We start from the raw sequence: 60,289 nt of genomic DNA, 5'->3' as shown, positions 1-60,289 counted from the left end.
CCTAAATTTACACTTCTTTTTATCCGTTTCTGTAATGTATATTATGCGAAAGCTGCAGATACAGCCAGCATGAGAGAAAGTACTGTTGCTGCCCATTAAATTACAAGGTGGTAATCTTCAGGGTTATTAAATATTTCATTTCTAAGTTTCATTAGAAATGGTAATCATTAAAAAATGTGAAAGAATGTATTAGCCACTAAAACATAAAAACCAGAACATCTTTCTTTCACCTTTATCTTCAGCCTCTCCTTTCAGAGACTCATTTTGATATAACTTGTACCTACCTTAAGTCACCAAAATAGCTCCTCTATACACAAGGGTAAATGAATTAATAGAGCAAACAAAAGTAATGGTCTTGGGAATAGAGACACTTGGCTTTGTTTATCTCCTGTTGATGTAAACCCCTACATTATATACATATTTTTCACTCAGAATCTCCTGGGACTTAAGTGTAATGTCATAAAAGAAAAATAAATTCCCACCTTTCATTAATCTGGGCCAAGATGCAGAGGGGGGTCTGCTTTTTAGCAACACTGCAGTTTTGCAAGACAAAAACAAAACAGGAAAATGTCTACTTAGAGAAGCTATTGATGGTATTATTAAAAGAGAACCAGGTAGGACTAGCCTATAAAACTAACTACGAAGTACTCTTTTTAATCTTGTGATGCTCTGTTTCTGTATTTTCTTCATTCCAGGGTAATACCTATTGGAAAAAGTCAGTGAACTGAGCTGCTTCCCAAGTTTCTTTTAAGTGGGTTAAATTGCTGTGGAGGAGAGTATCTCTTTCTGTGTCTATTTCTAAATTTGCTCTTTGTCCAAAAAAAGTTATCAGGAAAAGAGATGGAAGAAATGGGTCTGGTTCTCCCCAGATAAATGAAGGGAATTTTTTACCCCTTGAAAATATTCACTCTTATATTCATTTATAACTACTGCAGCTGGACCACAGTCTATCACAGGAGACAAGACTCGACCTATCTCCGCTCCCTTTTAGTTAGTGGAACTATAATGATAGAAAACAAGTGTGTTATGTAGGAAAGAAAATAATACTTCTTATCACACCAGTTTTACAACCGATTTCCATCAGATGCATTCATTGCCAGTACTTCATAATCCACAGCAGGTGAGTTTAGCATCATAAATAATTTGGAAAAGGGGGTTTTGGCAGCTGATTTGTGACTCTTAAGATGACCATTTAGGTGAATAGCACATTAACTGAAATCTCCAAGAAAGCTGAGTTTTGTCAGCTCGGATAACATTTCTCCTATAGAAAAAGGATCAGTATTCTAAGATTGAAGAGACAAAAAAATCCTATATAGTATTTACAGACTGAAGTGACTTGAGGGGTTTCTTTGTCTATGCATCTCTTTCTTCTAACACTTTAAAATTACTAATACTGTGATGTATAAAAAGTACAAGAACTGTATTTTACAGAATGCTCCAGATAGAATGCACAAACTAAAATTGATGTTATCATATTATATAGTTAATTTAAGAGATAATTAAGTTTACTTTCAACTGCTTTTTTAAAAAATATTGTTTGCAATGAATTTTATAATAGCTTCCAGTTATCAGATTTCATGTACCATTTCAGAAAAATAATGCGTTGCAACTGGTCCCTATTTAAGCCAAGAGAAGGTCTGCTTCTGAATTTCTGCATTTCACTTAGTAATTGAGTTCATGCTCTTGCCTTACTTTATCTTGTATTCTCATGTTAGGAATTGGAATCTTTCGGAAACTTAAATCTGCCTATGGAACTGCATCTCCATTAGAAAAGTCTAATGAAAGATTGATTATGCTTTCTCCAAATATCTCGAGGGATTTGTCTGATTGCTCTGAATTTGGAAATACATCCTGTCCTGAGAGCTTTAGGTCAGCAGGAGTACGAGGGGTAATGTATCTATTCATAACAGCAGCCTTCATTCTCACCATCTTAGGGAATCTGGCCATAATCGTTTCCATCTCATATTTCAAGCAGCTTCATTCTCCGACCAATTTCCTCATCCTATCCATGGCCGTCACGGATTTCCTGCTGGGCTTTGCCATTATGCCTTACAGCATGGTGAGGTCTGTGGAGAACTGCTGGTACTTTGGGATGACATTCTGCAAAGTTCATTATAGTTTTGACCTGATGCTCTGTTTAGCTTCCATTTTCCACCTTTGTTCCATTGCCGTGGATCGGTTTTATGCAGTCTGCCACCCTCTGCATTACGCCAGCACCATGACTATTGCGGCCATAAAACAAATCATAGCAGTGTGCTGGTCAGTGCCTGCTGCTTTTGCTTTTGGTGTAGTTTTCTCAGAAGCTTATGCTTCTGGAATTGAGGGTTATGAAACACTGGTTAAATGCTCAAGCTTGTGCCCTATTGTGTTCAACAAACTGTGGGGAGCTGTTTTATTTACAGTTGGTTTATTTGCTCCTGCTTGTATTATGATAGGGATTTATGTTAAAATTTTTACTGTCTCCCAAAGGCACACAAGTGAGTTGAGCCAAGTGCACAGGCCCACAAAAAGTGATAAGAAAAATGAGCTTTCTAAGAATAAAGACAGGAAAGCTGCCAAGACTTTGAGTATAGTTATGCTGGGTTTCTTAATATGCTGGTTTCCTTGTTTTTTCACTATCTTAATTGATCCATTTTTAAATTTCTCTACTCCTTTACCTTTGTTTGATGCTCTAAACTGGCTTGGGTATTTAAATTCTTTCTGCAATCCATTAATATATGGCTTTTTCTATCCATGGTTTCGGAAAACATTTAAATATATCTTAAAAGGCAGAATATTTAACCCACATTTTCGTACAATAAAACTTTTATCTGAAGATCAGTCATAGTAATAGATTCTACTACTGACAGCAGCTCTAGAAATGAAGAAGAAAGAGTGGATTACTGGATATTCATGGTTCAGTAAAAGCCAGAAATGTGCAATATGAATTTTATGAGTCAGTCTTGTAGAATTATCTCATCGAATATTTCTTTAATAAAATCAGACTCATTTCATATAATACTTATTTACCACTTGTGTTCACTCTTAATGCCTTGATAGTGTGTCAGAAGTTTCTTTCTGCAATCTCTTAAGGTTTTTTTTTTTTTCAATTTCAGAAAGTATTTACATACAGTCCATAAACACTGTTTCACCTAATCTTGTATGCATGCAGCTAATCTTTCTTGAGGTTCACCAAATAATCTCCTGAACTGAATACATACCAGGCTAATACGGTGACAGTCTTTGTCACCCTTTTGTGAGTGGGGCATTAGCAGATGTATAAAATCTGCTGTTATTCCCAAGCAAATAGAATTTAAGTGTAATTTTGGCTTGAAGATGATCTTTTTCCCTGAAAACAACAGAATCAGGTTTTCAGCCCTTGTCCTCCATGTGCTTCGTACTTGAGGAGGAGTACTCAGGAACGAGAGTACTGCTCACACTCAGGTACATGCTTGTCCTTTCTTTGTTTAGATGTGAGGCTCCAGATGTTATAAAATATGCTTGCTGACAGCCCACCCCGTATTCACCCCACCCCACTTTCACACTGGACTAGAGCCTCTCACTGAGGTCCTTGCCATGCTGAGCTCCCTCTGAAGTCAGTAAGAGTCACTGACAGGTTCACATCAGTTACATGCTTAAAATAAGGTTGGCTGAGTTGTTGTTACTGAATCCAGATACTGCAGTCTTTTCATTGTGAATTGTACCCCTGACTTACCTTTTGTGGCATGCATACAGTGTATACTCTACCCTTATTAAAGTCTGACTACGAAAAAGCCACCCACATGTTTATTCACTTCTTGACTTATTGCATCTATATTAGTATGGCATGCCAGTGATAGCTGCTCATTTTCTTTGCTGAAAACTTTTTAATGGATTTGCAATAACATGAACACGTTCTATTTGGGATCTGGAAAATTCCAATTTCACCCCAACCCTGAAACATCTGAGACAGAAAGGAGCTGGAAGGTCACAGATTTATCTGGGCTGAAGTGTAAGGCTCTCATCTTTTCTAATAAGAAACATAAACCCCAAGGTCTTTAAGCTGATGCAAATACTTTCTCTGTGCACAGTTGCCACTAGTTGAACAGCCAGAGCAGGGAACAAAGCAGGGCTGGATGCAATAAAGACTTTAGGCACCTAGAAGTTGGATAATAGTTTGTCCCATATCGTTGCTCAAAGCATGCCCAGGGAGACCCCCAGATTAAACACGAGGGCAGTGGGAGTGGGGCTCCAGGAGAGCGAGAAAACTGAGCAGCAGGTTGCTTGCAGCCAAGCCTCAGGTTTGTCTAGACTCATCTTATCTGGTTTTGCTCCTGCAGTGCTTTCCTGGGGGCCAGCTCTCTGGAAGCTCTGGTGAAGTGGGGGGCAACCTTTGCATACACTTCACGTGACGCCTCCCTGGCCAGTGTCCCACCAGGGATGCTCTCAGGAACTTCCTGCTTCTCCTTCTGGAGCCCAGTCACACGAAATACATGGTGTTTGGGGGTGATACGGAGAGCCTGCGGCGTGCCGGTGCTGGCAGGGAGAGGGGAGCTCCATGCGAGGGGATGGGGAGCCCAGCAGAGATGGTGTCGCAGCCAGCTGTGCCAGGTCATGTCTGCATGCGGCTCAGTGTGGCTTCTTCAAAGAAACTTGTGCGCCATCAGATCTGTCTTTGTGTTAAAACTAGTCTATGAGGGGTTTTTACTGAAAGCTAACAAATGCTAAATATCCCTGACATTCTTCTAGCAGTGAAGCCATGAGTCTGATGATGGGCCAAAAAATTAGATATAATGCTAGAGTTGGAGGCAACTACAGATCCTTTTTAAGCATTTTCAGAATGTTTGCTGCCAGCAGTATTTGCCACTGTACTCAAATATTCTGCAGAGTGAGTTTTAATCCCTTCTGTTTGTTACACAAGAATAGGATAAGTTAATGTTAGGTGCCTAATTAAGTCCCTAAGGCCACATTTAGGCATTTCTGAAAACTCTTCTACATATTAAATGTGTAGCTGGTAAAACATGATGCAATTGGAGACATTTTAAGTAATGATTAAATTACTTCATTAACACATAGCATAAATCATTCAGAGTCAGCCCAGTACATGACATCTCCTACAAAGGCAACATTTCTTCCAGACTGCAAATCTTCAGGGAACAATTTTGAGCAATCTGTGAGGCTTCAATGTGTCATCATGTCCTTGTGTGTGTCCAGTGTGTGCCCTTGGATGTTACAGGAGCATCTACTTTGTCAGTCTTGCTACCCAATTTGCAGCCTGCACCTACATCTTCTTCAGTAGTTCTTCTGGCCAAGGGGACTTCCAGATCTGTCAGATCGTGGGATTTGGTTCCTGAACGACTTTGTGGCATGTCATGCTGTTCCACCTGCTGTTAAACTTGATACTGGTGCTAAACTTGGTGCTAAACAAAGCACTGCTTTGCACAAAACCTAGGGCATCAGAGTAACAGGGATTTTTTTTGTGGACCACAGCTGCTGGTGCACAGGAGAACACAAGTGTCTTGTGGGTTTTGCTATAACATATTAATCACATCCAATTCAATGGGGTACACCATTTATGTTCAGATGCAAGCACTGCAGATCTCTTCATTTCCTCCTCTCCTTAAATATCATGGTAAATTGTTTTGTATTATTTTTTCTGAAACACATGCTCACCCATTAATCTGTTGGTCCAAGCTACACAGTGTACTGTTTTAGCCTGAATTCTGGTCTATATCAAATCCGGACCATGTTCTTCTCCACAGGGCAGCAGCCAGAAGGTTTAAGACTTCTATCTTTTTTACTGTGAATGATTCCAGCAAGAGCTAACATGGCTCTCAGAGGATATATTTTCAATCCTGGACTCAGAAGGGAGTTCAAGCTCCCACATCCAGGTGGGCACCTCAGTCTGACAGCACTATTTTTTTTTTCTTTTGGTCATTTCTGTCACAGCCTAAACTGTGAGAAAGGATTTCCTACCCCCTTGTGGAGTCCACAGGCAAAGGCAGCTTTCAAGAAAAAAGTCAACATCTATTATTAAGAAAGGGGTAAAAAAAAAAAAAAGTTAAATCCTTGGGTTGCAACAACACCAGCTGAAAACTTTTTGAGAAATAGATTGATTTATTTTTGCAAGTTCTGTGCTGATTTTTATTTTATACCTTAATACTGCCGAGCACAAGTATTTAGCATGAAGACACTGATATAACCATGGTTCTGAAGGCAGGTGTGTTTTGCAGGTGAAGGAAGTGAGCAATAACATAAAACATCCAAATGGCAATCATTTGGAGAGTCTGCAGTAGCATTTCCAAAATAAATTAATCAAGATTTAAATTAACGGTTTTGGTTTACAGGCATTAATTTTTCTATTCAAAATGAAAATATGCCAAAGAAGCCAGATAAGTTCAGGTAAATTAATGCTCAATAGCCAGCATCCAATTTTCAGTTATAATGTTTTTTTAACAAAAAAACCCACAACATTTTAATCAGATTAAGTGAAAATTAAGTAAATGATAGTAACTGTTCCAAGAAACTCCTGACAAAAGGGCCTATACAGCTGTAACTGTAATATATTAAACTGATTTATTTATTCTTCCATTTATGTAACCTAATCAAATCATCTTCCCACTGGATCAGTTGCGAGTCAGTCTTCATGGCTACAGCAGCAACAAAGCATCAATGAAGCATTACAGAGAAAAACCACATACAAAAGGATGTGCAGTTTCTCAAGAGACAGCCATGAACCTTTTTAACGATATATAAACCAGAACATTCCAGTTTCTCTTGTAAGAAAGGAGGAGTGCTTTCTCTCATGTTTTTACTTACACATTTCCACCAAAATGCAGGATGGAGAAAAAAAGCACTCAAAGGAGCCTTGGATTTTAATAAGGATATTTAAACACACAAAAAAAATTGATCTGGGGTGTAGACCGGAGCAAGAGGGAAAGGCAGGAGAAGGGAGCCTTCTGAGGCAGGAGGGGAGAGGAAAACAGGCAAATATTTGCTTGACTCTGACCGGGAGCAGCCTTCTCTTGCTCCCTGCCTGCAAGCAGAAGCTGCAGCTGCAGCCGCTCACAGGAGAGACCAGCCGGGAGGGGGGCAGCTGGCCTGTGCCACCGGCCCCCATCGCATTTTCATACCAGTCAGCTAGCGACACCTGAGCTCCACCCTGCGCTTGGGATCCTGCCCTCAGACACTTTAATTTCAGAGCCTGCGCATGGCCAGAGTACACTGATGCTGCAGGTACCTGACATCAGCGGAGCTAAGAGCCAGATTTTGTCCCCTCATCCTTCCGTTCAGATGCCGAGTGACAGAAGTGACAGTCGCAGCACTTGCGACAGTCGCATTTGTCTCTAGACCTGACACTGTAATCATGATGGTTTAAAGATGCTTCTGAAGATATAAGATATGTTTTAAATAAATCAGGAGAGGCAAGATTTGACCCAAAGAAAGGACTGCATGCTCAAGAAAAACCCTTTCCCCTACAGATCTTGTTCTTCAATGTTTAAGCAATTTTGTTTCACCTAGTTTTCTGCCCCAGGACTGGTTGTGTTGCAATACTTTGGCGAATACTTCATGCTGCCAAATCATGACTTCATCTAGCCTCTGGGGCTCACAGCTGGTGTAGTATTGCTTTGACTTTGTTAAGATTTTAGGGTTAGAAATGCAAGATACAGTTAACAATTTAGGGCCTAGAAATGCAAGGCATGGGCTTTGCCCCTGTGCTGTGCACACGTACACAGGTGGAACCGTCCTGTCCAAAACAGAGGGAAATATATCTGTGACTGCTTCCATCCATCATCTCCAGCAACCCACTCTCCCACCAAGTTTCTGGTCTGCTCCATGGTCAAAACTGACTTTTTCTCAGTGTCATGTTATGCCCCACAGTGCAGCCAGCTCCATCAAATCATGCTGGTACCTTGGGGATCTCTCCTGCAAACTTGACACATCTTGTGATGACAGTTGTGTGTAGCACCTCACTGTTCTGTCTGATTTCTCTCTCTCGACTGTAATTATACCGTCTTTGACCCATTGCATTTGTGCCAGACCCAATACAGCACTACATCACCAAAATGACCATCCCTATGATAGAAGTAATTTTCTTAGATTGCACGTCAATTTGATTCTTGTTTGCCTTTAGCATGGTTTTCTCAGGGTTAAATACTGACAGTATTGGAGAATATATGGCACCTATTTCCTGCAGCAGTTTCTGTGTTTCTCTCATACTTAACAAATGCTGAGAAGTGTTGGCTTCTCCCTTTGCTTCCTCTTTTCCAGGCACAGTGATGGTAGAGATGCAAGTCTACATAGTTTCTGTAGCAAGAAAACACTGCAGAAAACTTAACAAAATTCTGTGTCACAAGAATCAGAATTCCTTCAAAACCAGAACAAAGTAATGGAAACACCATGCATAATGATGGGAATTTGGCGGGGGCAGGGGGGTGGGGAGGTTGGTTGGTTGGGTTTGTTGTTGGTTTTGGCTGCCTTTCTCCTAATAGTTGATCTTTTTATTAACTTCTCGGCACTTAAGGGCTTGTGCAATGCCACCTGCTGGCTGGATTATTTCAGCTCTGCCTGCAGCCCCATCACTTAGGGTTTATCATCTGTTACAAAAAACCTTTGAAAACGGTCATTGCAGGTGCAATATTCAGACTGCTATTTTCAGTGTACTCTACTGCCTTCCTGTAAAAACTTGGTTAACTAGTCACATTCTTTATAAATGAATTAGCAACTCCTGGAATTACTTTCAGAAAACTTTGCAAATATTTATATGGTTCTTTTATCTTTACAGTATGTGCATATACTGTCAAATACAATAAAAGGTAACCTATGGGTGGACTTAGATTCAGCAAGGTAATAACAACATCTGAAGAAATGTTGTGTCCGGGTGCTAGGAAAGGACCAGCACACTGACAAAATATACAGGATACATCATCCAGACTCTCTGCTGTGTGCACAGAGACACAAGCAACGTGGCCACGACACTGAAGAACCATTGTGCCCAAGGGCCACCGTGAACTCTCATATTTAAGCCACATGAGGTAATTATTTAGATATCATTGTCTGAAAATTAGCACACTAGTCGTCCCGATCTATTAGTCAAACTTTCCAAACAAACCAGGGGAGCAGAATGGAGCCGAAACACTTTTTCCAGCTGAAAACACTCCATCATCTTTATCTGCTCATAGGACTCCAGACACAGTCTTACAAGTGCTGATAAACCAACCTCAGCCTGCTCTTATAAACACAATTTTTCATTCTGTAGCTGAAAAATATCTTAAATGTGGGTTGATTTAGGGTATGATTGTCTAGCCTCTGAACAACTGCCTCTCTCTCCATGTGCTGCACTGCACTGCTAATGAAAATAAGTTATCATCAAAACAGTCATCTACAAAGGTGGGTACATTCCCTCAGAGGAATTAAAGGTTAAATTTTTAAAAAGGGAGTAAATCAAATATAAATAAAAAAAAAAACCATCATATTTGTCAAAGGTTTCATGGGCAAAGTTTCAGTTCTGTCTTCCCAGTGGTTACTGCACTGTGCCCTTTCCCCACAGTCAGGACGCCAAAGTGACGGTCAGGTGCTGCCACGCAGCTGCTCTGTTGTGTGAGTACAAAAGGAGTGTGCTCCTGTTTGGTGATGCAGGACATTCCAGTGCATCTGGCTTTTCTAATGTTATTCTGGGCAAAAAAGTGATTTTTATTCCTTGTTGTGACAATTTAGCAGAAATCGGTGTCTCATTCAAGTAATGCTACCAGCAGTGCAACATTGCCAGGCCAGACAGGAAGAAAATGTGATTCTACAGGATTTGAAAGTGATGTTTGATGCCCATGGGGATGGAGCAGCCCTGGACCAGAACATCCCCTCTAGTCTCACAGGCCCCACACCAGCTGGGCAAGAAATTGTGGGCAATTATATTGACCATTTCTGTTTCTTTTGGTGGAAATTGCAGGGAGTGAGTGATATCTGCCCAGTCTGGGATCAGCGGTCTGGCTGCAGGTCAGTGTTGTGCAGGTGCCTTGAATCAGCAGAAGACGGGTGATAGGGATGTCTGTTTTAAGCTGCCGTGTGCTCTCCTGTTCCTCGCCCAGGGGAGTTCGGTCACCTCTGTCCACTTTGTGCCACTAAAAAATTGCCCAGTATAAAAAGGCAGCTTTGCGTGAGCCACATCCAGGTGGCTGAAGGCCATTTGATGCTTTTCACAGGCTGGACTACTTGGTGGCTTGTATTTCAGTATTAAATCTTTGTTCATTTTGTTCTGCCAGTGCTGTGCAGTACACCACCTTACTTCTCCCTCTCCTTTCCTTTTTTACCAGCTTAAAATATCTTAAGTTTCTAATTTTTCTTCTGAAATGTGAATTAACAGGCCCTATTGACATATTGCTTGTTTTGGTCAGATTATTCCCAGTTGACATGTGTTTTGTTCACTGCAAACAACAGCAAAGGGAATCAGGAGCTCTGGGGAAAGGCTATATTGGTTGTACCTGCAGCCCTCTTTTGCAGTCTTGGGATTACCTTTAATACCTGTTATTAATGAATTCTTCTGCAGAGAACTCTTGAACCAGAGTATGTCACATTCAACTTTTTTTCTGCGTGTATTTTGACTTTTTTCTGTCATACCTTTTACAATTTCTCTGCTGCATCACTAAACACTAAGTTCAATAAAAAGTGCACTTTGGGTTCACATTCAGAAAAAAGTTTAGACAGAAAAAAATGATGAGAGGGAATGTTTTGAAGATGATGAAGTATCAGGATTTTTCACTTTATTATGATAGCAATAATTTCAAATTTGACATAAATGGAAAAAAAGGAGACAATAAAAGGATAACAAGATCAATAAACTGAAAGAAAAATTGGGTTAAGACAATCCTAGACTGAAACAAATATATGATTTTTCAATTTCAAAGATAACAGATAAAATATTTGAATTTATTAATTCTTTTTATTCACTTACTGAACTAAAATATAATTTTTTACTCCTTCTCTAATCCACAGTCTCATTGGTTGTAATCCTTCAGCTGACTAATTTGGATAAAGATGCTACAGATGGGTTCAATGGCAGTGAGTTCTTCTCTCTCCATCTTCACTTCCACTTTTAACAGTTTAAGCTGGCACAGTTAACTTAGAGAGGTACTGTTTCTAAAACTGCTCATATACGTGTGTCCTATATGAGCAATTGAATGGACAGAACGCAGACCAGTGTAACCAAGAGCAGGAAAACATAAAAGCAAAAGTTACACAAAACTGGGATACAGCAGGTGGAACAATTTCTTGTGAGTGCTATGGACAAGGATTTTCCATAGTTACAAAACTGAAGGCCAAATGTTGCTATTTGTGTAAAAAATATTAAGAAAAAATACATACTGCACCCTATGGAGACCCCCTGTCTGCATGGAGGTGGAGTGCACTACACCTGGCAGAATTTTAAGCTGGACTGGGTGAGTATTTACTCTACAAACATTTCCGCCACTCTGCAGTAATGATAAAACACTCATATATGAGACCCTGACTTCTTCAGAGATGGTAACTGCTTACTACTACAAGGGAGAACAAAAGGCTGCACTATGGGCTATACAGCTGTAATACATGTGACGGAATATTTGAGGTTTAGGTTCACTAGCTCAATATAGGTCAACTTAGTAAGCCCACAGCATTCTCATACTATTATATTCCTTTTAGGGATCCCAGACTGACTCTCCTGGAAGCTGTGAGGAAAAATTTCATGGCACTGATGATGGCCCTCTTAGAAAGTCCGTAATCCTTTGAAACTGTCTTGTTCTATTTTAAGGAACTCAGAGGTTACTTAGAGGAATTTAGATCTTAGAGGTTATATGCAGCAGTTTCAATGAAAAAAGGTATTGGCTATGCATGTCTTCACTGCAGATTGAACCGTATCAGCACACTTATCCTTCTGGGGTTTTTGTGTTTTCCAGTGGATTACTAGGCTGCATAGTACATTCAACAAAAGTTCAGCTTTAGACTATACCCAGCAATTTTGATTCAAGAGCAGCTGAGCATGTGTGCATTTAAACTTCTTCTTAGAAAATGGCAATTTTTGCTAAATACACAACAGTCTCTCTATGCCCCTAGAGTATATTAGTCACCTATAGGGACTCTCTCTCCATCTGGTTTATGCAACATCTCACGCTTTCCACTCAGGCAGTAGGCATGTACTTAGAAAAGGATTTCAGTGCATTGCAGTACAGCTCCCACTCTACGAAAAGAGATATTGTACCATAAGTATTCCTGATTTAAAAGTTTATGGAAATAAAATTAAGAGATATTTGTTATTATGTTTTGTTGCTGCTGGGAAGGATGGCAAAGGTGGGAATAATTTCCAGCTATTATACCAGTCATTTCAAGAACAAAAACACATATAGAAGAATGTAATGTATTTAATTGTAATTGTCCCACTGTTAAAAATCATACCTTTCAGTTATCTGATTTATTAAAAAGACTGCTGGAATAATGCACTATAAACCATTAATATTGTATATTTCTTACAGTTCAAATTAAAAATTAAGTAACTTAAAACTTAAATAGCAATTTCATAAGTAAAAAGCAGGAGCAATCTTTAGGGCATATAACAATATTTCTGTCTGCCTTGCTGAATACTTTTGTCATCAACACAATGGATATCCATATATATCCCCATAGCCAGAACACTATAAAATGAGCAACTTGCCCTGAGGGGTTTTCCTTTGCAGTCAGATATTACTTGTTTCAGAATAATCACTTCACATCTTCTACATAATAAAAAGAATCGTAACTAAATTGGAACTTCATTTCCAGGGAAATTCACAGGAACCAGTGTACCATTATACCAAAGTCAGCTTTCAAATCCCTTAGGGAGCTTTGGCTTGCAATGCCTCTTACTCAGCTCTGGTTTGCCTTCTAAGGCAGACCTTCTTTTTGTTGACTGCTTGCCCACACACCTCTGGACTTGCTGCATTTCCTGAACTATTTGCGGTATTGGCTGAAAGAAAACAAAAAAATATAAAAAGTGATGCCACAAAAATTGAATACACTGATCTAGAGCTGTTTTATTTCAATAGAGATACAAAACAGATAAATCAGGCTCATTTTTTTCTCTTGAAATATGGAAACTATCCGATGGCTTTAATAAAAGTACTTGATTAAAAGACATCTCTCCCTCTAACCTGCCTTTTTGTAACCTTTTTTTCAGGTTAGTGATTTGGCACCTCTGCTGGAAGGCGAATCCTTTTCCAGGCTTGTGACAGAGCCAGGGTACGCAGTGGGACCTGGGCAGGCTTGGTGTGAGCTCAGCCCGGGTTCCCAGTGCCGAGAAGGGGATGCTTGTCTCCTTGTGCTACGAGGCGAACAGCTCCTGCTACAGGACCTTACACCCCTTTGGGGTTCAGCTGGCCATTTATCTGGCTTGTGCCTTGGGCACACTGATCACGGTGCTGGGGAAGCTGCTTGTCGTCATGTCATTTCCCATTTCAAAGCCCTGCACAAGCCCACCAACCCCCTGCTCCTCTCCCTCGCCCTTGCCGACCTCCTCCTGGGGCTTAGAGTATTATACCTGCTGGTATTTTGGAGATGACTTCTGCAGGCCGCACACCTTTCTGGACACACTCTTCTGCTTGACCTCCGTATTTCAGCTGTGTTTCATTTCCATTGATCGGCACTGTGCCATCTGTGACCCTTTGCTCTATCCCACCACGTTCACCATAAGAGTGTCCTGCATTTACACTGGGGTGGGGTGGGCAGTGTCTGTGGCTTATACCTCTGTCTTCCTCTGCCTTCCTCAGGCTGTGGAACTGACATTTTGGGCATTCAAAAAAGCAGATTCTGCGATTCAGATCTGAAAAGTTTTGAGTGTCATAGGGATTATAAAGAAGAAATACAGATCCTCTCTCCTCTTTAGCATTGACCCAGGTTAGTGGCTGACAGAAAGTCATCGCCCTCCTTCCGCCGATCGGCAGGCAGAGAGTAGTGTCATGATCCCTTGAAGGTTTGAGACATAGAGGCTGCCGCTGCTGCTGTTGCTTTATATCCTGTACCTGGTGTGTACCTGGACAGGAGATGTCGGTTGCCAGTGTCAGGCACCTTCCACAAGCACTCGAGAACACGGAACACACAAACACCAATCTCCCAGGTGAGTGAATTGCAGTAGCACTTTCACATCACTGTCGGGCTGTGGAAAGTGCAGTAAAACATGCACAGGATCACTTGTGTCTGCCACGGTGTAGAGGGAAGCTGTGCAGCTGCGTTCTGCATTTGAAGAGAGAGGCAATTGCTTCCAGAGTAAGTCTGTCGGTCTTTGCATTTAGAGACTAAATGTGCTGGAGTAGCCAGGATTGCTTTCCCAATTTTCTGACACTGCATTTCGCACCTATCATTTAATGATGTTTTCCTTGTCTTAAAACTCCCCCTCTACCCCTTTACCTTTGACGTCTGTTTGGTTTACCTAGCCGAATTCTGTCAGGATCCCCGTGCGTGGTTTTTTTTTTTTCTTCTCCACGGTTTCAAAAAGCAATGAAGGTAATTATGAATTGTAAAATGAGAAGGAGGAGGAGCTGTAAAATGAAGATTGAAACTGAAGACTGATTGCTCAACAATGACCTCATTTTACGAATGAAAATCTATTGGATTCTATTAGACCTAGTTGCTGACCACAAAGTCCATAGATTTTTCTTATTTTTAGTATCTTTCCTTCTGTAGATTTGTATTTCATTATCTGAACAAAACATTGCCATTTAAGTTTGTACCCTTTATAACTCTATCATTTCAAAATGGTCTGGCTGAAGTTAGAAAGATTATGTATTTGCAGGTACTACTTAACTGAAGTCTGGGCTTTGAAATAATAATGTCAGCTCATTTCACTACTGCCGATGAAAGTATAATATGGTCTTTGAAAATTAAAGAGAAAGGCAAAGAAAGATTTGCAAATAAGTTGCTAGTAAACTTTTTGCTTGTTTTTAAGGAAACATTATCAATATTGGGAAGAGAATCTTTTTCAGTTTATTTAAAACATATGCTACCATGTTAATTACTGCTGCTGGAGAGCAAGTACCAGCCTAAATAACACGCAAATGGCCCATACAGGTTTTTTTAAAACAAATAGGTTCTACTGGCCATTCTGCAATGTAATTAACCCATAAGCTTGTTCAGGCTGGAAACCATCACCCATCATAATTTTGTACAGCATTGAGTGTAATAGGAACTTAATCTCATTTCAGGTTCTGGAGCGGGTATTTTAATTAAATTAGCAAACGGTGATGACGACAACAATAACAGGAATTCCTGATGGTGGAATGCATCAGTAACAACTACCTGGGTAAGCTCTGCCGGGCGGTTTGCCATCAGTACCAAATACTGGCAGCATTGCTCTTCCTATCTAAAGTTAGAGGCGCGCAAGCGGATTGTGATAGCAGAGAATGAAATTTGCCCATAAGGTAAATTACGCACCACTTCGGCACCGCTCACGCCTTGGAAAGAGGACGCTCATCAGGAATATGAGGCCAGGGTTGGGCTGCTTCCCCTTCATTTCATCATGCATCAGGCAGGCATGGGGAGCTGTACGGAAATGAGTGCTTCGTTCCTGTGTCACTGGCAGCCCCGATGGTTGTGCCACCCACCCCGTTGAGCCCACGTGCCTGCTGGTTAGGTGTCAGGACAGGAGCAGGAGGTGGAAGGCAGAAATACAGAAACAGGAAGGTGGGGCAGATTCAGATACTGGGCTAGGAGGAAGGTGTGCTCTTTCAAAATCACACTATGCTGGTGTGATTTAACTTCCAACTCTTTCAAATATCAGACACGATACTGAGTATGGATCCTCAAACAGTGTGTGTTTGAAGTGACACCCCTTTTAGTTCAGTTTTACACACAATAACAGGAATATAATTGGCAAATACTCTGATCTTCAGTCAGTGAAGATCCAGAGCATCCTTTGCAGTACGCTGTGCCTATGTACTGCAGGGTCTCAATGTTTTCCCCTTTCTTTCCCCAGAGCTTTCCCCATTTCATTTAATCAACTGAAATCTGATCACTCTCCAAAAGCGACAGGAAAGGTAAGTGAATACATGATTCTGAACTCAGTCCCCAGGTAACGCTGGTGTGGGAGCTCTAGAAAGAAGCTAATGAAATGAGTTTAGAGACAGAATTGTGTAGCACCACCCTGTTTCAGCATCTCTGACCATAACGCTTAAAGACAGCTTCTTTACAACTCCTGTCCATACGCCATTGCTAGCAGAGGAAAGCATGCAGAAACTGAAGGATCCTCCTGTTTTATCTAAAAGGGTGAAACAGAGCATGTTCTCCCAGTCAATGGCTTTTCCATAGGAGTTAACCAAAATCTTCTGAGGACATACTGTGCTCTTAGCAGTATCTGATCAATAAATAGGACTTTCTGGATGGTCTATTAACTGTATCTTCATAATTATTTTATAAGATTATATTAAAGAGGCTACTTAAGTATTTTTGTAGTACAGACAACATTTTAATGAGAAGTTTGTTTTATAATTCAGCTTTTCCTCCCAGGCTGTAACATCTTTGCTGCAATTGGTTACTTTAAAGAATCATATCACAAAGATTTTTCAGTTAAGTAACAATAGAAGGTGGATGCTGATGATAAGTGAGCTAACAGCAGGTGAGCACCAGCATTTTGTTCATAAAACACCCAGCATCTCTAGGAAAGCATTAGGATACCTCTTTTCCAAAGCATGAGAATGAACATTGATCAGTGATGACTGTGTATTACCTCCAAGTCTCAAAAAAAAATACCAAAGTGGTGATCTGCAGATAAAGTATTCTCACTGATGAAGGGTCACTTCTTTTAATGGGAAGCACATATTTGAAATCAGATAGCAAAAGATGTATTGTTTTCTTGAGAAAAACTGACAGTGAACTCAGCTGAAGGTTTATAAAGCAAGAGTGAGTGGGCTCAATCAACAGAGTTTATACAACAAACACTTGGAGATAAAAATCAAGGCGAGGCCTTAATTCAGAAGGGATGTGCATTATACTCTCATTAGTGCACTGTCTAGTTGGATCATCTTGGATCAGCTCCAGTATGTCAGCAGCATGGGGGCAAACTCCTGTACATGTAGCAGCACTAAAATCATTGCTAATCAAAATAGCCTATTAAAACTAGAATGAAGATGTATACAGCATTCCTGCAGCAAATAGGCATATCAGAGTATTTTTTTCTTTGGTAACTTTAATTTATGAAAGTGAGAAAAGGACATTTCCAAGCATCAATTAACATAAGAACTATAGGTAGGTATGCAAGTCTCAGGGCTATGTTGTCTCGCCTTTCAGCACGCTTTGAGACACCTCAAGAACCACCTATGTAAAGGGTAGTCTTGTCTCTTTCAGGCTTTTAACTTCACTCTACTGTGTTGGCAGTTTATTGGACTTTTCTATCGATGTTGTTTGGTTAGGATGTTATTCAGGTTTCGACTGCTCTAGTTATTTCTAAATCTTAGCGATGACCGAGATCTATGACGTAGCAGAAATAAACTTATACTTCCCAACTGCCGCAGCTCTTCCCTAGGCAAGGCTGGGCTGTGCGGAGGAGACAGCGTTCCCGTCCATCGGGTGCTGCGCACTGTTTTCTCCGTGGTGTTTCGTGCACGGGGGGCTGAATCAGCCTGGCTCCGGGGAGCATCCGGTCCTGCAATTTTCCCTTGGAAGAACCAGGAAGGATGCCGAAGGGCCCCAGCTGCTGGCGTGGAGGCTGCCTTGAGGTTCACCTGCTGCTTCTTCCCGGGTGTCCGGGCCAGGAGGAGAAGGGGTTTCGCCATGCCTCTGCTCCCCTCGCCCCACTCCCGGGAGCCGCCGCTACGGCTGCCCCGGCTGCCAGGCGCGGCCTGCTCCTCCTGCGCGCCGCGCCCAGGGACGGCGGCCCCGCCAACGCACCCGCCGTTCCTCCCGGTTCCTGGCACCGCGTGCCCCCTCTCTCAGCAAAATGTTGCGAATCTCGGCGTTTACGGGCACCTTTAAAGACATCCGTAACTCCCCACTCACTTTCCTCTAAGTGCCGCCTCCCATTTAGAGACAAGGTGACCAAAACTGGAGGCGGTGCTTCAAAGCGGGATATTAACGTGGTAACATCCTACTTCTCCCTGTAATACTGTCTCCCTGCTCATGGTCTCCCCTCGGTTCCCGAGGCAACAGCACCTTTTCCTTAAATTACGCCCCCTTCCCCCCCGTTCCTTCCCCTCGCACGGTGCTGCGTGCGGCTGCCCCCTTCCCCCGGCAGCCCGCTCCCGCCCGCAGGCCCGAGCGGAGCCGCCCGTCAGGGGCAGCGCCCGGCGGCCCGCCCGGCCCCCGCGGCCCCGCCTCCCCACGCCTCCGCCGTCACGGCGGGACGGGGCGGGAACGGGCTGGGGCCTGGCCGCTCCTCCCTGCCCCGCCGCCGCCGCCCGCCGGGTCGCCGGGGCCGGGTAAGAGCAGCGGGAGCTCCGCTGGGGCGCCGGGGGGGGTGCTCGCCGCCCGCCCCGGGGGAAAGGGGTGGTGGGGGCGGTGTCCGGCCAGCCGGGAAGGGGCTGCCGGGCGCCGGGAGCCTGTCAGAGGGCGGCGGGAAGGGCCGCAGCGGGCCGGGGCCGCCGCGCCCCGCGGGCCGCGGCTGCGGTCGGGGCCGCCGGGCCTGGGGCGAGCGGGGCGGCCGTGGGCGGGAGGGGGTGAGCGGGCCGCGGGGCGGGCAGGGCCCGGGCCGCGGGGCGGGGCGCGGTTCTGTAGCGCGGTCGGTCGTGTCAGCCTTTGGCTCGCACCCCTCCCCGTGGCACCCCCTGATGTCATGGCTTTGGGCTTGACGCTGGCCGCGATGCTCCAGAGAGGGACGCGGGGCCTGCAGCTGGTGTTTGTTTTACCGCAGCTTATGTCGGACTGTAGGGTAGGATGGTCACCTTCGCCGTAAGGAAACGCTCTCCGTGCTGTTCCAGATCCGAGGTGAGCCAAGGCACGTCGGCAGGAGGAAGGGAGATTATAAAAATCACCTATGTAAATAGCAAGCCCGGGCCTGGCGCATCGGGCCCCGGCCCGATCTTATCACTGCTTTCCTGGTGAGCCACTCACCGCTTTATTAGAAATGGGCACTTCTTGAAACTGTAGAAGGAAGTGGAAGGTTTCGCTCTGCTTCGCGTGAAGTGCAAGGCACTGCATCATAATTGAAGCTCAATGATAAAATCCCAGGGCGCTTATTGCCAGAAGCGATGTGCTCGTGTTGTGAACCCCTCTGCTGATGAACAAGCCGTGCAAAGGCAGAGAGCCGAGCTGGCAGGGCGAGCGGAGCCCTCCTGACCGATCATCATTCAGGCATGTGCTTTGCCGGCAGTGCAGCCCTTCTGCTTGGAGCTGAGGGTTTTGTGCAAGTGCTGTTAATAGAAAAGAAGGAAAAGAGGAGAAAAAAAGTTAAAATGTATTAAAATTAGAAGAAAGTGATGCTAAATGGTGGCATTGTTATAAACTGATTTGTATTCCCTTCATGAAGACATCTCTTATAGTCTTTTATCAGAATATTAACTAGCACTCTTCATGGTGGCTTACGTTGAAGTGAAACTCTTGCGGGGGGGTGGGGGGGGAGGAAAAAGAGAACGTGAGCTATAAGTAGCCATTAGCATCCTGGTAGGCCTCAGAGAGCCTCAGCATCCAGCACAATCAGATGTTTGTGCAAAGATAACTTCTCCCTCAGTGTACTTGATCTGAGCATTTGGTTCAAAGTGAACACGCTGCCGTTAGGGAGACTTGGGTGAGAACATGTCGCGTGCTAGATGTCCTGTGGTTCTGGTCCATCTTTGTTTTCCCATGAGACATTGTCTATCAGCAGCACAAGAAACTTGGCACTTTGAAATGGCCATCTCAGGTCTGTTTTCAGCCCTCTGTTCCCTCCTCTCCCCAATAATTCCAGTACCCAGTGTTCATTTTCCTATTCCTGCTTCATCGTCAGGCCTCTAAATGCTTTGTGTGCACCTAGGAAACATAATTCCTTTACTTAAGGCATTTCCCCAAGAACTAATATGTTCTCATAGGCTTGTGAAAGCTATGTGCTTCCTTCACCTAGTTCATTATAAATATTGGTGTGGATGAATCGGACAATGATAAACATAGTCCTTTTTTTAGCCATATATGCTGAGCATTGGTGATGCATTAGGCCTAATAGTATTTCAGGCTTCTGTGATTTAGTTTTCCACACTGGGCAGTTCTAAATGCCACCGCTTTAAATTACGTCTTTGTTGGACAGAATAATTTCTAGGGAAAATGACTAAAACACTGACCAGTGTCACATCTAGTATTTTTTTTTTTTTCTTTCAAAAAAAATACTTCTAGCTGTTACACAATGTGAGCTTGGTTTTGGTATATTTCAGCATGAGTAGTGTGGCAAGGCTGAGGGAACTGGGCAGAGAGGAATAGAAAATTACCTTTTGACATCTTTTATGTTAGTGTTGCTGCGTTAGAGCAAAGAAAGTTTTAAATAAGCTTTGCTTTTTCCTACCCTATATGGATTTAAGTTTGACTTCTCCCTGAAACTAGATTATAAAAGAAAATCTGGAAAACTTTTGTTTGTTTGTTTTCTTTTAAGAAGGCAGGAAGGATTTTGTTTTACTGCTATTTTGTTTGCATGTTTATTATGCTCCATAGTTGGGTTTGTATTATGGAAGCCCCCAGCCTGCCTTTGTGGACCAGGATTCCAGCACATTAGGGGCTGTAAAAGCACAAGGTGGAAAATACAGTCTCTGTCTCAAAATATTTTAGTCTAAGTATAGGGGGAAAAAATAGATAAATCCAGAAAAAACTTACCCTCCATCATCCCCACTAGAAAAAATAGTGACAGATTTAATGCTCACCTGTGTAGTACTAAGTCAGTTGCTATGAGTCGGTTATAAGAATCCCTCAGGTGCTGTAGCAGGGAGTACTTATCTTACAGTGTACAGTCTGGCCTTTATTCCAACAGCTTTTTTTTTTTTAAATATTAATTTTACCTGCTGCAAAGTTACTGCTAAAGTCAGCAGCAGATGCTGTCCAAAGATGGTAATGTGTTTCAAGTTGCCGTAGGTAGGTACCAGAGTCACTCTGTAGATGGACCTTGTCTCATCTCAGTATTTGGGTGGTAAAACCTACTGAGATGAAATAAATTGAGCAATGTTATATTGGAGGAATCTTACTAATCATGGCTGTTACTATGATACAAATTTTCTGTAGCTAACATTGTGACTGGCTGCAATTGTTTGTTGCCAAAGTCTTTCAGCAGTTTGTCATTTTTGCCTGTGTTTTCACCCTGCTTGAAGGATTTTGCACTTTTTTTTGGCAGTAGTTTACAAAGGAAGTCACATTTAGGAGCTGTTTGGGAGAAGCTTTGTTTCTGTGACCTTTATTTAGGAAAAAAAAATAATCACATACAAGAAAGCCTCATGACTTGTCTCTGGATATTTAAAGGCATAAAATCCTAATTCAGATCAGATTTAAATTTTCAAGCATTTCTATGGAATGCAGCATGTATTTTTTGCTTTCTCAAAGTTAAGGATCCATGTAAACATTTCTAGGTCCTGATGCTAAAACATTGCTTAAACAGTAAAATTATTGTTTAAGGGTTCTTATCCTAATGTGTGGGGGCAAGATTTATAGGAGAAGGAAAACTCTTTGACTGTCTAAATGAGAAAATACAAAATAGTTTAGGTGCTTATTAACTGTAGCTGTCTGGAGTCTGCAAGTGTTGTAGTTTAACCTCAGCCAGCAAGTAAGCACCACGCAGCTGCTCGCTCACTCCTCCCTGCTCCCAGTGGAATGGGGAAGAGAATTGGGGGGGGGGAGTAAAACTATTGGTTTGAGATAAGAATGGTTTAATAACTAAAATAAAATAATAACAATAATAATAAAAAATATAATAATTGTAATTAAAAGGGATGTAACAAAAAGAGAGAGAGTTAAAACCCAAGAAAAGACAAGTGATGCACAATGCAGTTGTTCACCACCTGCTGACCAATGCCTGCATAGCGATCGGCCCCTCCTGGCCAACTCCCCCCAGTTTATTACTAAGTATGACATTCTATGGTATGGAATATCTCATTGGCTAATTTGCGTCAGCTGTCCTGGCTATGCTCCCTCCCAGATTCTTGCGCACCTCCTCGCTGGGAGAACATGGGAAGTGGAAAAATCCTTAAGTTGGGGTAAGTGCTACTTAGCAACAACTAGAACATCAGTGTCTTACCAACATTATTCTCACACTAAAACCAAAACACAGCACTGTACCAGCTACTAAGGAGAAAATTATCTTGCTGGTTTCATCTGGGATAGTTATTTAGGTGACTGCTGCTGAGCTCTAACATGTGCTGTGCCTGTCATGGCACATCGTTTTGTCCTGATGGAGCTTTCAAGAATGGCACTGGGGAGCTGCTCAGTTGTGGAGTTCCCACTTTCTTGTCTCTGCATTTGGCAGTGATCTGGCTGGAAATAGCAAAGGAAAAGTGAATTTTTCTCCATGCCTGACAAACACCTTTCTAGAAAACAAGTTGATATTCAGGTTAATTTTTTGCTTGGGTATGGAGTTACAGTGTGATGCAGGAACCAGTTAATGTAGAAATTAGGAAAAATATATAGTGATCCTTTGAATTCCTTGAATTTCATGTATGTACAGAGAGGTCTTGCTTCAGTGAGTGTTGATGAAGTGTTCTGATTATTTCATTTGTGCCAGTAGACTCAGTTCTTCAGGCTTTTTTCAGTAGCTCGACAAGCCTAGTTGCTACTAGGTATACTCCCATTCAAAGACAGAGATGTTGAGCAGAAAATAAAAGGTACAATCAAGAGCTCACACCCAACTGAAACTTTTAGAGGAACTGAAGACTACCACAGATGTAGCTGTGTTCCACTTTGAATGCAAAGTGTACCTCTCTCAACTGCAGCAGGTTATTAACTTTACCATTTTAAAAGTTATGCAGGCAGTAATACCAAAATACGTCACAACAGAGTAGTGAAAAGAGGTAATTTCTATGGAAATTCAGAGTCTTGATGAATGGTCCTATCACCTTGGTATGGAAGGAAGTGCTTGGTGCCTGTGTCTGTTTTGTTTCCTGGTGGTTGAAATCCTAACCTTGTCAAAGCCATTAGCAAAACTCCCATTGGCTTCCCAAGGGCTCAGCTATCTGTGTTTTCAGAGGAGTTTGAGTAACTCAGCACTAACGAGCAAAGGGCGTGTGAGTAGAAGTAGGGTGTTCGTTCAGTTCAGACACCCATGTTGCTTTGAGAACTAGAATGAGGAAGAAGTTCAAACTTCCCGTTTAAACATAATAATAAACAAATACAATATTTTCCTTCTCTTTGAGCTCTTCAGTTTGTTTTTTCTTGACTTGGGGAGTTTGTGGTGAAGACTGGGAGGCAGTGAGAGCTGATGGCTGACCCCTTACCTCTCCTTCTGTCTGTTCCCCAGACCAGTAGCTTACCCCGTCACCAACCTGTATTATTAACATGCTTGGTAATAGTGTTGCTGGTGGAAGAATTTGTATGGAGTAAAACAGATGTGAATTTGCACTGCTGTCCTACAAATTTACTATAAATCTCAATTGAAATATGTGTGTTGATACAAAGAATTGTATAAACTATCAGAGATCTACACATGCAGGTGAAAAGCTAAACTGTATCCTGTGGACTTTGCAGTTTATCATCTGAACATCCTTTCATTATGTGTTGTGTCTGGCTGCCCAACTATGTAGCTAGAAAGTTGAAAAGCTCAAAGTCTTACCTATTGTACAATCTGTACATTTGTCAGTATAGTGCGGTGTAACTCGCTTAAAGATATGGTTAGATGTAGAAATTTTCAGGACAAAACAAGAAAGTCTATCACTACTTTTGTCAAGACTTGGATGAAATATTTTGTGTATATCTCTTGATCATAAAGCTGTTGCTGAGAATAGTGTTACAGGCAGCTGTCTCATAAATACCAATATGATGGGAAAAAAAACTATCATGAAGGACTATTTCAGTTAGTTCTGTAGCTTTTCTACACCAGGTAATTTGGTCTTTTGCTATCTCTTCTCCCGAGCAGCTGCATTTTAATGTTTAACTTTTAACATTAAATATAATATTTAACTAAAAAGTATTTTTAGCCAGTGCTGGCATTGTAGTTAGCATGCTCCTAATATGTCTAGAAATAGTCATAACTTTAAAAAGAAACAAACAGTGTCAACAGTTCTGAGAAATCTTCTTTTTCAAACTAACTTCTTTTAGGTGGTTTCTTTGGATTTTATGCCTATGATTATATTTTCTGCTAAACTGATAGAATTTCCTTACTTAGTTTACCAAGGCATAGAACCATTTTTTTGCTATAAAGTTTCCATGGGTTTGGTCTTACAGTACAAATTCAATGGAATATTGCCTAGAGTTTCCAAAAAGATCAAAGGTTGTTATGCCAGCCTCGGACCAGATAAGTGGGATTTAGGCTGGCTGACTGGCTGACTTCAGACTTTAGTCTGTGACTCAAAATATCTTGAATCTGCATGTGGTACAGACAAAGACAGGAAACAATACTGCAGAGAGCTAGCATGACTGGCAGGTGTTTGTGCAGCAACTACACAGAAGAGTGCAAATACACTCCTTGTCACCTTATCTGCAGTGAGGTTGTTCATTACTAGAGGATATGTTACGGCCTGAAGACTCAAAGCAGGGTTTGGGACCCTGCTACAGCAGCCATTTCAAAATCGTGCAGGGTTTGTCTTCGCAGTAGCAGCAGCTTGCTTGTCCGGCATAGGTAATGTAACCTGCAGGGCAGCAGGGGTGAGCCTGACCTCTGTAGTTATATTGCTGGTGAAGTTCTGGTGGGATGTTTCATGGGCCTGACCAGTGCAACGTCTTGGCAGCTCTACTAGAGATCATTTCATATCATAGAGATATGAAAACATCGTGTTGTAAAACAACCAGGATGTTGCTGTGCTGTATTAATACAGGCATTTCCGAAGGTGAAAGAAAATAATATTTGGCAACAAGGACTGTTAATTTTTTTTTTTTTAAATTAGAGTTCATAAGGACTTGTGTTTGCGAACTGTAGCACAGCTGGTATCACACTTGACATATCAGTTGGCCTTCTCATTTCCTTCTTTTCTGTTTAAACATTTAAATGTGCTTTCTCACTCTCCCTGAAATTGAATTTTAGCAGTGTCTGTTAACCAGAAGCTGACAGGCTAGGAGAAGAGGACATTGCTTGGAAGGCACATGGTTTGGGTTGAACAGTGGACGTGCAGGGAAGTGGTGACGTTAAAATGTTGAACCCATGAAGGTGACTGGAAAGAATGAAGTTAAGACTAAGCACAGCCTGGATGAAGTTGTGGGATTGTGTTAGATGCATGTATGCTTGATTAGTCTGCATTCTCACTGCAGAACAGATAAATGGATGGTTTTGATTTGCACGTGTATCCTAAGCTATGTCTTGTTAATTTAGATTGAGAGTACCTTTGAGCTTGTGCTGAAATTTGGTCTGTATGGATGGAAAGCAGGCTATATGACTCTAATAGTTACATGCTGTGTGATTGTATATGAGTGCTTTTAGGGCAAGTGTATTTGTGAGTATTTGTGTTGTAAGATTTTGACCTCCTTAGATAAGATACCATAGTTTTAGGTGCAAAAAACACCCCTAAAAATGTATTAGTATGACCAAGTTGTTGAAAAATGACTTCATATTGAGAAACACAGCAGCTGAAACAGGACAAATTGGCAATTCATAGAATGAAACTGGATTACAACTAAAACTGAAGTTGATACAAATGATTGGTGTTTAGAGGGAACTGGGTGCCTCCTTCATTCTGATAACTTGTGTGATATCTGCTGGGTTTTTTTCCAGTGGTTTATATATGCTAGGTTGTATTGGTGGGATGGGTGATACATGGTATGGAAATAACCATATAATTGGTTTGGGACATAGCTCATCAGAGGATTTGGCATTGACATTAAATGTACAGCTTCTTTCTGGAATGGCAACAAATGAAAATTCATACTTTTTCTTTGCTTACAGTGGGGAAAATATGTAAGAAGTTTGACAAAGGTTGTAGTTTCTGTGATGTAGCTGCTGTAGTGTAATAGCAGACCTTAAACTGTGTGTATTGCTAAGAATCTTAAGAGTTATTGTAGGAAATACAAAAAGGATGTCATATTCTTATTTAATACTTTTTTAAGAAAGTGTTCCCTTAAATTCCGTCTTTGAAGTACTGTGTTTTCGGAGAGGATAAATGTTACTATATGGAGTTTTCTTTAATCTTTTCCTGTGTATTCTTCTTTAGGATGATGAATACAGTTGTAAACCAATGACCAAGACATAACTCTGTTTTCTGGGGCGGGGGGGGCTTAGGTTTCCTTAATAGGTGGAGACTGTCTGACTTGTTCCCATCGTGGATGATCTTGAGAGCGAATCTACTCAGCCATGTCGTACAGTGCGGGTTTTGGGGATCCTAATCAACTAGCCCAACGCATAACTTCTAACATCCAGAAGATCACACAATGCTGTAAGTTGTATTTATGAATGTTTTATATAAAACTTTAATAATGGTGGTGTCCCCCATTTGAGGTTATTTTCTCAGATTCATTCATGGGAATTCACTCTTTGACTTCACCTGCTCGTTTGGCAGGTTTGTGGCACCCCGCACAGCTGAACCAGTCCTTTGTATATATGGTTAAGTGTGATTTATCCTGGGGAGGTACAGTATCACTCTATATTCACCAAACTAATAAATAATTAGTAAGATGGCTGCTGGTAATAAGCCAGTTTTGTCCTGGTTAGTTATGTGGCACCTTAAGATGGTAGGCTGAGATGTTTGCTGAGCAAGGATTGCTTCAAATATTTGCTGGAGCTTGAATTGTCTAGCAGGGACAGAAGCTATGGCCTTGCAGCTTGCCCTTGGAAGTACGTATTAGATATGTAAATAAGACTATGCAAGTTTTAATATACTTGGGCTTAGATTCATATCACCTAATTTTTTTTACCCGCATAACTGGGGTGTTCAAGTTAGAGGGAAGTTAGGCTGCTGGAGATTTCAGTCCTTCTCCCTTTCCCTCCCTTTTCCATTATATTTTTAATATGTGTGTGTATATATATATAAAGCAAATACAACTTCATCTCTCAAATTATGCAAGGTATACTGTTCATGAGAAGGGAGCTAACCATGAACAGCATATGGCTAGGTATTGGCATGCATGTTTTTAATGATGTACAGGACGTAGTGTGCATGCAGAAATGGGTATTTTTTTATTAAAGCTGCAAATGAATTCTGATCAGTTAAGTATGTCAGTTTTTTTAGTAAAAACTTTGATCTTTGTTTTTCAAGACAAGTTTTAAAAGTTGGTATTTGTAGCACAGATTGGTGGCGCAGATTGGCGTTTTGCCTATTTTTTCAGCTACATTTTGTATTTTTTTCCAGAAGGAATTTCTTTAAATCTCAATAGACAGGAAGAAAAAATTGCACTTTTGCTTTGTTGAAAAGTTTCTGTACATTGGGGTTGTCTTCCCTCAACCTAAAATTAACAAACTGGCTCTGTCAAAACCCTTATGCCTTATTTTCTAAAATCGGCTCAGTGAATTCACTCAGTCTCATGGCTTCTAACTTGGTCTTCCAGAGATACCTGCCAGCCTGTGACAGACACCAAGGTTATAAGATGTCAACCAAAATAAAAAAAAAAAAAGCATCAGTCTTCAGGTGAAAACTTAAAGTTAAATCAATGGCTGAAACTGGAGCATTGTAAAGACAGTCGCTGAACATAATTAACCATCTTGTGCTGGACTCAGCGAGTCCTTAGTCTCATCATGACTTTTCCATCTCCTCTCTTGCTTCTGCTGTGTCTCCCCTGCCCTTGTGACAAGCAAGGTATACTAAAACCAACATGCCCAGGCTTAGATGGAAGGAGATATGCCACAGGGGTTACCTGCAATCCTGTTCTCCTTTCCTTTTTGAAATTTAGTTGGCTAAAGTCTGAGCAATAGGCAAGTGCTTCTGCCCTTCCCAAGACCCAAGTCCAAATCTCTCTTAGCCCCACTGCGGCATGGTTTCAGAAACAGGAGCTTTGCTTTCAAAAACTCCAGCCAAGCACATTTCTAGGACTGGTAGGTACACAGCTGGATTCCATCCCTTGCTCTTCTGTAGATCTGACTGAACTGTAACCACTCAGTTACTCTTGTAGTCCATTCTCCTCTGGTGGATTTTATGAGGATCTGGATCCTATGGGCATGCTGAACATGCTTCCTGGACTGAGCTCTCTAAGGGCCTATGTACACTTTTCTAGCTATTTTGTTCCCATGTGTAGTACCTGTCCAGCTTTCTGTTGGAAGATGTGAGCTGCAGGAACTTCCAGGTCAAATGGGGAAAAACCTGCAAGCTTAGGGAGCTATAGAGCTAGTCAGCTGCTGAGGAGGTGTCTCTTAGACTGCAATTTATGATCTGGGTTAGGGAGGGAGGGAGTGGGAGAGAAACAGGAATCTTGACCCTAAATCCATATTTTGCCTTCTAAGCAGTTGACTTGATTTTGCACTTCTGTCCAGAAATGCTTAGCACTTGTGAGATGTGTCAACAGATTTGAATTGTTCTTGGTTAACCTGGAGCTGTGTAGATATTCTGGTTTTCAGAGCAAGATTAATAGAGTAAGAGAGTTTGGTTTCAGATTACAGAACCATTTCAGGAGGTCCCTCAAAACCAATTCACACTTCTGCTAAACATGCAAGCAAACTGTGAATACTACTACAGAGATATAGATGAGATACAGATTAGTTGAAAGGAAGCTGGCTCTTCCAGCTAGAAGCTGGCCCTTTAACTTGTGGGAGAAATAAAGAAGAACTTCCGGAATCAGACAACAATGTGCTGCCAAGATTTCATAATATACCGGAGTTTTATAGGAAGCAGCATTGGTCGGAACAACAATTTTTATTGTAACATTTCTTCAAGGTTGAATTATTACACACACACAGCCTCCAAGTAATAAATTTGATCTGGTTCTTGATTAACTCTTTTTAATATGCCATACATATACAAGATGAAATACATATATTAATACCTCACATTTCATAATGCATCTACGTTCTGCTGCTGTCATATTAATACTTGTGATCCTTACCTACCTTCTTTCCTAGTTCACATAGCCCACTGTTACTGATTGACAAGCAAAGTTCACCTCTGTGCTGGTTTAGCACACCTTTATTTAGCACACCAATAATTAAATCAGTTGCAAGATAGTATTTTTTTTTGGTTTGGGTTTTTCTGTGGTAATGGAAGAGGACCTGTATTTGTATCAGGTAACAGCTGGGTTAGCTTAGCACCCTTTTAAATTTAAAGAACAGATTCTTTTGATCTGTTGATCCAATCATGCAGTTAATTGTTATGTTGAAGGTGTGGTAGAATTGTAAATTGCTTCTACCTTGCCTGAACCACTGGTGACCTACTACAGTAAATGCTATCAGTAGTGGGCTGTTTGAATTTCTTTCGAGAGGGTCATTTTTAGGACCTTGAAGATATAATTGAGCTAGCTAATGGGAAGCAGCATATGCTGCTGTCTGCACTCTGAGCCCTCTTGGAAACTTACGCCAGGAAGGCACCTATATGTGTTTGGGATCCCAATCCCCAGAGCATTCTGTGAAAAGGAGGTTCTTACAGCTGTTCTTTAAACAAGGATCTGTGCTCTGTTTTGTGTTTCCAGCATTTCTGCAGAAATAAGTGATTATAACATCACTTGGTAACATTTAGGGAATGGAGTCTAGTTTCCTCAGCCTGAAACTCATGTTTTGCTTATCAACAACATCTCTGAGCTGAGATTTAGGGAACTAGTCTGCAGACCGTTTCTCGGTACCTTTTGTTAAAACTGTTCCACTGAGCAGCTGGAATTGCAAAACTTGGTGGTGAGGTCAGCAATACCTGTGAGCTGCAGCTCACTAGTTGGTTTCAGGTCTGTGTTAACTGTGGTGAGAAGTAGATCTGCAAACAGATAGGGAAAATTCAGATTTAAATAATAAAACCAGAGAAGTGTATAATGAGCTTTGGCACCCCTTAGGCTTAGGCAGCTGCTAAATTTCTGTGTTACTAGAACACAACTTATGATTAAGGTTTGAAATTCTGTCTGTCTGGAATCTGGTCCAAAGTAACTCTGATTCTCACTCTAGGCCTATCTTGTATCTGATCATAAAATCTAGATGACACACATTGTGTTGGACTTCTGAAATGTGAATTTAAAGGTGGTTGAGGTTTGTCCCTAACTTTCTGAATATGGAGAACAGAATATAGGGAATGATGCAGGGTGTAGAGCTCCAACCTGTCTGGGCTTTGCAGATGGAGAACCTATTATCAAAGTGTTTTAATCAGTGTTTGCTGAAGGAGCAGTAGTTCCAGAACTGGATTTCATAGGTTGCACTCTCACTTATGTGGCAGCTTAATGGCAGCTGCTATTAACTTGAGAGAAATCTCAATGCCTGCCTTCAGTATTTCCTTGAAATATTTCCTGTTGGTCACTTATTTACAGCAACTGGATAGCAAAGGGATGAGTATGATGCACAGAAACAAGGTGAGCTAACAAAAAATATTTCTTTGTGACAAAGCAAGTCCTGTCTGCTTACAAATCTGTATTTCTATAAGGCATGTTCATTTACCATACTAGGCATATGCCTAGTAGGATGAGAGCATTGAGTCCCTATTGTGATTCCCCCCACCCTCCTCCTCTTCTTGAAGAGCATGTAACGAATTGTACAAGAAGAAATCTGGTCTTTCAACAAATGGAAAGATGAAAGTAGAATAAGTAAAACAAACAAAAAGCCTAATTTAAACACTTTAAAATACGTTAATTTCAGACTTCTTACGACTGTGAAGATGAGGGGGAGCAGTTCTTTGAGATCTGACAGTTTTCTGCATTTTAAAGAATTGATTCTCTGTGTGAAGCAAAAAGGGGGAAAGCATTTTGTTTAAAAAGATGTTCCTGAGAGGGAGCAAAATGGGAGTTGCATTCATCTACAGGGACAACTCCAGAGTTGTAAGAGTAGGAAGGGTATGGTTAGAGGAGTAGGGGCCTTTTCTACTCAGCTGGAAAGATTTGACTCGTGTCTCTGACAGGAACTGTGCAAGAAGAAGTAACCAGTGGTGGTTTTTCCTCCCCCCTCATACTTCTTCTCAAGTCTGTCTCCTATGTGTGGGTCATTGAGGAAGCAGACTTGTATGACTGTTTTGCCTTGCTCCTAGTATACTCTTTCTAGCTACCAAGTATGTCACTCAGTGCAATCCCCCAAGAAAAGCAAGAATGATACAGGCTGGATAGATAACTATCATGTCTCCCCTGGCATCTTAAGCCAGGGTTTGGGAGCTGTTGGTTTAGAAGCAGTGTAGATTGCTGCCTTTTGCTTGGGAACACAGAACAAAGCCTGGCGTTGATAAAGTACACCCAGTCTTTCAGTTTTAGAGAATTTCTGGTTTGTAATCAAACAGTTACAGAACCTACGCTAACTGAAGTGAGGCATTCGTATTCCCTCCCTACTTCTCCCTTCCCAACTCCTCCAGCTTATAAAGGTCATGGCAGGATTTTGTATAGTGGTAGTTGCAAAGTCAGTAAGAATGGCATAATCTACCCTTGCTCAGTATTGGCAAGGTTAGTGATAGAGTATTTGCCTTGTTCATGCACACTGAAAATCAGCCCAGCTGGAGAAACATATGCTCTGCATACTGCAAGATAATAAAAATAAAATAAAATTCAGTAGCCACAATCCACATATGGCTGGAGGGAGTCTGTATGGCTTTGAGAGGTTCTTTCTCATAAGTGCTCTTGCTTTCTGCTGACTTTCTTTTCTGGTCATTAAGGTAGCACAAACATCAATTCATACAGAGCACGTTCCCAGAAGGTCAGCTTCAGCCAGCTGAGATTCCTCTGTCATGTGATACGTCTCCTGTGACAGCAAGATTGTCCAATTTCTGTTGCATCCCAAGTTTTCAATAAGCCAGTATTTTTGCTGGATGTTGTTAAAATGGGAGTTGAATTACATCCATTATATGAGTTTCCCTTTCACTTTATGTGACTGTAGAAAATAATAAACTTAGATTAAACCCTGAAGAATATTAGATTTCTGATATATGCCTCTTTGTTGTGGTTTAAGCCTGGTAGGTAGCTAAAACGTTCAGCAAAACAGGCTGAAACTTTAATGAAAAACTATGTCTGCCACTATGTTTGTATCACTAGCAGATGTGCATGATTATACTTTAGCTAAAGAAGGATACAGATGGGCAAGTGAAAAGTAAATGAAATTGCTGAAGTGTTGAAATCAGAGCCTGTATGAAAACAAAATTCTGTTTTGTCTATATTTAAAGTGCGGTTTTGTACAGGTGTGGTTTTAAAGCAAATAGGCTTAAAGTAGAGCTTGTTGAGATTTTTAACGATGATGTTGTCAGAAATTTCCAATTAGCTGCAGTTAACCAGAATTTAACTTTGTGGGAACATACTAGTTGGAACAGATCTTTTTAATTATTGTTGCTGTTGTCAGGAAGGTTTCTTGGATTTAGGATGAAGTTTCAATAAAACCTGGGAAAGGCTGGTTATTTAGGGGTTTTAAGTATCCATTACGGTCCTCCACATTCCTTTTTGTGGGCTTTTCCAAGCTGAGGAATTGAACTTGAATCTGCTATATCCAATTCATAACATGAATATGGAGGATAATAGGAGGAGGAATTCAGATATTTCAGGTCTTTCTAAATGCCTGTCTTTCTGCAACAAGGTGAAGTCATGAAGCCCACAGTTCTTTCAGAAATAAACTATTTCTGAAAACTTCAAGCGTGAATTATTTGCATGCTGTTCCTAAAGGCTTTGTTCTATGTAAAGTAGCATATATATTTAAGGTATTATGCCTCACAGATTTGTTTATGAATTTGGAGAGTTTTGTTAATATTTTTCTATGTTTTGCCTTGTTTGTTAAAAATATTTTGGTTCTACAGGAAATGCAATATGAAATTGTGTCTTATGTGGATGACATTGCACAACAGGGACAGGGAATTATTTATGCTAGTGGCAGAATAGAGTGAAAAACGTGTCTTCCATGTACAACCCAGAGCGCTATTTGTGTTAGTATGTGCAGGAAAGGCAGAATTTTCCTTGTCTTAGACTGTTTTGCTCTGCCTTAGTTAACTAGTCTGGGGGCGACGGGGACAGAAGAGCTCTGTAAATTAAGCCATCTCTAAATGGAAGACATTTAAATAGCAACTGTAAAAACACTGTGCAATTTATAAATACAAGGTGACCAGTGAAGATATCCACAATTTGTCTGCAACTGTTGCTTTTGTTGTTGGAGCAAGTATAAATGGACTCACCTAGACAAGTTAACTTTTTTGCAAACCAGCCTGCGTTTGCAGCAGAGAGAGGGGAAGAGAAGTGGCTGGGGTCCTCATGGTCCTTCCCATCTCTAGAGAGTTTCATTTCAGTGCCTCTCTAAGGTACTTAAAATACCTATTCCAGTTCAATTCTGTTGGATTTTCCCCTTTGCAGACAGGAAAAGAGGAGATTGCATGGCAGTTTGATTATCCAGAGAACCCCCTATCAAATCTCATAGATTACTGCTGTGCAGGAGGCTGCACTGCACTTAGGGCTCAGAATAAACCCAGGTCAGTGGTTGATTGCGAGTGACGCCCGGAGTGACAGCTACTTGCTTGTGTCAATCAGTCTGTGATGTGTTGCATGTCTTTGCTTTTGTGTTAGCTCCTGAGTTACCTTCCTGTGTCAATGACTTGACCTTAAAAAAACAAGCTTTCTTCATGTAGGTGGGCTGGGTTTATGGTGTTTGTGCAGCTACTGTTTACTGGAGAATCATGCATCCTTTTCATAACTTAACAAGCTATTAGTATTCTTTAGAGAAGTGTTCAAACTTCGGGGTTTTAGGGAGTTACCAGCAATGTTTTAGGATATGAATATAAAGTGATTGTAACTTGATTTAATGACTTCCCCTTGGCTGAGCTGTAATAATTGATCACAAGATCAGTTATTGTGCACTTAAACTGTGTATTTAGTGTGCTCTACGCCCACATTAGAAGAACAGGCACTATTTCAATTTCGCTTCACAGTGTCCTTGAAAGACCATTATAGAGGGTAGTACACTAGAATGAAATAATTACAACAGCACTGAAAAAACTAGAGGCAGATCCTGAACTCCAGACATTGTTACTGATGTTCCTGGTCACTTTGGGGAATGATTCTATTTAGAAATGCTAGAAGCTCTAATAAAATCCAACAGGAAAGGGTACAAGACTTGATGTTTTCCTAGTCTTCCATTCTTAACAAGTCTTCAGTCCTTAGAGCTCTGAGGACAATCTTCATCCCCATCCTCATTTTATTTTCTCCTTCCCACACATACTTCAGCTACTGTTTCTCTGTGCCAATGTATTATCCTGTTTTAGAATAATCAGTGTTAAACACTGAGTTAAGACAGAATAAAGCAAATGACTTAAAACCAAATTACTGAAGTTATACATACTTGATTCCAATTAGGTGAGCTTTTGGGTGTGGGGGTGCTTTTTCCTACGCTGGGGTCTTTTGCCTGGTGTCCTGGATTTGATTCCTCTAGTGAACTGTCACTCTTGGTTAAAGTAGAATTAGCAAGGTGTACAGCACTGGCATTTTGATTTACTTAACATTTTAGTGAGTGTGAACTATACTGGCAGCTTTAAAGAGGCACTTAACGCTCATACAGAAAACTTCAGTCTGCTGAATTTATTGCAACTACATTAGGTTGCTATATGTAACAGCTTTTTATAAAAGATTGATCCAGAAATGTTTTCTGCAGCATCTGTCCTTCTTTAGTCTAGTATCCTCAGTTGAAGTGCAGAAGGAAAACACATTGAACTGGATTTGAATAAATTGAGGAAGTCTGTTGTCCCCAGGCAAAAGCAGTTAGAACTGGTGTAATTTTTACAAATAATTCTTCTATTCCAATAACCTGCTCTGAAGTGACTCTGAAGTTTATTAGATTCCACACAACTTAATCTGTAACTGGATGTGCTGTTTGTTGACTCACTTGTCCTACTTGTTTCCAGCTGAACGTTTCTTCATAGTTACCCAACCGGTGGCAGCGCGTGTAAGGTCTTTGACGAAGCATTTCTGAATGGCGACTGTGCTGGTGTTGTATTCACTGTTTATTTGCTGTATGAAGCCATAGCTGAGCTTGAGCCTCATGTGGAGCAGACTTTGCATTGGTGCACACAAAGGAACACTTTGCTGATTCTGTTTATTCTGCTTGGGCTCAGGAGCTAGGAAGATGACTGAAAATCAATGGCTTTAAATCCCCATTGTTAGTTTTAGTCCTGTTAACCTTAGGCAGTGACTAAAACCCTATCTGTCCCTTTTTAAGTAAAAGACAGGGGCATGGAGAGGGCCCTCACCATTACACTATTAATATTCAGGAGCAGCTGTAGCTGCTGGTTGGAAAAGTACCCTGCTCGTTCTTCCCATGACAGGTCCCAAGCCTTGCTGTTCTGTAAGGCAGGTTTCATTGTACTTGCCCTGCCTGCTTGTCTGGTTCTTGTCCTCTGCAGTACAATGTCTCAGTGTTTGTTGCTCCTGTTGCTGCTGGTGTTTTTTCCAAGCACACCCAACGGGTGCTGCATTTCCTCTGCATTTCCTCATTTATGAAATTGGGTGATGTGGTGGATCTGGCTTGGACGGTAGGACTGAAGGGAGGTGCTGCTGCGTGGCTGTAATGTGATCTTGTGTGATCCAAGTAAGTAGTGAGGTTCCAGGCTGCAAAGGGGTAATAAGCAGCACTCGTTAAACATATTTTTTCCCCTAATTTCATGCTTCTATGTTGTGGCCTTCCTTTTAGAACTCTGAGGATTATGTGTTGATTCACCTCACTCTCCAGCTGTAAAGCAGCAACGAGCTTGATCATGGCCACTTGAAGTTTGGTTTTCCAAATGCTAAACAGAATGGAGGTTGAGATAGGAAGACAGATGACTGTAGGTAACCTGGGAAAGCTTCTGTGGTTGGAGTTACTGGCAAGTCTTCCAAAGTAAGACCATCCTCAGTTTCCCTTGTCTTATGCTGGGGATGAACATGGTGCTTGGACACTTCTCAGTCCTGCCAGAGAAGGTGCGTGACCTACAGTTCACTCTTCATTTCCCTCCTCTTAGTTCTTTGCCTTTCAAACATTAGGATTTTACTGAAGGGTTTGGAGGGTTTTTTTCACCTTTTATTCTGCAACAATACTGTGGTGTTACAGCCTGTGCAGTGATTACTAATTCTCAGTTGGGGGTAATGCTCTTTGCTCCTATGTTCTTAGAGGAAAGAAGTTGTTTACATTTTGGTCTTCGTTGTATTGTATTAATTTATTTATCTGTATCTTTAAGTTTGAAACTTCCTGTGTGATCTTAAACTTTTTCATGTTCAAGGAGCAGAAGCAGTAGTTATGTCAACGTGGATTTACTTGTGGTAATGGAACAGCTTTGCAGAGCTGGCTGAAAAACAAGGGAAGATGAGGAGAATGAAGATGAAACTTTCTTCTTTCCCAGCCAGCTAAAAGTGAGCTGTTAAGCAAGGATAATGTGTGATCCAATATGTGAAATATATTTTTATCTATGGAAAAAATAGTATGTATTGCAGATCTGGCCAGAACATGTTTCTTAAATACTCCTACCTGTTAAAAAATGTAAATATTTCCACTGTAAATCTCACTACTCCTGTAACTCATGTAGAGAAAAGGAGGCCTTTTATACGAGACAGTATTAGTATTTTCTTCTGTGCCCCTTTTTTTTGTTCCCTTTAACTGGAGGGAGAGCTTCCACTGACTAGAAGTGGAACCACTGTTTGGCTTAGTAAAAGTAAACATGTGCTGACTCTTAAATAATTTTCCCTGTAGAAATTCAGGTTAGGCCTTAATTGTTTCTCTGGCTCATCATTAACCGTGTCTGACCTGTTCCAGAGCATGTGACCAGTCTGAGAGTAGCCGAGTAGCTTTCATCAGCTAATAGTTATGTATTACGAGATCTAGATTAGGAATGCTGCAAAGACAAGTGAAATGTCTTCTTACTAATACGGTATTGCTTCTTTCTAATACAAGACTAATTTTCAGGTGGAAAAAGTGAGATTCTTTTCTTTTGCATGCGAGACAGCAGTTGCTTGGAGAAAATGCATCTTGCTTGCGTGAAATTGTACACCTTGCTTCCTGCGCTGCGCAGTTCCAAAAGGGCTTGCCTTCTGCGGTGGCTCATTGCCAGCCCACAGCTGGCAAGGTGCTGCTCCTGCAGGGTTGTAGTATGAGCCCTGAAAGAGCTGTTCCTCTTCGTTACATGCAAACATCTACCCTGATCTTCAGTGCAGAAGTGGCTGCAGGAGTTTGCGTGCCCCTGACAGAGGCTGTTGCCATATCCTGGTGACTTCGGTGAAGAACGCCTGTGTGCACACAGTGTGTGCCCTTTGCAGCTCCTGAACAAAGTCTAGCAGCTAGCTGTACATACCCAAGGAACCTGAGTGTCAGACTTTGCACTGAAATGGTTTAAAATCATGCACGAGACCCAGTCAGCCTCTGTTACAGGATTGGTAATGCCCAGAAGGACAGGAGGGACCTCTAGTAGTCGTATTACTCCTGTTTTTCAGAGCTGCTTGGGAAGTTGGAAGAATTATGAAGTGGGGAAGGGAAAAACATGAAGGGTGAGGTAACCTAGGAACCCATCAAAACTGTGCTCTGATCTTTGGTCCCTGACTATTACCAGTATGTTTGCAGTGCAGAGCTAGGACTTTGTGAGTTGGGTCTAAGTCTTTGGCTCTCCGGGACAGTTGAACATTACTGATGGATTGAGAAGCACCAAAACAGCTGCCGGGTGCCTTAATGTGCCAGCCTGAGCTCCCTGCACAGGGGCAAAAAGCTGGTTAAACAAGGGAGGCAGTACCTTTATAAATACCACCATCACCACTGAAGCTGGGAACTTAGGGCGCTCTGTTTTATGAGAAGTAATCCCAGGTTTCCCTTAGTTTTACTCTCCCCCTTCAGTGGCAAGAGCCTCTCCCTGCTTGTTTCCCAGATGGGGCAGTGGAAGGACCCAGCAGAGATGTTTCTACAGTCTAACCTTCAGGAGGAGAGGCTGAGGCTACCCTGCATTTCCCTTGAGGAAAGGAAGGGATATTGACTTTTAACTAAGCAGTTTTGAAGCCAATTCTTGCTTTCAGATTCTGTAAGATCTCTGTGTGTGCGTGTCAGGGGGAAAAGACACTTCACCTCTATGGTCCAGGTGGTAATGTCTTAAAGCCTATTTTAAATTTTGTTTTTATCAATAAAGTTGTACGAGTTCATGAGTCTGGACAAATGTCTGTGATTCAGATGGTTTTGTGATTATATGTATAATATTATGTCAAATGTCTGAATGAGTAATAGCTACAGTAAGAAATCTGTAAAAAAACAGGCCAAACCAAAAGAATTATGAGCCTATAAAAAATAAAATTTTTAGCCTGTATACACTCCAGCATGTTTATGTTAATATGAAGGAGTACAAAGGATGGATTTCATTAACTCGTCAACCTGCAGGTGTGTACTGTAAATCAAGATTTCAGGAAGGTCAGCTTCTCTGCTTCCTGTGTTATACTGGTCCTACCAACTTGCTTTTGTTTTTTTTTTATGAAGATAACTTCAGGAGTGCTGCTGAAGACTGTTGGCCAAAATTTACTTTTACTGCTCTGCCTTTTTTCTGTTTGCTTACTTGAATAAGCAATGTTTCACTTTTCAATGCGGTATACTGCATATGAACAAAAAATTGAAAAGAGAAATGCTATTTTTTTTTCTGGATAATATCCTTGTTGTAAAAGGTTAAGGTGGAAAATGCTAAATTATAGGGAGTCCAGAAAAAATTATGTCAGTTCAGTCCTTGGGGTCTTTTTCTTTATTATATTTTAGTTTTTCCCCTTGAGATTTGAAAGCCTGTTAGAACTTTGCTGTTTTGATGCATACGTACAGACTTCTTGGTAAAAGGTGTTTTAATTTCGTGCTGAATTCTTGAATCACAAGATCTGAACTGGGATGAACTTCTCCCTGCCTGGAATTGTATAGCTGACTAGCTACGCGGTGCTGGCTTTTAATTTCCCCTCAATTATCTAGTTGTGTTCAGTTGTAGAAGTAGGATAAGTATCTAACTAAGTTAGAATGCAAATTTTTTCACTATAGGCTTTGTTTCAGAGAATTTTTCGAGTGAGGGCCTTTATTTAAAACACGAACCTGTATTTACTTTATTTGCAGTTAAATAATGCACCTCTAGGTGGCGGTAGGGCACACCGGTACTTTTTCTGTCTGCAATGCAAACAGCTGTTAGCAGAGTGCTTGCAGTTTGTTTGGGTTTTTTTTAATTCTCCCTGTAAAAGTACATACAGAATCACTGAGCTCCTTGGCCCTTGAATCAGAAGGGAGAATGCCTTGGAACAAATAAAGGATAATTTGCGTTCAGTTTTATAGATATTAAAATGTCACGCTGTTGAAGATAACACGAGCCGGTTACCTTTTTGTTTGTTTGTTTGTTTTAAAACAATGCATTATACTGAACATAAGAAGAAGGCTTAATTACCCCAAGTCGGTATTTATCAGTTCGCGTGACCACCCCAGCTGCCCAGGAGAAGCACAGTGGGCTGGCCGGTTCCCCGGCCCCGGCATGTTGGAGGCCTCCACTGGGCAGGGAAGGGCTGATGCTTGGTGGAAGGTGGTGACTGTAGGCAAAATTAAAAAATTGTCACTTATGTTTTGCTGCTTTCCAGCTCAATTAAAATACAAGCTGCGTGAAACCCATCTTACAGTGCTGTTCCCCTCAATAATTCTTTTAGCAGCTTATGTCCACTCAATTCCCCCAAAGACTTCTGCCTTGAAGTATTTGATTTTTACCTCATGCAAAACTTGGGTACTAACTTTCCCCTTTTTTCATATCTTTGTTACCTGGGTATGCACAGCAGGAATTGGCTATAGCAGTTGTCGACATCGGGACGTTATGTAAAGCAGTGTAGAAAATCCAATATAATCTAATTCACTGGAGACTTGTTATGAAACAAAGATTAGACTTAATATTATTACTTAAAATGTTCTAAGACATTCCAGTTTTATCAAACTGCTTAGCATAAGTCATAGGTAACTTTTGTCTTGCAACTGAAGTTCTGTCTGTTACAGATCTCTTCCACGGTATATGGAAAATACTCTTTCTCTTTTTTTTTTTTATGGTTTTCTTCATTACTTACAGATGCTTTTTACAGCAATTTAAACTGTATTCAAGAAAAAAAGATAGCGTGCTAGTGAAGTGAGGATCCCAAGTACTATACTGTCATATTTTCTATTGCCTGTGGTATACCAGTTTGCCTGGGGAGGGCCACAAAAATACAGGGAAGAGAAGTCTACTCCTAGCTGAGATCAAACAAAAATAAGTTATTTTGCATATGTATTCTTTCATTTTAGAAGATGTGAGGGTTTTAAGCTGAGATAAAGTATGTCAAGGATATTAGTTTTGCAGTGTTATAAACTGCATATCCTTGAAGCGTCTGTCCATTTTTCTCCTTGCTTTCTCATGTGACAGTAAAATACATTAAGCTGAAAATAAGGCTCAGATGATGTGTCACTTCTTGCAGTTCAAAACTAATATATGAAATACAAACCACCAGTGATTTTTAAGTGTATCCCACATTTAAAAATGTGAGGATCTCAAAATTACAATTTAAACCTGGACACCTTTTTTTTTTTTTTTTTTTTTTTTTTTTGGTTAATGTACCTTAAGCCCATGAAGGCTTTGTTGCTGTCTCTTCATTAATGCACTGGTTCTGAGATATTTGTGTATGATAATGTCATGGCAGTCTTTCATATGGCTTTCCAAAATGGCATGCATAAAATATGATTAAACCAGAATAAGAATTGTACTGCTTATTTTAAAAATTAATATTTAAAGGCTTGATTTATATTTATTATAGTGAAACTATTAACTGATCTTTAAATGGCATGTTTCTACCTAGGCACTTGAATACATTCCCATCCTGTATAAGAAACCCCGGGCTTTGTCTTTGACTTGGCAAAAACCATTCACTGGTTGTTCTGGCACTTCTTAAGTGGAGTCTTTGTAGTAGGTTGAAAAAGTCTTGAGTATCAGTTTCTGTCAACTTCTATGGCTTTAGAATTGTCAAGCAAAAATGCATAAAATTAACCAGGGAATTGTCTATGCCCCATTAAAATTTCTCTTCCTCTTCACAAACAGCTGCTGAAATACAAAGAATACTACATCAGCTTGGAACACCACAAGACACGCCTGAGTTGAGGCAACAGCTGTGAGTACTTCACATGAAAATGTTTAATTTCATTGCATTGTAAACAGTCTCCTGGTAGGTGATGAGGTGGGTTTTTGTTAGGCAGAGTACTTGATCTCACCAAGAAAGGCAAGTATAGAGAAATACTTGAAACTTAAATTTTGAGATGCGCTTTTTAAAATTAATCTTGGATAGTCTGTAAACTAAAGTCAGCTGGTTTGTCCATGTATGTTGCCTGCAGTATCAATACATCTATAAAACCTATGCTGTATGTCAGCAAAGGGAAAGTGGCAGGACCAGAAGCACTATCACTGTTTAAAAAACAAACACCCGCACCCATCCACTCCAGTCAACTTTTCAAATCTGTATGTATCAGTTTCACAAGGTAATGAATATATTGGGGGAGGTTTGTGAGATATGATACTGGGGGAGAGAGGGGAATGTCTTTTTGGTGATGAAAGCTACAATAAGGGATGACATTATAGAATAAACATGTACCAGAAATACTAAAATAGCAGAAATGAAATAAGGCTCCAAGGCAGATGCTGTGCTGTAGTTCAGTCACCTGAAGGTGCACTTTCATTAATATGCCACTAAGCAGAGACAGTCGGCTCTCCTCTGCTTCTCTGCGTGGTCTAATGAACTGGTATGATTTTTTCCATTAAACTGCTTTACCACATTAATCTCAGCATCATAAATGTACGTAAGCAATGTGTTGTGCTAACCCTGAGAAAGCTGGCAGTCTTCAGTGTGGTTAATGCCCCACTGTGGCCATTGAATAGTAGGAGGAGGTGCGTGTTGGACCAAAGGTATCACATTCATCTTGTGCGAACAGCCAAATTGCTTTATAATAGCCTGAGTTCAGGGCCCATAACATTAGCCAGGTACAATCCACAGTGGATATGCTACTGGAGTCTGTGAATAGGTGAAGATCAACATATACAGTTTCTGCAATAACCAGACAGGATCTGGGCATAAATTCACAATTAAACAGGATAGCAACTGTTGTGAAGGTCATGTTCCAGTCGCTTTATGGAGGTAATATATATGGTAAGTTTCCCTGAGTTTTCATCTATCCCTTTTTCACTTGTCTGAACACTTGGCCTTTCCTTTCATGTTGGTATGTATCTGAAGAGTTATTTTAAATATTGATGTTGATTGTTTGCTAATAGCTTTCCAGATAAAACCTTTTTTATATACACTGGGGAGGAGGATGCAACAGCAGGTAAAGCATTTGAGGTGCTCCAGGAAAAAAATATGAAGATTGGTAAAGGAGTGTGTGATAATATCAGAAGCAAAGAGATTAAAAAAAAACCCCAAAATAGAAATGCTGTTGAAGACAAGGCTTTTTTATTTTAAGCACTGTTAAAGCTATTAGTAAATCATGAAGTTTTCAGTTAAGTTTGCAACTATTGTATCATGGGAGCATATAGATCCCTTTGGAGAAGCTTTCCAGTAACTATCAGGAATTGACCTTTCATGGGCTGTGGTATTGGAATTATATTCAAGCCACAGTATGTTCTTCCACACAGAAAAAACTTGGTCTTTTCTACAGTTATTCTGAACTCAGAAAGAACCAGGTGTGCCCAACTATTGATAGACTCAAAAGGACTATGAAAAGCATGTTTGGATATTCATAATAACTAGAAACCTATTGCTGGACATTAGGAAAACAGGAGAAACCTCAAAAAAATAAAGGTAAGTAACGATGCTGTCACACTAAGGAACACACCTTCTTCAGCATCTGTCCCGCCTGGAATCCATGATGTCACGCCTTTACAGTGAAGAACAGAATAAAGATGGCTTCGTGCACTTGAGGAGCATTTAGTACTGCTGCTTTTCTGAGAATCAGTGAAATTCAAAGGAACCCACTGGTCTCTAATGAAACTCTGCATTTGTTTTTAGGCAACAGAAGCAGCAATACACCAACCAGCTTGCCAAAGAAACTGACAAATACATTAAAGAGTTTGGATCTTTGCCTGCAACAAGCGAACAGGTATAAAACCAAAGAGCATGGCTGGTTTGACTATCATGTTGGCTCACATAGAGTATTTGAGTGACTTCAGTTCTGCATGCTTATATTTGTGCTCCTCACCAGGCTTTCAAAGCACTGTTTAGTTAGTCAACACATTTGCACAACAGGGACACTTAGAACATAAGAATAGTTTGTTGCAGTCCAGACTTGTTCCAAAGTTGGTGTTATGTTTTAGGAATGAGGTAGCTTGACTGAAAGGGTAGGAATCAAGGCAGTGCGCTGTGCCTGTGATTTCAGGTAGCTGGGCATTTTGTAATCCGTTGCAGTGATGCTAAGTCTGACTCCGCAGGTACTCTGACTGCTTCCAGGGTCAAGGAATTGTGTGCCAAAACCACTTGCAGGGCAGGTGGCCCAATAATTTGATTATGCGTAGTAGGTCTGTTCTACATCACTCAGATAAGCATACGTGCTATGTCTTGTCCACAGGCTTTTTCCTTTCTTAAGAGGAGCGGACAGGAGCTGTACAAGTTGGTTTACTAACAGTCTTTAAACTGCTTCTTTCCCAGGTTGGTGTAAAATCTCATTAGGAGGTAACATGTGAAGTAGCTGTTGTCATTAACACACTCCTGTCTGCCATCCTATAGTTTCCTATCCTGGTGAAATCCATTGCTTAAATAAGGGAAGAGCAACTGGATCCCAGAAAACATGGATTCAGGTTATTGTCACTCAAACAACTTGCCTCGTCTGTGGCTGGTTACCAAGGAGCCTTTAGGAAAATGAATTGTCTTGAAACACTGAATTCAAATGGCAGGCCATGATCTGTGTGTGCTCATCCTGTCAAGTTGTAAACTTCTAATGGAAGTGTTAAAACTTGGTCTTGGTATATAACCTCTAGTTCAGGCAAAGTATGTTTGGGTGGGGTTTTTTATGGTTTTTCTGTTTCTTTATCTTGGAGCTGAAAAGTTGGCGGTGAGATGTTTTGCTGTTTAATTTTACTCCTTTTATCATGAGCATCTTCATCAAAGCTACCTCTCAATTAAATGCATAAATAACAGATTGATAAATGGCAAATTATAACCTCTCAGAAATTTGGAAGGAAGGGTTGATGTAATGTGTACAGTTAGGGAAATATGGTGGAGGCTCTCCCGAGTGCCCAGTAAAAAGCACTTAAGAGGGGACATGAACCCACTTCTGGATGCAGCTCAATATGTATTTCCAGCATTTATGTAAAATACATGTGAAGTGTCCTGTTCTTTCTTTTCTGCACCCTTCCCCCCCATTCAGTCACCTTTGCATATTTTAGCATTCACAGTATCAAAATATTTCATAATTAAACAGGATGTTTTATAATCAAAAGATAATAAGGAAGGTAGATGCTTTCTTGTCCCTGCCCATTTCTCATTCCCAGCTGTTGAATGAAAATAAATACGTTGGTTTCCTCTTTCAATACCATAAATTGTGCAGAGTTACATGATCCCAGAGGGAAGGAAGGTTTGTTCATGCAGTTGCAAATGGCTTTGTAGACAGCCTTCCTGTACACCTATTTAGAAAAAAAAGACTATATGCCTTAGCATCGAGCAGCCTGGAAATGGCAAAGCCTTGAAAAGCCTGAGCTCATTTGACTTGGTAAAACTTTTTCTCCTGTAGCGTCAAAGAAAAATACAGAAAGACCGTCTTGTGGGGGAGTTCACCACAGCACTAACAAATTTCCAAAGACTCCAAAGGCAAGCTGCTGAGAAAGAAAAAGACTTTGTAGCCAGAGTAAGAGCCAGCTCAAGGGTATCTGTAAGTATCAGAAAATGTGCCATTATACTCTGTTTACAATGGTGTTGGTGGTGGTCAATGTCAAACTTGCCTCCACAATGCTACTTTCAAAAGCTCAAGTCTGACTTCAAATACTGCAGAACGTGTGCTATATGATTTTATAGTAAAGGCTGAATTAAGTTTTGGTAACTCCCCCCTGAGAACTGTTACTTTTTCCTTGCCTTTGTCACGCAGAGACATGAACTGCCCCTGGATTCATGCCATAATCTTGCAAAAGCTGTTCTTGGTAGATTTTTAAATGCTTTTGCTGGACCTTTAGATATAAACAGATTTTTCCTACAGGGAAGAATCACTTGCCAGATTTCCATGCAATATTAAAATGGAGAATTTGAGATTGCTGAGGAGCTTGAGATATTGAGCTTTTCCTTGTTAGCATATCAATTTTGCCTTTTCACTCTGTGCCAAATACACATTGCTGTACTTGTAAATTTTAGCAGGCAGTTACTGAGCTGAATGTTTTTGCTTGTATTTCTGCTTTATGCATACATAAAGCAAAATGAGGATGAGAACATGTTAAATCACGTTTCAGTTTGAAGTTGACTTACTATAAACCTTGTAATATTGACTCATTATAGAAATGCTGACGGTGCTCCTTTCAGGGCCATAATGTTTTATTTCTATTTTTGAACACTGATCATGTAGGGTGGTGCTCCTGAAGATAGCTACAAAGAAGGAACACTTGTCTCTTGGGACAGGTAGGCTGAATTTATTACAAAGTCTTAACCTAGCTCAGAATAATAAATGGCCTGCAGGGAAGCCTTGCTGCCAATTGTTTTTGTTTTTTTTAAATTTTATTTTCTGATCAGTTGACTTTTTCTGGAGGGAGTTGGGATAGGTTGTTCAGTTAGGCTTTCTTCCATAGGACAAGTGTAGAGAAGAGGCTTTGATGGAATACATGGGAAGGAAAAGGAGCAGTTCACATCATCTCCCTCTTTTCTTCCCATGCTTCAGCATTAGTTATCTCCTTAAGCTGCCCTAAGTCTGTATGTGGGCTTTTTGAGACCCAGACTTAGGTAAGCAGAGTCCAACCTGTGAACAGAGTAAAACTGCTAAGTTGTGGTAAGGGTCCAATGTTTACTGGGATCTCCCATTTCTTACTCTCCAAGAACTGCTTCTCAGTCTCAGATTCTGTTTTGTTGGCTAGCTTGCTTTTGCCTCAGATGGATATAAACTCTGCAGTTTATAATTCAGAAGAAACTTTGCCCTTGTGTTCATACTTGGAATTTCCAATGAGCTAGCTCAGTGCTATGTGCAACGTTGCTACAGCAGCAGCTTCCTATACCAAAGGTGTGACTGTTAGACCTTCCCTGTTAGCTAGACAGGCAAGGGTAAAAATGTGCATTTTTGTTAACTGATAATGTAAAGTATGTGTTATGTATTAACTGTTGTTTTATTCTTCTGAGTTAATTCTCATCATGCCTGTTCCATTCTGGGTGGGGTTTTTTTTGTTTGATAGTCAACCGCAAGCACAAGTGCAAGATGAAGAAATTACAGAAGATGACCTCCGTCTTATTGAGGAGAGGGAATCTTCCATTAGGCAGCTTGAGGTAAATACAAGTGGTTTTACAGCAAAATATGCTTTTAATGCTTCCAAAGAAAAAACATTTAGTGGCATGATCATTAATTGCAGACATTAATCTTGAGGAGTCAGGGTTTGTTTGTGGGTGTGGTTTTTTTCCTTCAAAACTACAAATAATTGCCTTTAGATGTGAAATGTGCATTAGAAATCTACTGTATGAAAGCCATGTTTTGATACTGTATTTAACTTCAGTGTTTCAGTTATGGAATAAGAGAGTGCTCGTGTGATTGCAAGAAAAAATACATACAATTTTTTTACAACACAGTGGTCATATTATATAACCTTTTTTTACCAGTGACTATAAATGAAGCAAAATTATACCTTTCCTCCCACGTGTTCCCAATGTATGGTTCAGCATCTTCATTTCTTAAGCAGCTTTTTTGAACACTTCTGGAAATACAGTGATACTCTGTTTCATTCAAACTTTTGCAATTAAGGGCTTGTCAGAAAGTTAAATAATTTAAAAACAAGATGTAAACTACACAAAAAATTGTCACATGTGATGAAATGCTGACATCAAGAGACTTCTGTGAAGACAAAATGAATTTTTGCAGCCAGTCTGGAATCCACATCTCTATGATCAACAAGAAAGATGCTGGAACTGGAGTTTGTCAGGGAGTCTTGTTGATGCATGTGGCAAAGTCCATTCTATGTGTACATTTTTCAATAATCTCTCCCCTACCACCCATAACTTACAGTGAATTGAACTAAACATGAATCAGTCATCAGTTAAGAAGAGATCACGTGCACAGTGGTAACATGGCATCTATCACTTCATCATAGTCAGATGGTAATAGGATAATATAATATAGGTGCAATAGCCTGGCCATATTATAGTGGTAATTTCTGTAAACTGTGGTGCTTATGAAATTCGTGTGTGTTTAATTTAGGTGTACTAAAACTAATGCAAAATACTTTCTGCACGTGCTTTTACTAATTTGGCTTAACCAGAGAGCTTTTAAGCAAAGTTGGCATGAGCCTTTCCCTTCAGTTAAACTAATACAAGCATGTATGTAGACATGCCCTCAGTAACGAGAGGTCCTGTTTGTGATGTGATGTGACGTGTACTTTGCGCACATACTCATCTTCAGTTAGTTTGATTATGATAAACTTGGTTTTGTAGTACCAAAAAAGCCTTCCAAATAAACATATTAAGGTTTTTTTATCCTGTAAAGAGTCACGGATGTGTACTCAGGAGGAGAAGGAGCAGTACTTGTATCTAAATGTACAGAGATGCTAGAATACATTATGTCAATTAATGCAATGTTATTTCCTTGCAGGCAGATATTATGGACATCAATGAAATTTTTAAAGATCTAGGAATGATGATTCATGAACAAGGTGATGTGATAGGTAAGTCCAATTCAAATATTCTCTGAAAATCCTTTATACTGTTTCTCTGGAGAGCAGCGATGTAGAACTTCCTTTTGCTGGAAGAATTCCACTAAAGAGAATATCCATGCTAAAGCAAATCAGATATAACCTAATAATGGGTACACTGGCTGAGGTGACTGGGAAGTCATTAAGAAAGTGTGTTTAAAATGTAGTTTAAAACATTATGTAGTTTTTCATGTGTACAAAATGTCTTTAAAAGTAGGGTTTTTTAACTCTTTGAACATAAAATTGGAGTTCATGTGGGGAGTTTTACTGTATTGACTAATGATATAGGTGTGCAGATTCAGCAAAGGTTCCTGCTTTGCCCTCCATGCAGACAGGTTTATTCTTTTAACTAAATGTGATTGGAAAATACATTTTCTGAGTCTGCTGCTAAGCCATGCTGTTGTCTGTGTCCAGCATACATTTTCAGGGCTTGTTCTATAACCTTAGCCCATAATCTGTTCATAGTTTTCCAGGAAAAAAAAAAAAAAAATCTGTGTCAGTATGGTAGAATACCAAACTAGTGTTGTGCCTCTTGGGGTGTTTTGTGTGCCTGTTTCCTCTGCTTTCATAGGCCTTGGGACTTTTTTTAATCTGAGCAGAGGGTAGCCAGTAGCAAGTTGGAGGACAAGTAAAAGTTAAGAGAAAAAGAAAAAAAAAAAAAGTAGAAGTACTGAAAGTTTCATCTAGAACAAGGGAGCTGTTACTGACATGAATTCAGCTACTCATTGCCTGGGTGGTTCTGAAATGAACTCGGGTATAAGTATAGGATGGGTCAAACTTCCATAATGCAAGGTATAAAACTTTGGGTATTGATGAAGACACCAGCAGTTGAGGGGGCAGCTATTACATATGGTCTCAAGTGTATTTCAGCATTCCAAACCACTGGCTGGGTTATGACTAACAACAATTTGATATCTTTCCTTTTAAAATAAAGACAGCATAGAAGCCAATGTCGAAAATGCAGACGTACACGTGCAGCAAGCAAACCAGCAGCTGTCAAGAGCAGCAAACTACCAGGTAACATCAATGCTGACTCCCAGTTGCATGTAACTGTCCTTTCTCAGTACTCCTGACTTCCATTTTCTTATGCAGTTCAGATTTTTCTTATCAATTTCCTCAAGGCTTGGAGACTTACTTAAGGGTTTATGTTAGACTATGTTGGTATTTCTAGGTCACTATAAAACAAAAGTCAGTGTCCTCTGAAAGCTTTGTGTTTCCTGTAAAATTAGCCAGGCTGTTTCAGAGCATCTGGAGTTATACCTTTATTTGAAAAAAAACCCAACCAAACAAAAAACCCAAACAAACCAACCACTCTTTTTACAGCTCAAGAAGTAAAAAGTTCCTGTATATGGAGAGCAAGCCTCTAAAGATCACTGGAAGAGCAGGAAAGATAGGCAGGGAAGTCTTCTGAAGATGCTGCCAGTTAGTACCAATTTTTGCTGTCTAAAATATTCTCAAAGCTGTATATATCCAGCTTCTGTTAATTGCTACCCTGATGCTAAAAACGTATTTCAAAGTCAAAAATTTTTGAAAAGCCTTTTAAATACCTTGAAATGCCACTTCTGTGTAACATTTTGGGAACTTATTAGAAGTAATCTTATTAGTAATAAACTTTCCCTCTTAAGTCAGAGTTAGTCTGTGGACTTTTTTTTTTTTTTTTTTTTTTTAAATCCTTTTGTGTGTGTTACTAGTAGCCAGGGCAGTAAATCAGTGACGAAACGTCTGAAGGATTGCCTGCTAATTTCAGAAGTGGGAGAGGGAAAGGGGTGGATGCATGCTTGAACTGTATTTGATGGCACTAATTGGCACGTTAAAAATGGTTGATGCCTCCTATTTTGATACTGACAGAGTTCAGGAAAAAAAAAATAGTAGCAGCCAAAATTTTCTGTGGAAGGTGTTAGTTTTCTGGTTGAAATTTAAAATTTAAAACTTTGTGATTTATCTTGAGGAGGAAAGGATGAATATCTTCTGATCTCAAAGGAAGGTCATTGAGACTTCTGACAAGCTTCTGTTCAGTTGGGTCTTGCAGCAGACACCAAACACTCTGCAGAGTTGGCCCATGTTTGAAAGGATTGTGTAGTTTGCTTCAGATTTGAACTTTCCTTTGCTTGAAAACTCATCCTTATTCCAAGACACTGAAAAATCATTTCCCCTTTCAGCAGACTTATCTTAATTTAAGCAAATATCATATCTGTATGGTCTGGCCCCCTCAAGAAAGTGTTAGAGGCCCAGGCATGCTGGCGGGGACGAGGCTGCGCATGGTTGGTACCCTTACAACTCCTGTTTGTAGTTGGACAAGGTATGCACCACTCATCTGCCACGTGGGATGCATTCACACAGCAGAGCTGTTTGCACAAAGGCAGGCTCCTCTCCATTCTTTCCCCCTTTACCACTGTTGCTTCAGCACTTGTAGAAATGACGATGAAGTGTATGAGGGAATAAGATCGCCATGGTTTTAGTCCACTGATTTGCTTAAGTAGTGTTACAGGGGAAATGTTTGACTTCAATGCAGTGTTGGCAAGAGGTGGTCTCCAGGATGAGAAAGGAAGAGACTGGGAGTGTAAGGAGAGAACCGACCACAGATTTAAAAACAGGAAGGTACTCTAGCAAACATATTGAGTTCTAGCAAGTGAATCAGATGAAGAAATCTTAGCCTGATGATGGGAGAAGTGGCAGCAAGATAGTAAAACTTGAAGAAGGGAATAGTTAAGAAACTTGGTAGTCTGCATGGTAGTGGGCAGAGAACTGGCAGCTCCAATGAAGAACCGACACAGATGTAGTTCTTCAAAGGGAAAAAAACCCCGAAACCACCCAGGCAGAACAACCTCTGCAAAACAGAGCAAAGCCTGGCTTTGCTTCTGGAGCTGTGGCCTAGAATCCCAAGATTTGAATGTTATTATCCCTTGGCAATCAGCAAAAGCCTGTGAAACCCACTGGTCATTTCCTTTCCTGCTGTGAAGGAAACCTTCAGATTCCATATCCTTCAGATAAAGGATGACAGACTGCTGCTAGTCTTGGGTGCTCTGATATATCAAGTTACAGACCTGTATGGGAGATGTGAAAGTTCTGGACAAGTTCATAACTTTATTGTAGTGATATCTATATAACTGGGTCTCTAGTCAGGTGTCTCTTTTTTTTTTTTTCTTTTCTCTTTTTTCTATTAAGAGCAAGTTGTACATAAGAAACTTGACAAAAACAACTTTAAAATAACTCTGTGAATAGATGCAAAGTCAATCTTCCAGGAGTTTAAAATTGCAGTCCGTTGTCCTTTTCTCTATATACATTAATAGTCGTTAAATATTTTTTTTCTAGCAGACCATTTCTACCTCATTTACTGTGCAGATTGGTTGCTCATTTTCCTCTATATGTGGTCACCTGCTCTCTCATGTTTTCTTCCCCCCTGTGTTCTAATTACATCCATTCATTATGTTACTGCATTCTCTTTCATTAGTTTATTATGTATGCCAGAAAATAGCACTGAAATCATTCTGTTGAATAATATAGCCATAAAAGTAAGTTGTGGATAACTTAGCTCTTTTTTTTTTTTCTTTAACAACTTTATATGACTTGTTGTTAGTAAGGACACGATTTAGATTGCACAAGCAGTAGGACCATAAAAGCAGTTGAGTAGTCTTCTGATGTGGTGGTGCAGTTTTCAATCAACTTGTTTTTTTCTCTGTTGGCAGCAAAGGTCCCGAAAGAAGATATGCATCCTCATTATTATACTTGCTGTTGGAGTATTGCTTCTTGGAATCATCATATGGTTATCTACCTAAAAAGTCTCTGGAGAAAGCACTGTAATTGGTATTTAAATTATGAAAGGAAATTCCTAGTCATGGTTTGCTCATTGTGAAGCTGAGTAAAATAATGGTTCTGTACTTCATCACACTTACTTTTTTTATAAGACTTCTTGTTTTAACCTGAGAAGTAATATTCTCAGTACTACTGTCAATATAACTGCCTGCCCTCTTGGATGTGGGTGCTGTCTTACCAGAAAAAAAACAGTCAATGTCATAAACTGTTACATTAACTTAAACGTAAAAACCTCTTAAGGTTTAGGGGTTAATCAAAATCCTGATAATTTTTTTGATGGGGCGGGTAATTATTTTTTGGGATATTGCTAAATGTTGCTGCCAAAACAAACTCCTGAATTGTTGCTTGAGGCAATGAATTCACATCTCAGAATTTATTTTTAAGTTAGAAATGTCTTTCTGTCTCTTTCCCTTCCATCCCACTCACCTGCCCATTTGATATGGGTGGTTCAAAAATAAAATGTAGGTTGCTGAAGTTGGTGTGATCTCCCTTTTGTAACTGAAGCCTTTGAATTAAGCCTTCAGTTTGCCTGAAATCTTTCAGATGCATTATATATCTCTGTATCTGGCATTGAGTATGGTTATGCCTGGAAGCCTCCTGCAAAGGCAGGTAGGGTGGATGATGTAATTATGTGGATTTTTTGTTTCAGTTCTTGCATTAAGAAATACCGTGGTTTATGTGCACGTCTGGTATCTTTGCATCTGAAGTGTGCATCAATGAGCTTGGCTAGATGAAAATAAGCTCTAGTCTGTGAATTCTTAGATTTACTGGGAAGAACAGAAATTCCCAACTTCCTAACTGCACTTGAATGTCACTGTTATGAAACTGCTGTGATTTGGTTTCCATGAACAGATCCGAAGTTGTATTTGAGGTCTTTCATACAGCTGAAGAAAAGAAGATTACAAGTTCAATTCCAAGTTCAACAGTGATATATGAAATTAAGTTGAAATCAGTTGAACTGATTCAAACTAAGACGTTTGATGCTTATAGCCTTTAAAATGACCTTTTTCCTTTTGTGCCATTTTGTACTAATATATTAAAAATGCGACAACACTTTTTTTGCCAATTAATCTATTTGCCTTTTTAATTGATCTTGGTGAACTAATCTGAAAAGTGTACAAATGAAAAAGTCACTTAATCTGTATTTTATAAAGTTCTGGTACACTAGACTGATAGAGAATGCACTGTTTACACGGTGAGCTATGAAATATTATTTGGGAACAATCTAATTGTAAGCAAAAATGGACTTCAGAATTGTAACCATGCAACCCAAATAAAGGTCTTTTAAAGAGTACATTTTTCTAGTAGGTCCTTTTTTTTCAGAATCCGTCTTTACAAGCACAGCTGTTGTCTTTTGCCTTTTTATAAATGATTGAAACTGCTCTGAACAATTCCAGAGAATTTCAGCTCTGCTGGCCAATCAGCCCTGTGCTGCACTTCACATGGTTAATGAAAATGCTCCTGGACGTTGCACTCCCACCTGCGTGAGCCCAGTCTCTGGAGGAAAGGCTGCTTTGCCCTGTGTGGCTGCTAACAGCGGGTGCCGAGGGTGGATTGTCACTAGTTCTCCTTCGGCATAGCATGAAGCATTTTGAGGGATGGTGAGGAAGGAGGCTTGTGCTGCTGTATTTGGATTCCAAAAGCAATGGAGGAAAAATAAGTCCTGTGAAACTGCATGATTATGTTCTATGTAACGTGGAAAACATCTCTGAGATTGAAAGAGGAATTTAAGTTGCAGTATGAACTCTTCTGTGTTGAGATCCCAGCCACTATGTTCCTGTGGCTGCCTTTGTGCTGAGAGTGAGGCTGGGACTCCATTCACCCTTAATTGTTAAATAACCATCAGATATGCTTTGGGCCACTACCAGCCATGGTGAGGCTGTCACTAGTGATGCTAAAGCCTTTTTTTGTTTCCAGACTACACTAGTCTAAACTAAAAGAGCAGTCAGCTTTTTGGCTGAGTAGCTTCCTCACCAGTGAACTGTCTAAAACAGACTTTGGAAGTTTCCTGACCCTAATGTTTAACAAACTCTTTACGCTATTGCAAACAGGTGCAGAGGAATGGCCTGATCCTACTTGCCCAGGAGATGCTTTTCTCTGTTGCAATACCTCATACCTGCTTCTGTCAGTGACTGACTGACTGACTGATTCCACTGACATGCCTGGGGAAGGAAAAGCAGCACTTCAGCAGCAGATCTTCAGCTCTGGCTCCTGGCAGATCAGAAATTCTATCTATGCTTGATACTTGTCACGTTTTGTCTGCATTGCAATTTGTCTGTTTGGTTGGTTTTCTACTAGGAGGGTTCTCTACTAAAAGGCTTACCAAGCTGAAGAATCTCTCTCATCTTGGGATGAGTGACTGCAAAGCAGAATAGCCAGTATGTAAACCTTCATCCATCAGGAGCTGGTGAGAATCAGGCTGGGGCAACAATTTTGAGTGATTCAGAATTTCTGAGGTGCGCAGCATTGCGTTTCCGAAACTCCCGCTGCAACCTGCTACCTCTGTTCTTGTTCTTCTGTGTCTGATTTGTCTGCATGTCTTTATTTCCCACATGGAGTTGGCTCTTTATTTTCAGGGTCATGCGGCCGTTCAGCTGCTCTCCGGTGGTAGTGGTTCGGGCACTGTCAGGGAGAAGAGCGCTGCTGAGAGCCACGGTGCGTGCATCGCTTGCTTCCCTTCATGATCTACTGGTAAAAAGTGCTTATGGTGTGGGGGTGGCTCCCCCACATGCTCTCAGATGAAAGATTTCTTCCTTTCTTGGATCCCAGTGGAGGGGGGACACTGGAGCCCTTTACCTGTGGAACTGCTGAAGGGCCAGCCATCAGAAGTCATGGGGGTGTCTCTGCCTGGGCAGCCAGCTGGGGGCTGGCTGGTTCCAGCAGTTCAGCACTGCAGTGTTTACACACAGGCTCCTGTGCCTGTTGGAGAGACCAGCCTGCAAGGCCCTAATTGCTCATTAAGAATCTTGGTGCTATTAATTTTCAAACTTGATTAGGCAGAAACAAAAGTGTTGGGCTTTTTTGTATTTAGAGTGTCCATGTTGGGGGACTAAATACTCCTTTTTAAGCTGCTCTTAAGGGAGCTCCTCTCCTTCTGTCTTTTCCCTCCCCTGCATACACGCATGCTTAACTGTATAAAATGCAATTTCCAAGTATTTAAAGCAAGCTTTGATATCTGTTAAGAACCCAGTAAAACATCTGGATGTAACATGTATGAGTCAATGTTTTTAGAACAAAGATTTTGGCTGTTCCATATTATCCATCAATATCTGTCAGATTAGCAAGGCCAAAAAATGCAATCAAAGCACCCTTCATTTTACTGAAGGAACCTGGTAAGAATAGTTCCTTTGTAGTTATCTTAACCACGCACCAGGGGTGCCTTTCTGTTCTTTCTTGCTTTTTCAAAGAGCTGAAAATCACAGGGGCAGACAGCTTTTTAAAGGCTTTTTCCCTGCCTCCTGCACCTCCCCCCTTGGAAATTGCTCTTGATAATCAGCAGGGTATACAATATTCCCAAACTAACTTAATACCGAAGAGCTGCCTTATAAGTCACCCACATGCACACTGTGTGCATATAGTCAGCAAATATGTTCAATGTCAGAGGTATGGGCTAGATGTGGGGCATCAAAAATAGTTTGAAACCACAAAAAGAATTTTCAGTTTGGGAAGTAAAGGGTCAAAAGGTGGAGGGAGGGAGATAATGACATAATCTGTTAGTAAAGTTTGAAAGATCAAATACCCTTGTAGTTGATCACTGGTTTGGGATGTTTCAAGGACTGTTTGTGTTGCTGGGTATCACATTTGGAGGAGACGACTTGCTTTGCTTTTGTTTAGTTCTGGTTGAACTTATTTGATGCTTTCAGGAGCAGAAAGTTAGTAAGGGAGGAAAGAGCAGAGATCTCCTTGCTGCTGTATATCAACATTTGATGACCTTCTGTTTCTTATGATACCTACAGTGCAAAGTGGTGCTTAAGTACTTGGCATGCAGCTTTCCTTTTCGGTTTGCAATTAAGTCCAAATCTCTCGCCCAAAGCTGTTGTGGAGTGAGGAGTAATTATTCTCTGATGAGGTGCCCACCTGCAGATCCATTCTAGATGCTACTGCAACATAGACTTGCAAGAATAAATATCTGAAAGCGATCAGCTTTCAGACATCTTTGTCCTTGTACGAGCCTCCGATGGTGCCCCTGAAGCTGCAGAAGTTTCTGTAGCTTAAGAATGCAGATAACAAGGCATTTATTTAATTCTTTGTGTGTCCTGAACATATTCAATGATACAGAAGGCCAAGTGTTTGCTTGCACAACAGTAAGGAACTCTACAAACCCAGAAATAACGAGAAAAAGTAATAAAATGTTCATTTTTGAAAGGCATGCTGTATTCCCTCAAGCAGAACATCATGAGAGCACCAAACAATGTCGTAATTTACTATTTATACAACTGATTCTCTGCTTTTCCCGTTGGCTATTTTGAATGTCTGGGCTTGAACACAGCTGTAGTGATTCCTTTTGCTCCTATTCCAAATATCAGAAAGGTACTTGGGGTAAGGGAATGCATCACACTTGTTGATATTTGCAAGAATATTCTGAAGAAATACTCTTAAGTGTCTGCTTGCTGATAGTCATGCCTCAGTCCACAGCACAGCACTTTTCTGCTACTGCTGATAAAATAGATTCTTCCGATTTAAGAAAAAAACCCCAAACCCTAGATTACAAGGCTTGTTAGAACAAGAAAAGATTGCAGCTTTGTTTTTATTAATGCCACATATTTTAAAATATGTCTTGCAAAAAGTGGGGGGAAAAAGTAAAAATAAAAAATAAAGAAATTGGAGGTTGCTAGCAGCATTGTTCACACCGACCCCTCCCAACCAAGTTCTTCAGGATTTATCATGGACTAAGTTATGATCACGTTTTTCCTTTATTTCATGTTTAAGCAGAAAATGTTTGGTCTTTGGCAGTGCAGACTGAAGTCTGAAGAGGTAATAAGCATAGGAAGGAGCAGGCAAACTGCATAATCCAGGCAGTATAAATGATAATATACCTTCCTGCCTTTACTCAAAGAAGGAAAAGCTGCTGGAGCTATTGCTGTAACTGCCAAGATTGCAGCTTAGGAGGGACGACTTGACTACGCTCAAGACCCGCAGCAAGTTCCTCAGCGACAGCTTCAGCTGCTCCTGAGCCCTGCCCACTGGATGGACCTTTATCTAAAGGAGGTAAGCAGGGACAAGGAGAGGATCTTTTCTGCTCTAAAGGAGAACATCAGCCAGCAACTTGCAGAGACGGTAGATAAATGTATTCCCTGCCATCTGCGCCGTGTTTGTTCCCTCCCACTCAACCTTGCCCCATCTGCGTACACTCACATGTTCAGTCTGCAGAGAGAACTGAAAACCCAACATTGGGTTCCCAGAGCCCAGCACAAGGGAAGAATTAGACCTTGTATCTTGTGCTCTTCAAGAACTTCTCTGCCACTGAGTGTCACTGAAATAGCGAGAAGCCCCATTGTCTGATATGCTGTTGCCTGACAGCTGTTCTTCAACCAGATAAAGAATAAATATAATCTTGGAGACTAGCCACTGTGTTGTCAGGGAGAATTAGGCTGAAGAAGCTTGGAGGATTAGAAATGCTTATTAAAAAGGAGACTTAAACTGTCTTTGTAAGATGACAAAAACAAGTTGAGGCTTTCTTATCCTGTGTCAGCCTTGGTTTTGATATCTTCAGCAAATTATTTAAAATAATAAAAAGAGAACTTTAAAAGGAGAAGGAAACTAGAGCGTTTGTCCCTGATCTGCACTTCTTCTGTTAGTTTATAAGCTTGTTTGTAAACTCCCAAGCAGGCAACTGCAAGCCTTGAAGCTCTAGGGGAAGAGGGGCTGTCTCTGCAGCAATAAGCCACCATCCTTCTTCCACTGCTGACCCACAGTCCCTGGAAAAGGGCAGTCTGGCACCTGAGTGGCCACACAAAAGCACAGGGCATCATTAATTTTCAAGTCTTAAGGCAAAAGCAGGTTTTTCATGTAAAGGATTAAATACTCCTAAATACCATCTACTGCAAGAGGAATCGATGCGTGCCTCTCTCTTTGATGCCTGAGTTTTAGAGTCAGGGAAGGGGCTCTTCTGCAGCCTGGTCAGCCATCACATGCTGGCGCGGGATGTGGTAGTGATTTAAGCTCATCTGGTTGCAAATAGGAATAGAGTCAGGTGTTTGAACACCTGAAGAATCTGGAATTACAGTGAGAAAATGCAGCTGCATTATTGGAGAGAGCCACTTGGGTGTATCTTAGTAGTTGCTTTGTGGATGAATGTTGGACTGGCTCTTGTTAAAGACTGTGGTGCCTTGAGATGAGTGAAGAATTTCTTTGTTATGCCTTTTGTGTAAGTTTCTTTCACAGTTTCGCTATCTGGATGTTTCAATGAAGGGTAGAAATCACCTGCTCCTAATTTGTTTTAAGGAATATGGATTTTGTTAGAAATATTTGGAATATATTTTGAAATATACAGATTTGCTTTCAGTACTGTATAAACCCAGAGCAGTGGATTATATGCTGTTTGGGATTTATTCAGGAAAAATATCACTATGATTCTGTGAGATGGGTAAGATATTTTCTTGGTTTCTTGTTATGCTAAACTAAATGAGCAGCTACCTGGAAAGATGGGCTGTTTCAATAGGGTTCCATAACTTTTGTTTGGGGCAGATTGTGACTGTCCATAAGGACTGAGACCTCGTCAACGGCTGCTCGGTCATTCTGCTTAACTATGTAGCGTTCCTGTCCCTTTGAAACTGTGTCTGTGAAGCACCACTTGCAGAAACTTGAGAAGCAAACACTGTTTTTTGCAAGAGGGGGTTGTATCTGATTCACAAATGGAGTGTGGGAGGTGCACAAACCAGCACAGAGAAGGCAACCACGGCTACAATCCACCCCTCGGGCTTTGCCACCCTTGGAGTGGTGCCCTCAGAAACCGAGATCCCGCTCCAGGACTTGGGCTCGCCTCCTTCAGCATCTTCCCTACGCTCCTCACGCCAACTCACCCAGACAGGAGGCAATTTTTTTTTTTTTTAAAGCAACTCTTTGCACAATTTATCCTGATCTTGCCTTCCCTACTGGCAGCTTTTCCCCTGCTCCAGCCTTTGCCTGGCAGCCCGTACGGGCAGAACCAGCTCTGGTTTAAGGTTCTGCCTACCCCATTGTGCCAACTTTCTTTCTGCAAATAAGGTCATTTAGGTTGGCTACATGATTGCTATGCAAGTCAGTAGTTCTAGGCTGGGAACAAACATTTTATTCACTTGGTGTCAAAGGCATTCAGTGATGGAGCAATTTGACATCATCAGTTCAGTGACTTCCATGAACTCAACCAGTTGTAGCCTTGATCTCAGTGTATCTCTTCCTAGTGAAGAGGAAAATTCAGTTTATTTCTTCTGGCAGACACTGGAGTAGGATTTTTTTTTTTTTTTAATCCCTCCAGTTCTAATTTTCTGATAGAACTGCACCTGAAAACAGGCAAGTGCCCAGTGAGCCAAGCATTTCCTTGCCAGCCAACCCTCCTGTCATCTCCTCTGCCCCCCCGCCCTGCCCCAATTTACTTCTGAACATTGCCAGGGCAGTGAAAGTTTGACATCAAGTTTCTCTTTTCCCCCAGACATAAGATATCCGTAAACTCTCTAGCTAAACTGCAGCTCCTCTGGATTTTTGGTAGAAATTATTTCTCAAAAAAAAAAGTATGAGGTTTGTGATTCATCCATTTGCAAACACAGCTCTGCATAAAAAGGCTAAAGGGATATTTTGTAAACCATGCACATAGACTAGAAGAGCTCTGAAAACCCAGAAATATTACATGAAGACCACAAGACTAAATGAAAGTAAGAAAAATATTTGAGGGGAGAGGATGAGGTAGGGGAGACAGAAAAGGATCTTTCTATAGCTTGTGCTATAGAGAAGGGCAGAGGCAAATATAACAACTGTAGGTTTGAGAAACTGGATATGACTGCGGAGAGTTGTACGGAGTAACACTATGCAACATTGTTCTGGGCGATAAATGGTGGCTGACTGTCACCCAGTACAGATGACTCAAATTTTGGAAATTACTCTTCTATGAATAGCCTTCTGAAGCTGGTCTTCTCTACAGCCAGAAAAACCATCTCTGCTGTTGTTGTCTTACAGCTCTGGGAGGGAGAAAACCAGGAGCTTTTCTGCATGTTGTGTTTTGTTCATATCCTGAGGATTCAGTAGTCTGAGGGAGTCATTTTTGTTATGAGTCTAGGGAAGTGCTCAGATCCCTGAACTTTTCTTGACTTCTCAATTATGTTCTTGTTTTCTGGGAGGGGTGTCTGCAGAGCAAGGACAAACGTAAGGAGGACTGGAGCAGAGGCAGGATGTGTTAGGAAGGCTTGTTAAAGGATTAAGAAGACCAAAGTAATGGCATCATAGTAATATCAAGGAATTGAGATATACAGGCATAATTCAGCTTGGTTATCCACAAGTTGTTATAAGACAAAATATATACCATTCTCAAACACTTAGACACTTAGCAAGTCAGATATTTTATTAATTCATATTCAAAATTTCAGGAAGACATAAAGATATTT

The 60,289-nt window shown here is 40.8% G+C and overlaps 2 protein-coding genes across 4 annotated transcripts; both read left to right on the top strand.

Annotated features, from left to right (window-relative positions):
* The first annotated feature begins 1,792 nt into the window (after positions 1–1,792).
* LOC142034870 (trace amine-associated receptor 2-like) lies at positions 1,793–2,827 on the top strand. The gene has a single exon (XM_075036694.1). The coding sequence runs from the start codon at positions 1,793–1,795 to the stop codon at positions 2,825–2,827; it is 1,035 nt and encodes a 344-aa protein (XP_074892795.1).
* A 15,423-nt stretch (positions 2,828–18,250) lies between these two features.
* STX7 (syntaxin 7) lies at positions 18,251–53,009 on the top strand. Of its 3 annotated transcripts, XM_075035728.1 has the most exons (11): positions 18,332–18,365; positions 18,797–18,870; positions 26,249–26,402; positions 41,094–41,163; positions 43,048–43,138; positions 44,765–44,902; positions 45,584–45,636; positions 46,398–46,488; positions 47,801–47,873; positions 48,835–48,917; positions 51,587–53,009. In XM_075035728.1, exons 3-11 carry the CDS (start codon positions 26,321–26,323, stop codon positions 51,674–51,676), a joined length of 771 nt encoding a protein of 256 aa, XP_074891829.1. In that variant the 5' UTR covers positions 18,332–18,365; positions 18,797–18,870; positions 26,249–26,320; the 3' UTR covers positions 51,677–53,009. The 3 variants fall into 3 exon arrangements, with proteins under 3 accessions (XP_074891827.1, XP_074891830.1, XP_074891829.1); XM_075035726.1 differs by lacking the exon at positions 18,797–18,870 and having other exon boundaries at positions 18,251–18,365; XM_075035729.1 differs by lacking the exons at positions 18,797–18,870; positions 51,587–53,009 and adding an exon at positions 49,224–51,569 and having other exon boundaries at positions 18,251–18,365.
* Positions 53,010–60,289: the final 7,280 nt, after the last annotated feature.

The sequence above is a fragment of the Buteo buteo genome, chromosome 9 (genome assembly GCF_964188355.1).
Source record: "Buteo buteo chromosome 9, bButBut1.hap1.1, whole genome shotgun sequence".
Lineage (NCBI taxonomy): Eukaryota > Metazoa > Chordata > Aves > Accipitriformes > Accipitridae > Buteo > Buteo buteo.
The sequence above is the reverse complement of the archived record's forward strand: the minus strand, read 5'-3'. Positions and strand labels throughout refer to the sequence as shown.

Coding starts and splice junctions, on each gene's coding strand:
- LOC142034870 (XM_075036694.1), top strand. CDS start 1,793: ATGCTTTCTCCAAATATCTCGAGGGATTTGTCTGATTGCTCTGAATTT.
- STX7 (XM_075035726.1), top strand. CDS start 26,321: ATGTCGTACAGTGCGGGTTTTGGGGATCCTAATCAACTAGCCCAACGC. Junction 43,139..44,764: donor TGCCTGCAACAAGCGAACAG/GTATAAAACCAA, acceptor TTTCTCCTGTAG/CGTCAAAGAAAAATACAGAA. Junction 46,489..47,800: donor CTTCCATTAGGCAGCTTGAG/GTAAATACAAGT, acceptor ATTTCCTTGCAG/GCAGATATTATGGACATCAA.